Raw genomic sequence first — 72,089 nt, forward strand, 5'->3', positions numbered from 1 at the left:
ACCAGATGCCTGCATTGATGGAAGAGGCATTTGTTGTTCTTGCACAGGTGAGCTTTCCAGACATAGGCCTGGAAGCTGAGTCAACGATGCTTTTTAATCTCAAATCCCTTTTTCCTCTTGTCTGCTCTCTCTGGTTGGCATGAGGTATTTGGAGATAACAGAATACCTCCTTAAATACATACCCTAGACACCTCTCCTTCCTGACCCTAGTACCAGCCCTGTGATCAAAACATATTCCTGGGACTTCTAGTTGTGTCTCAGTGGAAATGAACCCAATTAGTATCCACAAAAATGCAGGTTCTATCCCTGGCCTCGCTCAGTGGGTTAAGGATCCAGCATTGCCGTGAGCTGTGGTGGAGGTCACAGACTCGACATTGATCTGGTGTTGCTGTGGCTGCAGTGTAAGCTGGTAGCCAGAGCTTCAATTTGACCCCTAGCCTGGGAATTTTCATATGCCATTGATATGCCCCTAAAAAGCAAAAGCAAAAAAAAAGGGAGAGAGACATATTCTCCACCCTTGGGGACTCTAAGACCTGCAGGGAAGATACACATTTATTTATTTAACACACTTGTTGATGACCTACTGTATGACAGCCCCTGAGTTCAAGGAATCAAAGATAAGCAAACCATCACAGTCCCTCTCCCATAGAGCTTGTGGCCGAAATCTCAGCTATCTCTGTACACTGATGCCAGGTAGAAACTCGGAGACAGAGTTGGATGAAACAGAAAAAGTAGCTTTAATTACCAGGCAAAGAGGGGAACACAGCAGGCTAGTGCCTCAAGGATGGTGCCCCCTTTAGAGGGGATAGTGAGTCTTACAGTGTTTGAGGAGCAGGGCGTGATCAGCTCGTGGACAATTTCCTGATGGCGGGGGTGAGGTCTTTGGGAGTCAGCGTCATCAACCTTCTGGTTCCAACTGATCTAGGGTCTACGTGCTTGTGGGCAGCACCCAGTTGAATTTTTCCACCCGGTGGGGGCTTCAGCACCTGCAAAACAGTTTCAAGGACATGGTTCAGAATGTTATCTATAGTCTTTGAAGAGCCAAAGGCCCTTGACTTTGCTAAATGGCTAAATTATTACTGCTGTTTTCTTTTTTCTCTGTATTTTTTTTCACTCTGGTTAAATTTGTTCTTTGACTCCAGCTTTTCTGTAGATAAAAAGGCAGGAGTAGGACAGGAGGGGGGAGTCCACTCTGGGAAGTTCTCCCAGGGTCCTGCTTGGTTACAAGCTCACAATCTAGAAAGGGAGGCAGAAATGAATCTAGAATTGCACAAAAATTATAAAATTTCAGGAGCTCTAAAGGAGAGGCTCACAGGGCTATGCATATATAGGATGTCAGCGTTTCCCCAGAAGAGATGAGCCTCTTTCTGTGATTTGAAGAATGAGTCAGTTTCTAGGTAAGTTTGGGGCTGAGGAAGAGTGTTCAGACCAGGCAACAGCATATGCAAAGGCCCAGGGGCTGGAGGGCCCCTGGCTACCAGGAAGAACTCCAACACCTGTGTGACTGGAGGGCAGGAAGTAGATGGGAGCCTGGAGATGGGACAGGAGCCAGATTATGGGAGGACGTCAAATGCCCCTTTCAAAAGTTGGGTCTTCATTCCATGAGCAGGGGACCAGTAGAACGTTGTAAGTGGAGGGCAGAGGGCAGGAGGCAGGTTTGATGTGATCAGATTTGTTTCCAAATTAGCCCTCAGGCTACAGGAAGGTGAGCTGGGATGAAGGGAGATCTTGGGACTGCATGATCTGAAGGCAGAGAGGGAGAGGGGTGATCTTCCCTCCTGAGGAGGAGGCAGTGGGAGCCATAAGCTGTCACATATGCAGGGCGTTCACTTTGTCATTGACATGTGTTTATTGAGCACCAACTACATGCCTGGTCCTGAGTTCAGAGGTGGGGGTACCAGGTGAATAAGAATGACAAAGTCACCGACCTCAAGCATTGTATCAGGGAAGGGAAGGGGCAGATGGGCCCCTGAGGTTCCAGGGAGAGCCCGGTCCTATCAAATGCCTGAGTAGTCATAACACTCAGCAGGATCTCTTCTCAAAAGAGAAAGAAAAGACCGGTCAGGGCCCTTTGGATGAAAGCAGAAGAAATGCAATCACCCCAAGTCAATTAAAGGGGTTTGGTGAAAGGAGAGAGGGTAGAGCCAGGCCCTACAGGACTGGCAGTCATCCAGCCCGTACCTGTCTCCTTCCCTGTGCAGCTGGGAGAGTATGCAGCTCTGAATGGGCCTAGAGTTACCACACCCAACTCTGCTGTCATCAGGGGGCTCTTCATTACTTTCATTCTTCCTTTGCATAACCACAGCCTTGGGGAGTTCCCACTGTGGCACAGCAGAAAAAAATCCGACTAGCCTCCATGAGGACACCAGTTCAATCCCTGGCCTCACTCCGGGGTGGGGATCTGGTGTTGCCGTGAGCTGTAGTGTAGGTCACAGACCCAGCTCAAATTCTGTGTTGCTATGGCTGTGGTGAAGGGTGGCCTGGGAACATCCATATGCTGCAGGTGTGGCCCTAAAAGCAAAACAAACAAACAAACAAAAAAAGAGAAAACGCACAGCCTTGGAAGAGTGTCCTCACATCACACTCTGCCCTGGCACTGCCTTCTCCTAGCCACACCCTTCATCCCAACACTCAGCTCAAGTGTCTCCTCCTCCAGGAAGCCCTCTGTTATCCCTAGGCTTAGACAGCCCCTCCCACTTTATGCTTTTGCGCATCTGGGGAGTGCCTCTGGATGGCTGTTTCTGTTGGGTGTGCCACTATCTACCCCCAAGGTCCTTGGAAATTTCCAGAGGGCAGACAGGGGTCCTCTTAATCATCTACTCTGCTGGGTACATCTCACCCACTGTTGATTCCTTGGATCCTAGAACACTGCAGGGCACAGAACATGATCAGAATTACTGTGAGGAAGAAAGAAGGGAAGAAGGAGCAGGGAAGGAAGGAAGGAAAGAAGGGAGGGAGGGAGAAGGGAAGGTGGGCTTCCCTCCTCCTCTTTCTGGGGCCACAGGCCTGCCCCTGTGAAACAGGCAATAACTGTCCCCAGCCCCTGAGGTTGTGAGGATGGAATGAAGTAATTTGCACAAAGCTAGGCACATGGCCAGCCTGACAGGGCGGCACCTGCTGTTCTCTCTGCAGGAAGCTCCTACCACCCAGCCACTCCCACCTCTAGGCAATTTTCAACTATTCTCTCAAGTCCTCCCATCCACACTACCTCCCAGAACTGTCATTTGATGTCTTATCACCCAACTTGTTGTTATCATTTATTCATTTTGTTTGGCTATTTCCCCAGCTGCACTTAAGAGTTCCCTGCGGGGTCTGTGGGTCTCATTTGCAGTTGTGTCCTGTTGCTCAGTGCAAAGCCTGGCACCCAGAGGAGCCAGATAAGTACCTGCTGGATGAAGGGTTGGAAGAGGTGTGGGATTGGGTTGTATCAGTTAGGACAGGTGAGGTGCTATAACAAATAGCCCTCAAAGTAGCTTCATTCAGGAAGAGCTGATTTCTCTCCCACATGAGGTCCACGTGAATGTGCTGGTCTGAGGATCTCCTTCAAGGAGGCGCCTCCTCTGAGCAATGACGCAGGGATCCAGGCTCCTTCCATCTGTGATGATGTCCTCCACACACATGGCCCCAGGGTCACCAGGGAATGGGGGGAAGTGAGGGGAAGGTCACCAGGCAATTAGGGGTCCACATCATGTCCACCCACATTTCATTGAATGAATGTGCAGCCTGCCCCACCTGGACGCACAGGGACCAGGAAATGTCCCAGGCTGGGCGGCCCCAGCACCAGCCCTGCACTGTGGAAGGAGAGAGTGAACCCGTGGGCAGTGGCCTCTGCCCCTTGGCGATGGCAACCGGCAATCCCCATCCCTTCCCTCCTCTTCTTGAGACCCCTGGGCCCCTGGCTGGCAGGATGCCTGGGTCAGGAGGGCAGGGAGGGAGGGACCACAACCCAGGAAAGGGCTCACAGCGCTGCTCCCCACACTAGGCTGGGCGGGGAGATGTGCTGGCTGTTTTTTTTTTTTTTTTTTGTCTTTTGTCTTTGTTGTTGTTGCTGCTGCTATTTCTTGGGCCGCTCCCACGGCATATGGAGGTTCCCAGGCTAGGGGTCGAATCGGAGCTGTAGCTGCTGGCCTACGCTAGAGCCACAGCAACGCGGGATCCGAACCGCGTCTGCAACCTACACCACAGCTCACGGCAACGCCGGATCGTTAACCCACTGAGCAAGGGCAGGGACCGAACCCGCAACCTCATGGTTCCTAGTCGGATTCGTTAACCACTGCGCCACGACGGGAACTCCGTGTGCTGGCTGTTTTGAGCTGATTGTGTTCAGAACCTTCTGTGTCTGCTGAGCTGCTAATTCCGGTGCCATCTGCCTGTGTTCCCAGCACCAAAGCCCCGGGATAAACAAGTTTTCTTCTGTAGTTTTTAAAGCAAGTTTCCTCAGGGAGTGAAGAGAGAGAGAGGGAGAGAGAGGAGGGAGGTGTCCGAATGTCCTGTCTCTGAAGAGGAGGTGCTGCCCAGCAGAGAAACGCAGGGACATCGGAGGGACTAGGATGTCATGCACACCTGCATCCGGTTGAGGGCACTATATGGGGCATGGTGGGCTGACAGGGATGAGTGGCCTGGAGAATGGCATTCCTATGAATCCCTGCCTCCCTCCACTAGACTGGGAGCTGCTTGGAGCCGAGCCATCTCATTCTCAATGCCCAGCCCAGGGCCTGGCACAGAGCAGGTATCAGTAAACACCTTGAATGAATGAATGAATGAACAGTGCTGCAGGGTAGGGATGAAGAAGAGGTCGAATGGGAAAGGATAGAAAGCCAAGTGACTGCTGTGTTAGAAGCTTTAATGAGTTACCTGGTGGAGAGGACCCTTTTAAGATGACTTCATGATGCCTGCCTCTTGGGATCAGGGTGGGCAGGACCCATGAGTTGTTTCTAACAATGGAATACAGCCAAGGTGATGGGATGTTATTTCTGAATCTGGCTACAAAAGACTGGCTTTCTTCTTGCTAGTCAACTTTTTCTATTCCTTTCTTGGCTTACATGCTTTGGTGAAGCAAGCTTGTATAGGAGATGCCCTCATGGCAAGGAACTGACAATAGCTTCAGTCCAACAGCCACTGGCAGCCTGGACCTGAGGCCCTCAGCCTTCAAGGAATAGTCCTGCCAATGGCAACATGAGCTTGGAAGCAGCTTCTTTCCCAGTTGAGCCTTTGGATAACACCTCAGTCTCAACTGACAACCTGATTGCAACCTAGTGTGAGCTGCTGAAGCAGAGGATCCAGCTAAGACATAAATGTCATCCAAAAACTCGCAAGGAACAGGAAAATCTAAAACTTGAAAGAATTACTCAAGTAGAAACCAAACCTTTCTCTCCATCACCTACAATTCACTTTAAGCTCCACCAGTTTACAATGGGGAGAAGACATGTGGATAATATCAATGCAAATCGTTTCGACAGCTACAGTCCTGTCATTTGCGTGGGGGTGTGTCTCGGGCAAGTGCAGATAAATATACTGTGACTGTCAGGTGGGAGCCGTTTAGGAAGTAGATGCTGGCAGCTTTTCCCTTTCCTGACTCCCATTTTTAAAGTGAAAGAGACATCAGAATGCTGATAAAGGCACCTCCAAAGGAAGACTTTGCACAGGCATGGGTCCTAGAACAGGTTGAAGGGGAGGTGCTTGGTGGAAGGGCCTAGAAGGCCAGGACAATAATGAAGCTTCAAGGGCACCATCACATCAATCCTCTGAGAGCGTCCTTCCCCCAGGGGACACTGGGGAAAGACAGCGTTGAGTTACTCCCGGCAGAGGGAGGGTAACGCGGGATCCCTGACGTGGGACTTGGGAACCAGAGTGCTGTGGCGGCTCACTCTGAGCCGGGGGCCACCCTCACCTCTGACCCTCAGGGTCCCCATCTGCAAATTCAAGGTGAGCTGGAGGATTTGTCACTCATGGAATCCAGGCCAGTAAGAACAAAAGCTCCCGATTCCATTGGTTTCCATCTCCCCCTTGAGGCACCATGGAGGGTGAGTGTCAGAAGTCATCCCAGGCCCCCTGGCAGCAGACATGGCCCCACCTGATGCCCTGAGCAGCTGGTGCAGCGAAAATTGCACAGGCTGTCACTGAAAGGCACCAGGTCAGGGTCAGCGCGGCTTCCTGTCAGCAGGGCCCCAGCTCACCTGAATTCATTCTGACTGCCTTCGCTGCCTGCAGGAGGTACCCATAGAGGTGCCAGGCTCTGAGCTGCCACTGTGGCTGTGCAAATGATGGGCTGAAGGGCGGGGAGGTGGGGATGGGGAATCCATGCTCCCTGGAGTCTCTCAGCCAAGACCTGGAGAGCCCTTTGTGTGTCCCAGCTGGATGGATACAGATAGAAATCCTGATAGATGGGGGCTGGCATGGGTCAAGTGCCGGCTACACTGCAGGGTCTGTGTTATCCATTTTCTGAGGACCACCTTATCTCATCTCCACATTGTCAAGCATCTGTGACAAGAAATGAAGCATCTTGCCTGGGATGGCACAGCAAGGAAGTGGCTAAGCCAGAATTTGAATAAAGAGCCTGGCCCTTTAGCGGCTCCATCTATGTCGTATCCCTTCCATGAGGGTCACCTCGACCAACCCAAGTTCTGCTTCTGTGCATTTCAGGGCAGGAGGCCACCTGGCCAGATCATGCGGTGAAGGCTCAGGGTTAGGTAAAGCACCCCAGATCCCAGGATCTCCCACTACCTCGAGTCCCCTGGGCTCACTGAGGCCCTTTGCCTGGTGAGCTGGCATGGGCCGGGTGACATGCCCCATGAGGAGGCCCGCTGGCCCGGCGAGACTGTCCCTTAGCCACCATTGCTTGCGCTGCCCACCCCACTCCTTCTGTAACCAGAGAGAACAACTTTGCAAAATCAGTCCACTCTGGATGAAGGAGAACCCGGAAGGCATTCCGGGACGGTCTGGGTGGCGTCCCTTTGTCCTGGGGATGGAAGGGTTGACCTTGTCCTGCATCCGCTATACCAGGAGGAGGGAGAGCAGGTGGGGGATGGAGCCCCCTCTCCTGGTGGAGACACTTCACAGATGAGGGAAGCCTGACCCGTTGTCAGGCAGCTTCACAGTATAGACAGCAGACAAAGAAGTGCTTTTAACACGTCAGCCTCTCAGGCACTCACTATTTATCTCAGAAAACGTAAGTGTTTTTCTTTCTGTCTTTTTTCCCCCTACTCTTTCTCTGCTATAAAATGCTGGGGGAGTAGCACAGTGAAAGATGAAGGGTTGACACGCTGGGAAAACTCATTTTTAGAGAATCTGATCAACTTCCATCAGTGGTGGTGCTCTGGCTGAGCAGAACCCAGTGGGCAGCAGGTTGGGACAGGTGGGCGCGGGTTGGATGGGGTGGGGGGGTGCGGGGCGGTGTGGCAGCGTCGGTGGGGGGTGGGGCAGAGCTGAAGGACATGAGGATGGGGGCTGGGCATCCTCCTGAAGAGGATGGGCTTCTTTAGGTCTGCAACAGATCTGCAAGCTTAGGGCGGGGGTTGGGAAAGTGGGTGGAACCACCCTTAAACCAGGTCAGGAGAGACCCCTGTGCTTTAGAAGTTCTCCCCTCACCTCCCCCACCCCCGCGCTCCTTCAAGCTCCACCCATGAGGTGAGGACTCTGCAGGGCCCAGGGAGGGGGATGGTGGCCCCCCTTTAACCTCACTCTGAGACCCCAAAATCCTTCGCCCAAATGGCCCTGAGCTTGGCTTGCCTCCAGGAGCCCACCTGCCCCTCTTGCCCAGGTCTGTGCTGCTGTGATGACCAAAAGGGTGCACTCCTTCCATTCATGCTTCAAGGGCATGAAGACACCCAGGCCTGAGGGCGGCTGAGGGGCAGCTTTCTCAGGGGGGGACAGGGTGGGGATGGGGGGACCATCACTGAGTCTATTAAACCCTCATCCTCCAGCAGTGTTGTGACAGCTCTGTCCCCCCAGGCAAGGACCTTGTGGCTCAGTTCGATTCTCTCTCCTCCCCAACATCTAACTTGGGCCTGGCTCCAGGTGGGGATGAGGTGAGGGCCTCTCGGGGCTCATCAGAGAGGGGCAGTGACTCCCCAGAGGACCCCCAGCAGTGGGGTGGACGAAAACCCCTGTGTCCAGGCTCCATCAGCTCAGTGCTGTCCAGGTCGAGCTCCGTACCCCATCAGAGAACCTCTGAGGATCCTCAGGGAGACCTGTGGCTGAGAACTAGCAAGAGATTGTTTCCAACGTTATCAGCACCGAGCAGTGCCCCCCACCCTTCCCAGAGCAGCTGCAACAGAAGTTCTCCAAGGAGCGGGGCTGGCACTGGGCAGCCCCCTGAATGTGGGGCTGAGGACCCGGCACTGTGCCTATCTGCGGGGTGGGCTCGCTACTGCATTTCTCAGAGGCTCCCTTCTCTCCTGGGAGCTGCAGCAGCCTCCACCTGCCAGCCTGGGGTCCGTCCTTCCCACCTGCTCCCTGCCCACGGCCACAGGGAAGCTGAGGAGGTTCAGCTTCCAGGCTAGACCCTGGGTCATCTGTGCACTCAGGGCTTCAGATGCCTGCAAGTTCTTTGTCAGGTGAAAATACAGAAGCAGGAGTTCCCATTGTGGCTCTGCAGAAGTGAATCCAACTGGTATCCGTGAGGCCTTGCTCAGTGAGTTAAGGATCTAGCATTGCCATGGGTTGTGGTATAGGTTGCAGGATCCCCAGTTGCTGTGGCTGTGGCATAGGCTGGCACCTACAGCTCTGATTCAACCCCTGGCCTGGGAACTTCCATGTGCTGCAGGTGCGGCCCTAAAAAACAAACAAACAAACAAAAGAAAAGACAGAATCAGTTACTCACTTTATTGGCCATGGCGGTGTTTTAAGTCAGCACTATTATTGAACCACTCGCCCATCTATTCCCTCCCAGCACAAGCACAGGGGTTCCACTGCAAGGGAAGGGGTGGGATGAGGAAGCTTGAAGGGTCTGGAACAGACCAGGATGGCTCAGCCCTGCTGCACCTGGCGGACCCTAGTTTCCCAGAGTCCCACTCTCCTCATCTGAAGGATGGAGCTAAGAGCCCCTGCTCACAGGTTGAGTGGAGATTTAAATGTGTTGCCATGGCCATGGGCCCCGATACTCATATGCACCTGTCTTGCCTGCTCTGTGCCCCGGAGACCGACCTGGAGGGGCAGCACTACAGGGCCCTGTGCCTCCTGGGCCCCTGGTTTCTACTGGGTCCTGGAAGCAGCCGAGGAGACAGCGGCAGGAGGAGAGAGGTCAGGTGTTCGCTCCCCAGCTCCTCAGGCTGAGCCATGGTTGGCAGTGGCTGCTTTTCTCCCTTGCGGCCCCAGATCCACGGGGCAGCCCCTCTCCGGGGGCTGCGGCTCTCTCTGGGGTCTGGGAACCTCTCCCTCCTTTGCCCCTTCAGGACCAGGATGGACAGAGCTCCCCAGGTGCCCCACCATCCCCTGCTGGTTTCCTGTATCCTGCCCACACCTTAGTGATCGCCCCTCCATTAAACTCTTCAATTACTTCTTTTGTGTCTCTTCCCTGCTGAGAAACTGACAAATAGCTCAAGAAAAGAGTTTGGGTTTTCTCTGCAGTCTGGGAAGAATGGGGTGGGGGCATGAGTGGGCGCCAGGAGCCACTCCGAGTCCTGGGTAAGAGCTGCCTGGAGCAGGGACATCAGGAAACCAATACATTCCTGCAATTCTGAGCATCCTGCCTCTCTACAGGGCACCAAATTCAGGCACTAAACCAGCAGCCATAATCCTCTCTTTCTCGCCATCTAATTGCTTCAGCACCTCCTCACCCCAATAATGTGGGGAGGGTCCCGGGGCAGCACAGTGAGGCACCCCTTCTAATGAGTCCTGGCCCGTGTGCCCCTCCCTTGAGCCCCTGGGGTCAGGAGGTGGGTGGGAGTGGGGAGCACCTCCTGGTGTGAAAGCCAGGAAATTCAGGGCTCTTTTCACAATGGACTGATTTTGTGTTTAGAAGGAATTAACTAGCCATGGGGCTCTGGGCAAGCTGCTTAACCTCCGTGAGCCTTACTTTCCTCATCTGGGAAATGGGTGAACAGCTGCATCACAGGGCTGGAGTGAGCCCTGAGGGAGGCAACCCATGTCAGGGCCAGGTGCTGTGCCTGGCCCTCAGCAGGGGCTCCATGTGTGTCACCTGCCCCCATGGCAGAGAGGGTGGCACAGATGTTGCTCCTAGAACCCAGAGCCCTGTCATTCTGCTCTCAACCTTCCCATATCTGCCTTTGACCCCATCTGGACAGTCAAGGCATTGGCTGAATGGTCACCAAGGCCCTTTTCAGCTTGCACAGTGGGAGGGGGTGTTTATTTCTTTACTGAGCAAGAGCCCATAGCCCCAGCACTCCCCGCTGCAGCCCCAGCCTCGGGAGCCTGATGGGGACGCTCAGGAGACCCTGACACCTCCCTGCTGAGCATCTACAGCTGCAGGTGGAGTAGGGACTCCCCGCTGAGTAGGGACCTGCTGTGTCCCAGCCCTGGGCTCACAGGAGGGCCCTCTTCCCACTGAGGCCATGTGTCTGTCCGCAGGAAGGAGTCAGGAACCGCAGACCCTGGACCCCCAGGCCCCCCTGGAGCAGGTCGCTCACCTGGAGATTCAGGAATAGACACCCTGGGTGTGAGCGCTGGGCGGTGGCGGCTCTGGCTCTGCAGCCTGTCAGCACTGGGAATAATTAGAATCCTAAAAAAAGCCTCATTATTTCTCCCAGGGCCGAGGCACCCTTTAAAAAGGGATGTTTCCTGCCAGATCGTGCCCTGAAGATGCGTTTGTCACAGGCTATTGTGTAAATCCGTGTTTGGCCCATTTGCAAAGATGTGATTTATCCACTTGACTGGCCTTAACCCTCCTTCTCCAAAGCCTCCAATGCGGCCGTTATTAGGAGCCCAGACAGGAGGCATGACACAAGACGGGGTGAGGCTGGTGAAGTCACCCCCTGGGTTCTGAGCCCCTCCTGCTGCCCAGGAGAACCAGAGGGGAGGGGGTCACAGGAACTGCAGACACTTCAGGACACACATTGGTGCTCAAGGAGACCCTGAGATAAAGACCCAATATCAGGTTGACTCATGGTCACCAGGCTTATTGAGGCCCTACTATGAGTCAGCTACATGGCAGTGGGGGTGCAGCACGGAACAAATGAGGTCGCTGCCCCAGAAGCCGACCTCTGGAGCAGGGAGGCAGGAAGGAACAGGTAACCAATCAGCAACAAGAGCATCCCAGGTGGGAAGAGGTGCTGGGAAGAAAGTAAACAGGGTGACATGACAGCTTCTGGCTCTGGGGCAGGGGATAGACAGTGACAACCTTAGACTGTGGCGACAAGGAAGGCATCTTTGAGAAGGGGACCTCTGAGCTGAGACCTGAGGGATAAAGAGGAACAGGCTCTGCTGCACCTGTCAGAGCAAATGACCCACCAGGCGGGGGCCCCAGCTCTGAGGGGTGACAGCCTCTATGGGAGCCCTGGTGACAGAGCGGCTAGCTCCACCTGGTGGGACCGCGGAAGACCTCAGCCAGGTGACAGCGTGCTATTCCCTGGTCTGTGCTGAGCATTTCAGCAGGTGGGGAGAGTGAGAGCTTTCCAGATGAGAGATAGAGACAGAAAGGCTTGGACCCTGGCAGGCACCACATGGCAGGACAGCCAGAGCTTAGGGGAACCGACTCTTTCCAGAGGCAAGGAGACCCACTGTTTAAGCAAAAGACAAGCTGCCGTCTTTGGAGGCCCTGCAGCTTCTGAGGCCTCTGCCGGCACTAAAATGCTTCAAGCTGCAAAGTCAGCTTGGGCTTTTGATGAGGGAAAGTTCAGACTTGTTCCATTTGGCTGCATCTGTTTGGGATTTTTTTGTTTGGTTGGGTTTGTTTTTTTTTTTTTTTTTTTTTTTTTTTGCTTTTTAGGGCCACACCCACAGCGTATGGAGGTTCCCAGGCTGGGGGGCCAATCAGAGGTACTGCTGCCGGCCTATACCACAGCCACTCGGGATCTGAGCTGCCTCTGCAATATATACCACAGCTCAGGTGGGATTCTTAACCCACTGAGCCAGGCCAGGGATTGAACCTGCATCATCATGGATTCCTAGTCAGGTTTGTTAACCACGGAGCCAGGAAGGGAACTCCTGGCTGCCTCTCTTTTTGGTTTCCCATCCTCACCCCAAGCATCCAGAGGTGAGAAGTGGGAGATGGGAGGTATCCCTGGTCCAGAATTGTCTGCACAAATGTAGATCTGTGTGATTGGACCCGCGAGTCCTGGGTCCTGGGGGTGGGGGTGGTCAGGGGAAGGTCACAGAGACCAGGGCTGGTGGGGAAGACTCAAGCACTACCAAGGCTCCCTCACGTGAGGACCTCACACAGATGGACACAGCCAAGGGCAGGGACCTCCCTCGTCCTCCAAACCCCTCCGCTTAGTTCTGACACCTACCGGGAGTGCCAGCAGCACCCGACCTCCCGCTGCTCCCACCCAGCACTCCGGGGAGCAGCCCAGAAGGCCAGTGCCAAAGAACCGCTCCCAACCAGGACAGCCTCCTTCCCTTCTATTTCAGATCAGCCCAGCCAGGCTTCTGCTGAGGAGCAATAGACTTTCATTTCTCTCCAGGGCTCCCTAAATTGGTAAGACCCCATGACAGTCCCAGCAGGCGACAGAGGGAAAAGTTTGCCGGAATTGCAGGTCCTTTGATGGAGCAAGTCTGCCTAATAAGTAAGAGAGAGGTGCCTCAGCTTCCTGAGAACTATGCTGGGTGTTGAAGGTGTCCCAGTTCCCCCAGCAAAGCAGAGCTTCTGAGGGTGCCGGCTGAGGTGAGGAAATGCCTTTACTTAAAGATGAGTCAGGAAGGCAAGAGGGCTGGGGCGAGAGAGGCTGGAGGTGTCATGGATGGGGGGTTAGTTGCAGGGAGGGGGCCTGCTTCAGGGAAGGAGGAAATTGGTGCCCTATCCCCAGAGCCCCCTCAGTGCCAAGTGCCTTCTGTTCAGGATCTCGTTTCACCCCCTAATGACCCAATGTGGTGGATCCTCTCATTGCAGCCCCATTGGACAGATGAGAAAACCGAGGTGCAGGTAAGTCTAGCACTTACCTGACATCTCCATTGGGGAGGCCTGAACTCTGGCCTGTCGGACCCAAGCACTCATGCTTTTCACCTCTCTGCTCACCGGGTGGGAATCAGGGGTGTTTAGTCTAGAAGATCCTAGAGTTTTGGTCCCAAAGCTGTGCATTGTGGAATGACAGTCCAGAAGAACTGAGTTTGATTCTAGCTCATTTCCTGCTCTGGAAAAATGGAGATAACGATTTCATCAGGTCATGGTCCTGATGAAAGGACAGATGCACAAAATAGATGCTCAGTGAATTTGTTTGGTTTTGTTTTGTTAGGGCCGCACCCACGGCGTGTGGAAGTTCCCAGGCTAGGGGTCAAATTGGAGCTGCAGCTGCTGGCCTCCACCACAGCCACAGCAACATGGGGTCCAAGCCTCCTCTGTGACCTACCCACCACTCACAGCAACAGTGGACCCTTAACCTACAGAGAGAGACCAGGGACTGAACCCAAATCCTCGTCGGATTTGTTTCTGCTGTGCCACAATGAGAACTCCCAATGCTTGGTGAATTTTGAGTGTCACCCGCAATAATGCATACACACTGCTCTAAGAAACCAAGCACAGATGGTATAATGGTTCCAGTGCAACAGAAGTTGTATGTAAACCCCAAACAGCTGTCCTTGAATGATGGGGGTCATGAGAGGGCAGGAGGCTGGGTCTGGGACAGCTCCTCAGTGGAGGTTGCCTGGCTAGCCTACACTCTCTATTGCCTTCTTGCTTTGCACACTTCTATGAAGCAGGCTGCTCTGTGGGAGAGGCTCCCAGGGGCAGGAACAGAGGGCAGGCAGTTCTCTGCCAGTTTCAGGCTGGCAAAAAATATAGAGAGATTGTGGGAGTTTCTCAAAGGCCTGAAGTAGAAGCATCACCTATCACGTCTGCTCACATCCTATTGTCTGGAAGTCAGCACACGGTCCCACCTACCTGCAGAGGAGGCTGGCAGAGGTAGCCTTTCTGAATGCCCAGGAAGAAGAAACATATTTGGTGAATAGCTGGACAATCTCTGCCACACCTGGAGAGGTGAAACTATGTTCCAGGAGACACAGCAGTGGAGCTCTCCTTAGAGCCCAGGCTCCCAAGGTTGCACCCTCGGGACTTATAGAGGCCCCAGGCTCTCCCCTCTATAAGTCACAGAGTGTGGCAGAGTCACAGGACTGGCCACAGGGACCTGAGACAAGGTCACCCTGAGCAGGTAAGGAGATGGTCAACTCCTTGCTTCTGCTCCCTGCAGGAATCATGGGTGGGGGCAGAGAGCTACAACTCCAGGGCTCTGGGCTGTGAACTTGGTCCAAATGTATAGTTGGCTTCAGGGCCCCCTTGAGGTCAGTTCCTTAATTTGTCAATAAGTCTGCAGTGAGAGGACTGGTCACATGGGGTCATTTGAGTGAGATCTTTGATGACCTCATAGTTTCCCCTCCCTTTCCTCTCTGGGTTCTGCTCCCCAGCTGGGAAGATCTGATATAGTCAAGCTACAAGTACTTTGGATGATGTTGGTTCAAAAGGTACCTCCTCCCCAAGGATGTTCCTGAGCAACAGGACGTCTGGGAGAGGAAAGACAATCATGTAGGTCACCGATTTCAAATCCCTCCCATCAGACAGAGGAGGACAGTGACACCCAGAGATGGCATGCTTCATAAGTATCTAGGACAACAACCCTGAAATCCACCTCTAGGAATTTAACCCTTAGACGTAACCAAAGCCACACACGGAAAACATTTCATATAGGAAGTTACTTATAATAACTGAAAACTAGATAGAATTTACACACAGGAGTTAGGTAAAATTATTTATGGTACATTCATTCAATGGGAAACTCAGTAATTCCACAATTCAAAAAAATTGTGCTGGAATTCCCGTCATGGCTCAGTGGTTGACAAACCTGACTAGCATCCATGAGGATGTGGGTTTGATCCCTGACCTCACTCAGTGGGTTAAGGATTTGGCATTGCCATGAGCTGTGGTATAGGTCACAGACACAGCTCCAATCCCACATTGCTGTGGCTGTGGCAAAGGCTGGCAACTGCAGCTCTGATTCAACCCCTAGCCTGGGAACTTCCATATGCCATGAGTGCAGCCCTAAAAAGACCAAAAAAAAAAAAATGTGCAGAAGATGTAAAATGGCACAAGAAGGATTTTATGACACAGTAAATGTAAACAGAAAATTATAGAACAGAATGCACAGCATACTTTTCTTTTGGGGAGAAAAATATAAACATATATAAACACTTATGTTTATAAAACCAATATTTGACAGAGTTTATTTTTGGTGGTAGTTATTATGGGTGATTTTTCTCTTTTTCTTTTTGCCTGTCTGCATTATCTACAACGAACATGTATAATTTTTATAAGAGAAATTATTCATAATATAAGGGTTGATATTTTTTTGTTCCTAAGACTGGATGATGTCTAAAGACAAAGAGATTCTGACCTTTTGTGACTCTCAATATTAGACACCAAAAGATATGAAAATGAGCTGAGATCTCCCTGAGGGCAAGAGCAGGACCTCTTTTGCCTTTAAGATCCTATAGCATTAGTTGTTGATTTTAAAATGTTTTAGATTGCAGCTTTCTTATTGTTGTTATCCAGTTTTACCCTCCTGAAGAACAAAGACATCATCTTGATTGATTTGAGTCCCTATGAAACATTTCAAACACACTGCATCAGCTAGCTAATGCTGTGTAACAAAGAGCCACAAAATCTAAATGACATACAATAATAAGCATGTACTCCACACACATTTGCAGATCACTAAGCAGTTTGAGGTTGCAGGTTTTGAAAGCAGGTCTATTCTATTCTCAAGGCAATGGCAGAGGCACAAGAAGGCATGTGGGAACATGCAAAGCTTCTTAAGGCCTAGATGCAGAGCTTGCAACCATCACTTCTGCCCACATTCCATTGGCCAAAAGAAGTCATGATCCAAATCTAATATCAAGAGGCCCTGAGATCCACTCTGACTCCCATAGGATGACCAGAACAGTCATGTGGCCAAGTGCATGGATATAGGAAAGGGTGAAGAACAGGGACCAGTAATTTATTTTATTTTATTTTTATTTTTTTGCTTTTTTTTTTAGGGCCACACCTGCAGCACATGGAGGTTTCCAGGCTAAGGGTCAAAAAGGAGCTACAGGGAGTTCCCGTCGTGGCGCAGTGGTTAACGAATCCGACTAGGAACCATGAGGTTGCGGGTTCGGTCCCTGCCCTTGCTCAGTGGGTTAACGATCCAGCGTTGCCGTGAGCTGTGGTGTAGGTTGCAGACACGGCTCAGATCCCGCGTTGCTGTGGCTCTGGCGTAGGCCGGTGGCTACAGCTCCGATTCAACCCCTAGCCTGGGAACCTCCATATGCCGCGGGAGCGGCCCAAGAAATAGCAACAACAACGACAAAAGACAAAAAAAGACAAAAAAAACCCTCAAAAAAAAAAAAAAAGGAGCTACAGCTGCCAGCCTACACCACAGCCATAGCAATGCAGGATCTGAGCTGTGTCTGTGAACTACACCACAGCTCACGGCAATGCTGGAACCCCAACCCACTGAGCGAGGCCAGGGATCAAACCTGCAACCTCATGGTTACTAGTTGGATTCATTTCCGCTGAGCCGTGACAGGATCTCCAAGGGCACAGTAATTGATTGATTGACTGATTGATTGATTGTCTCTTAGGGCTGCACTCACGGCATATGAAAGCTCCCAGGCTAGGGGTCGAATCAGAGCTGTAGCTGCTGGCCTACACCACAGCAATAGCAACCCAGGATCTGAGCTGTGTCTATGACCTATATCACAGCTCACGGCAACAGCAGATCCTTGACCCACTGAGTGAGGCCAGGGAACAAACACATGTACTTGTGGATACTAGTCGGGTTCCTTACTGCTGAGCCACGATGGGACCGACCGGTAATTTAATCTGACATCCTCCATCCACAAATGATTGCTTTGGTCAAGTCATAGTGTGAATTGGCTGAACATACTAGGTATACTTAAAAATAACATTATTCCTCCACCAATTTTCAAAGTAATTCTTTACAAATTATAATACACCTGAAAGGGAAGTTAAAATTACCATAATTCCATTACCCACAGATGGCCTGTTAAGATTTTGTTAAATTTCCTTGCAGGATACACATCCCTTTGAGCATTCCAATAAGCATAGGTATATATTTAACAAAAGTCGCATCACATTTTATTTGGTTTTATATCCTGCCTCTTTCACCTAATCACATTTTTGAGCTTTTAATTGCATTTTTAAATATTCTTAAAAGCAGGTGTTTCATAGACGTACAATAATTTACTCTGCAGATGCAGCATAATTTATCTAGACAATCCCCTATGGTCAGATGTTCAAGATTTTTCAGGGTTTGTCCCATTGCCAAAAAACGCTGTAATGAACGTCTCAGAAAACGGTAAAAGTCTACAGACATGGTGTAGGTTCTTATGCCTGGCTCTGTACTAAGTGCTTTCCACACATGACCTCATGCAAGCCTCAAGCTTCCCACTCCAGGAGGTACTGTTACTGTCTCCATTTACAGATGAGCAAACCAGGGCTCAGCGACAATAGCGACTTGCTCAGAGTCACCCAGCAGCTGTTTGGTGGAGTCAAGACGAAAACTCAGATCTGATTGATTTCAAAGGCCATGGTCTTAATCACTCAGCTAACCTTCCTTTCTATAGCCCTTCCTGACTCTTGTTTTACGATTCATTTCCAGAGGGAAATTAATAAGTTTGCACATTTTAATGCTCTCAATACACCATCCAGAAAGGAGGTGCCAATTCAAACAATGGCCTATGCACTCACAATGTTAGCTGTGTATTGGCTCTGTCGTAGGGGCTGAAGAGACCACATGAACCCCTCCTGGGTGTAAGGTTTGCTGAGGGAGAAATAGACAAGGCCAGGTTAGTAAAGCAGGAGAGATTTATTAAGGCATCAGAGGGACATGGGCTGAGCTTGAGATGGCACCAGCTCTGACTGTGTGGAGATGCTAGGCTTATAAAGGATCTGTGGCTGGAGTTCATGGTGGGAACTTGTGGCAGGCACAATGATGAAGGAGGAGGGGAAGGTCAAGGGAGGGGTAGGCGGTTGTCCCAGGACAGAAGGCAGTTAATCCTTGGAGGTGGTTAATCTCTGCAGGCAGTTGTTTTCTGCAGACCAGTGATTCTTGCTGCCCAACTTGAGCCTCCACATTCCAGGAAAGGGTGTGGAGATCTAGCCATGACCATGTGCATATCCACGTCTGCAGCAGGTCACCAGGGTGAATGGCCACATTCAGGGGCTGGGGGTCTGTCTCCACCCTCCTGGGAATTTATCCCTGGGCTCATGGAGTTCCTACTCCCAGGGTGGGGGAAGGGGACAGGCACTAAAGAGAGAATATTATGAATTCAGGGGAATAAACAAAGCTGAAGGGTGTGGCGGTGACCTGGGCGGTCCTTAGGACACGGTAGAGAGGAGTAGGATTATCCTGGAGGACTTCTCCCAGGAGGTGACCTGGGGCTGAGCTTTGAATGACCAGAGGGGAAATTTGAGGAAGAGGTCCTAGGCAGGAGATACAGCAAATGCCGCCTTACCGCAGTGGGACCAAACTCAGCAGTTAGGGGAACAGGGAGCTTGGGGCAAGTGGTGAGTGTGGGGGGAGAGGGCTGCAAAGGGCAGAGAAGGCAGGGCGAGAGGGGAGGCCTGGCAGACTGTGCAGCAGAGGAGATTAAGTTTTATCCGAAGTTCAGGAGGAAGACCTGGATGGTAGCCAACCCAGGGTCATGGGTCTGAAAATTATACCACATGGCGCCTTCTCTTCAAGCAAACGACATAGAATTCCGAATTGCAATTAGGTATGCAATTGAATATTTATTTAGAGTGCACAAAGAAAGCACAATAAATTGTAGATTTCAAAAAGCAGGCAATTACCCAAAAAAACATCTCAACTTATTACGCGGCACCTCAGCCCTCCTTCCTGGCTTCCTCTCTCCCCTGAGTTGTGTGGGCTGCGTTCTCTCTATTCACATCCTCCTAAGAGAATGTTTTTGTAACATCACCCTCCGTGGAGGGAATAGAAAGTTAAATCAGGCTTTCCTCCCGCAGAGCCTCCTCATCACGGTTTTCTACATGGATCGGGCTGAAGTGGTTTTCACCCTCGCAATTCATCACAGATCATGTCATGCAAATACTCAGGACTGTTGTCAAATTTGGGACGCCTCCTGTCAAGGTTCTTTTATATCTGAGCAGTAAAGATTTCAGGACATAGTAAGTTTTCCTTGCAGCTGCTAATCCTAATTAATCTTACAATTGACAATGCTCATTAATCACCTTGCTTGGGGCCCAACCGGGGCCTTAGGAGGGCTCTGGAGAGTGAGGGTCCCTGGAGCGTCAGCTTCTTTAGCTTTTGGTAAAGCTGCCTTTGTCTGGAGGGTTCTCCTAGAAGAGGGAGATGGTGAAGCAGTGGGGATGCTGCTGAGCAGAGAGCAGCAGATGCTGGAGGCAGGGGGGAGGCAGGGAAGAAGCAGGGCGCTGGTGACGGGCTTAGTGGGGACTCCAGGCACATAGGCGGTGGGGGGAGATTCTGGGATTGTTTGGGATATGCAGACCTGGGGAGGGAGAAGGGGCGCCTCAAGGATGGTCGGGATCAGTTCCGTTGCCTGATTTCTCTCTTTGCCCCATGTTCTCTGGGGGCGGAGCCTAGGCAGATCTCCCTCCTCCCAGATCACTGCCCCTCACACACACCTCAAGCCTCATCCCCCACCATGGTGAGGACAGATGAAGGAGCAGACAGAGATGTCATTCTGACTCATGACACATGATGAGGTGCCCAGCAGGTGAGCGCAGGTTGGTCCCCTAATGGGCTCCGTGGGGACTCAGGGGAAGCCAGGCCACAGTGGAGACAGAGGAGACGTCGCTCTGCTCAGGAGGCAGGGAAGATGCTGCCGGCAGCACAGGGATCAAGGCCTTCGATGGTCATACCCGGCAGTCGGCCGGCCATTGCTCCCGCCAACTGCAGATGGACAGACGCAGGCCTGAGCATTTGGAAATGCATTTGATGGCCGTGGAGAAACTCCACCTCTCACTCTGGAGCTGGGAAATAAAAGCATTTTCATTAGGCCAATCTGTTGCCTTAAAAAGGACTAAGAGCTCGGTAAATTGCCTGAGTGGAGGGTGGGTGTCACTGCATTGGGCCAGAAGTTAGGGGTCATCACTGTCCGTGAGCGGCCTCTGCCAGCTTTGAAGACACTGCTCTTCCCCCTTGGACCTCTCAGCCAGGACCACCTGGTACCTGAAGCCCACCCACCCACAAAACCCAAGCAGCCTGGACTGGGCATAGGGTATGGCGATGAAGCTGGCTCAGGACCAGGGATGGGAGGGGCCCTGGGTGAGGGAGATATCCCTGAGCGACGTGGCTAATGTTCATTTTGGTCTAAATTAGGATGGAAACTCAATGAAAACAGCAAAGGCAGGAATAAAATATTGGAGGGAAAAACTCCACCATCCACAGTAGGACTAGAACCAAGGGTTGGGCTTGGAGGATGCAGGGGGTGCAGGCAGTACTACAATTTTAAATTGGGAGGAAAGGCTGTGCCTCATTGAGAAGGTGATTGTTATGGGTTAAATTGTGCCTCTATCCCCCACCAATTCATATTCATGTTGAAACCCTAACCCGCCATCCCTCAGAATGTGACCTTTTTTAAAGATAGGGTCCTTTCAGAGATAATTAAGTTAAAATGCGGTCATTTTGATGAGCCTTACATAAATCAGGATGTGAGACAGACACACAGGAGGAGCAGGACATGTGAAGATGCAGACAGGGATGAGAGTAATGCAGCCACCAGCCAAAGAACACCAAATACTGCCAGAAAACCCCTAGAAGGGAGAGGCATGGAATAGATATCCCTCATATTGTTGCCGAAACTTGGCCTCTGTCTGCTATTGCCAAATAGAAATGTGGAGGCAGAGTTTTGGGTGAAGGAGAAGAAGATAGCTTTATTGCGTTGCCAGGCAAAGGGCGCCCCAGCAGGCTAGTGCCCTAAGACCAGGTCCCTCTTGGAAGAGATTAGGAGGTGGTTTTATAATTTGGGGAGTGGAAAATAGGGCCACAGATAAGGATCTGCATAGAGGCAAGCTTGCATTGTCTTCCAAAGCTGGTGTTTAGTGGTTCTGGTGGTCCTCTTTCTTCCTGGAATGAAGAATGCTTCATCAAGTAGTTCCTCCATTTGTGGGGTTTTAGTTCTGCAGAAAGGCTCAAAGATATTGTTATGTACACTCCTTGAGGACAGACCAGGACCCTGCCCCAAGGCTGCACTATTGTCTCTTGAGGACAGCTCCTCCCTGGTCTCTGCATCCCCTCCCTTCCCTGATTAGCAACTGCCCTTTGGAACTCAGGGAAGGTCAGGGAGGCTGAAGATTATTCCCTAAAAACAAGAAATGGAGGATGCGGAAAGGCTTGTGTGTCCAGGAGCCTCACAGAGCTCTGCTCAGTAATAATATGCCTCAGGAGGAACCAACTCTGCCAACACTTTGATCTTGGACTTCTCACCTCCAGAAGTGTGAGACAGGACATGTCTATTGTTTAAGCTGCCCAATCTGTGGTACTCTCAAGCAGCCCTAGCTAACTGATACAATGACATTGGATGAAAGACTTGAAGGAGCTGAGGAAGTTGGCCAGGCAGATACTAGGAAAGAACATTCCAGGCTAAAGGAACAACCGGGGCAACAACAGAGAGAACAGGTAGACAGTGATGAAGGATAATTGCAGAGGCAAGTCAGGAGTGCAGACCAGGAGGGCTTCAGGGACCCCTGGACACATTTGGATTCTATGCTGAGTGCATTTGGGAGACACAACAGGGCCTGGACCTCGCCGTTTTACAGGCCCATTCTGCCTACTGGGTAGAGAAGAGCACAGGTGTAGGGGGCCAGGTAGGTTATGGCAATGATGCAGGTGAGAAATGATGGAGGGGCAGTGCAGGTAGTGAGGAGAGTTAGATTCTGGATCCATGGTTGGCTGGGAGAGGAGTACAAGGAGTCAGGGATGATTGCAAAGCTTTGGTCCAACCTACTTCAGGATGGAGTGGTTCACTGGGCAGGAAAGATGAAACCTAAGGTGTACCGTCCCTGAAAGGCCCTGCAGTGACATAAAGATTGGAGAGAGGGCAGGTGAGTTTATGGACCAGGCCACAAAGAGCTGAGTTCTCTAACCCAGCGTGGAAGGGTCATGACTCGAGAAGACAGCAAGCTGACAAGCCATTGACTTTCTCCACCCTGGGTCCTTTGGCTATGACAGTCCAAGGGAAAGAAACACGAAGGGGGGAATAGGAAAGATACCTGGGCCACAGCTCACAGAGACAGATGTAAGCACCTTTGCTCAGAGCACAGGGAGAGAACTCTCCCAGGGCAAAGGGGATGATGCATTGGCTGTGAAGGTGTTTGAGATGGTGAACCCAAGTGGGATTTAAGGACCACCCAGATCACTGCCCCACCCATCTCCCCAACAAATGGGTACCCCACTGAGATAAGGCATAACCAGTAACATACAGACAGGAAGAGCCTCCTGCTAACAAGAGGAAATGTGTGCTTGAGCAAAAGATGGAAGAACTTGCCTCTGAAGAGGAATTACCCAAGATCTAGGAGCAGAATGACTAAGTACAAAACAACATTAAAAGAAAAGTGTGAGACTCCAAGAAGAATTATCCATGGAAGTCCTACAATGAGAGAAGAAAAATGAGCTGGTCTCCCTCTTAGGAGAGAAATGAAAGAAATGAAAACATTACCAAGACGAATGTTGCATAAAAACCAACTACAAAGATGATCAATCATTACTGGAGATTCTATCAGGGAAATGGAGAATCTGCTTCAGGAAATCACTCAAGTCAAAGTGGAAGAGAACAAAGCCATGATAACAGATACAACGAGGATGACAGACATGGGAGAGAGAGCAAGAAAATCTGGTATATGATAATGTCGTTGAAGAACAGAACAAACATACATACAGTTTTCAAAGAAAGATATTATATTATACTATATTAAGTTATTTTTCCTGAGGTTCCCATTGTGACTTAGTGGGTTAAGAACCCAACTAGTATGCATGAGGATTCAGGTTCAATCCCTGGCCTCACTCAGTGGGCTAAGGATCCAGCATTGCTGCAAACTGCAGTGTAGGTCTCAGATGCTGCTCGGATCTGGCATTGCTGCAGCTTTGATTTGACCCCTCGCCTGGGAACTTCCAGATGCCACAGGTGCAGTCTTAAAAAAAAAAAAAAAGAAAATGAAAGTTACATTTCCTGGGCATCCTCTTTGTGTCTAGGACCTGGGTACACAGTTTAGAGTCCCAGTTACCTTTGTGCCAGCTATAGGCAAAGAAGGCAGATGATTTAACAAAAATAAGAGAAACAGGATAAATACAAAAAAAAAAAAAAGAGGTTCTTCTAGAGGGTGGACTATGTTTTATTGAATCATGTGTAAGACACTTCATTGTTGTGTGAGTGTGTGTGTGTGTGTGTGTGTGTGTGTGCGCGCCATCAGAAGGTTGGGACTGAGGTGTTCGTGATCAGCAAATGATGGAGCCAGAATTCAAGAGCTACATGTGTCTGCTTCCTAGTTCACCCTCCTTCTCCTTGAACATGCTATGTCTCCAGTCTCAGATCACATCTGTAAGGAAAACACCAGCAATGATAAATCCTGAGTGTCTTGGCATGAGGGTTCATTATGAGGGGTCTGGTCTTCCTGGGGCTGAGGAAGAGGACATGACTGGCACCCATGGGGCGAGCACAGGTGTGCAAAGACTTTATCTAGGGATGGTTTCCATACCCAGGCAGGTGGGGCTTGGAAGAATAGTAAGCACACTCATCAGGCAAAATCACAATCTGAGGTACAGGCTTTTTGCAAGGTAATAGTGGAACACCCATCAAACCATGGGCTGGGGGCCAGGATATTCTACGAAATCAGGACCATAGGACAGCGGGAGAGGCCAGCAGTAGAGAGGGGACAAGCTCCAGAGAAAAAGGGGAAAGAGGTTTCCTGAAGAAAGACCATCTGAAGACCATTCTGTGCTGCTCAGAGGAGAGATGTAGGCTTCTACCTCTGCTTTAAGGTGGCCAGAGGGGTTTGGCCACCCTGCTCATGCCATCTATTGTAGCTAGAGACACAGGGTATATGATGTAGGAATGACTGCCTTGGAGTTTTAACACCTAATAATTCTTTGAGTTCACCATTGGGTCCCTTAGTGTTTATCCTAATCTCTCATGAGCTTTTTTTGTGGCATTAAGTTACACCTCATTCCTTGCGCTGGCTTTGCCTGATGCTCAAGCCTCCTCTCGTGGAGTCTGCATCCTGGATTTCTGCTCATTACTAGGCTGAGAAGGAGGAGTTGAGGAAAGTACTTTGAAGGTCGCCTTCAGAGTAGACTCGGGGAAAGAGATAGACACTGAACGGGGAGATGGAGAGGTGAGGGCTGGATGAGTAGGGGCACAGAAGCCAGGGAAGGGGGTTAAAAGGATGCCTTGAGTTGTGCAAGACTGTGGTGATGAGAGGATTTGGTGATGAGAATGGAACTGAGAAGGCAGTGTGGGCAGCGCTGTGGGCTCAGAAGGCAATTTGTAAGAGGTTCAGAGGCAGTGGAGGATGAATAAGTACAACTTTCCCGCAGCCACAGCCCCAGCAGTCCTGCATCAGCCTTCCACCACCAACCCACCCCCACCTGCGTGTCTCAGACCACCTGCTCCAGGGGGAAATGCATGACCCCTCCCTTTGCCTTTCTAGCATACCCTTCTTTGCCCCTGTGCATTGGGCTTTCATTCTGGAACACTCAAACCCTGTATTATAATCCAGAATCTTAGTATTGGAAGAGAGCCTAGAAATCACTCAGTGGTCAACTCTTTCACCACCTTTAAAGAAACTGAGGCCAGAGAAGAACATGACATGTACAAGATAGCATGGCAAGAAAACGATGTCTGTCATCTATCTTATAATACTGCTGTATGACCAACCAACCCAAACTCTGAGGCTTAAACAACATTTATTTTGACCGATGTTTGTGGTTTGGCAGCTATGGTTTTGCCAGTCTTGGTTGGGCTGGGCTAGACTTGGCTCCAGACCTGGGGTTTGACTTATGCCCACTCCGTGAGTTTCTCATTCCTCTGCTATCAGTGGGATAGACTGGGCATCATCTTTTCATGTGGTCAGCAGAAGCACAGGAGGCCAAGCTCAGCCATACACATCGAAAACCTTTGCCTGCATCACCTCTGCCAACAGCCCATTGAACAAAACAAGACCCATGGCTCAGCCCAAGGTCAAGGGGCTGTTACACAATGTTATAAACTATGTTAAGACACAAAGAACTTCTAAAACAACCAGATGAATGTGCTCACTACCCAGAGAGCCGTCCACAAAGAAGATTAAAATAGCCAGTAAACCGATGAGACGATGTTTAATTTCTCCACCGATCAAAGAAATGCATATTCGAAGAGAGGTTTGTTTTCCACTCACCAGGTAGGTAAAGATTAAGCAAATTGACAAACTCACTTAGCTCATTGGAAAATGGGCACCCTCAGGCAACTGTGATGGCAGCACTAATTGAGTCAACCTTTTCAGGAAGGCAGTTGGGCAATAGGTGTCAAAATGCAAAATGAGCATGCCTTTTATCCTGATAATCTTCACTCCTAAGGAGTGTACTGATGGAGGCGGTCACATAAACTCACAAAAAAAGAGGTGGCCTGCCGTGGTTCATCGGAGCATGGTTTGTTTTGTAAGACCAGATAGCCGTAGAGAGCATATTGATTGGTGAAGCTAGGGTAAATCTATAAAATGGAATATAATGCATTGATACAAAATGATGTAAGTATGGCACTGCTAAAGTGAAAAGACATCCACAATACTTTGTAGAGGAAAAACAATCATGGGCACAGACACAGAAGCTCCATTTATTGGTATCAAGACATATAAAAAGGCTATTGATCAAAGTGTTAGCAATGGTTCTACTTCAGGGGTACAATTTGGAGAAATTTCTACTTCTTTGTACTTTCCCCCAATGTTTGAAATATTTATGATAAAACACATGCTGTTTTATAAAAGCAAAATTTTAAGAGAAATGAGGGCAGTTTAAACATTGTTGCTCTGAAAAAGACTAGGGGAACAATTACAGTAGTAAGTCACACTAAATTTTGAACAGAAAAAAAAAACCCTTTGCAATAATTTTCTTTTCTAACTTCTGGTAATTTAACTAGAATAATTTTAAAATGTAATTCAATTAGCCCTGCTTTGGGATTCAATGGAAGTTTTAGTTTTATCCTACATTTTGAAAGTACTTGTGTTAATGCTTTTTTTTTTTTTTTTCCCCTTTGGCTACACCCATGGCATAGGGAAGTTCCTGAGCCAGGGAACGAACCCGAGATTCAGCAGCAACCCCAGCTGCTGTAGAGACAACATTAGTTCCTTAACCAGCTGCACCACGGTGGGAATTCCCAAAGTAGTTGATTTTTTGTGTGTGTGGCCACACCCACAGCATATGGAAGTTCCTGGGCCAGGGATCGAACCTGTGTCACAGCAGCGACAACACTGGATCATTAACCCGCCGCACCATGAGGGAGCTCCTGTTAATGCTCTTTACAATGGAGGAAGGAGGGCATTGTCTGCCAATTACTTATAGGTCAGAAATTGTCACATCTATGTTCTAAGCACAGTCACAGATATACAGAAGCACAACTCCAAATGCAGGCCTACTCCAGGACAAGATAACATTCATTGGATCTTTACCAGGTTCTAAGGGCATCACATTCTTGGTTTCATTCACTCTTCACACCTACTCTGTAATGGAGGTATATTTATTTATGAGGAAACTGAGAATTGCACCATTTAAGGGACTTAACTAGGATCCTGCAGTTTGTAAGTGACTAAGCTCCAGCAGGAATCACACTTCACCCCAATGTTCCAATAAATGATGGAAGGTACCAAGAAATAAATCTAGGAAACTATGTGCAAGACCTTTAAGGAGAAAATTATAGAACTTTATTGAAGGACATAAAAGAAAAATCTGAATAAAGGGAGAGATGTAACAGGCTTGCAGATGGGAGAGGACCAATAGTCTAAAGATGTCAATTATCCCCCAAGCTAGGCTACGAATGCAATGTAATTACTATTATTAAAATCCCAACAGGCTTCAGGTGAAACAGACAGGCTGATTCAAACTCATGTGGGAAATCATTTTGAAGAACAAGGGCAACTCACCCTCCCGACACCTAGATTTATGATAAAGCTCTTGTGTTTCAGACCATGGGGTATTGGTGTCATGTAAGGCAAAGAGGCCAGTAGGGGGCCCAGAAACAGACTGGGGAGTGTGTGGCAACTCCACACACAAGAGATATTGCAAATAAGGAAAGATAAGATGACACCGATAAACAGTGCTAGGAAAGTGCCTGTATGTAGGGGGAGATGTTTATGTCTTAAGAAAAAGGCAATTATACAAAGTAAAACTTGACTATGAAAACTACAAAAAAGAAAACAAAAACAATTAGAAAAAAGTTAAGAAAGTATCTTTATGACCTCGAGGGCGAAAGAATTTCTTAAACCAAAGGTGCAAAAGCCCAAACTGTAATAGAAGACATTGATAAAATTGAATGCTGGAGTTCCCGTTGTGGCTCAGCTGTAATGAACCTGACTGGTATCCATGAGGATGCAGGTTCAATCCCTGGCTCTACTCAGTGGGTCAAGGATCTGGCGTTGCCGTGAGCTGTCCTGTAGGTCACAAATGTGGCTCAGATCCCAGCGTTGCTGTGGCTATGGCTGTGAGGTAGGCCAGAAGCTGAGGCTCCAATTTGACCCCTAGCCTGGAAACTTTCACAGGCTTCAAGTGTGGCCAAAAAAGGCAAAAAAAAGCAATAAAAAATAAAATAAAAACTTGTCTATGGTAAAAGACAACTTAGTCAAAGTTGAAAAAAAAAAAGGACACAGCCTGGAAGAAGATATTTACCATGCACATCATCAATTAAGAATCATCATCCAGAATATATAAAAATTTCCTACAAATGATAAGATGACAAACTACCCAATAGACAAATGTATACAGAGAAAACCATAATGCATGACCAATAATTAAGAGTGGTGCCCACCCTCGCTAGAAACCAGAGAGATATAAATTAATATAATAGGAATTTGTCATCTCATACTCTCATGCATGGCAGGTGGAAGGGCAAATTGCTGCCAACACTGTGAGACGAGGCAACATCCTCCAAAACCGAAGAAGACACAGACACCCCCCAAGACTCAGCAATTCCGCATCTAGGAATGTGCACAAGGAGACACAGGAGCTGTGTAAATTGCAGTGTAATCAGAAAAGGGAAAACTACAGAGCAGTTACCATTAATGAGTTGTCTGCAGATATCAACCTGCATGAATCTCCTAGACATCCTGGTGAGGAGAAGAGAGGTCTGTGGCAAGAAGACGTGCATGTGTCTGTATAGAACAGTGGCAGTGGGGGTTGGTTCAAGCCCCGGCCTGAGCACTTCTGGCCATGGGTCTTTGTCTAAGTCATCTTAACCTCTCTGTTCCTCGGGTCCTTGCTGGGGATAACAAGGCCTGGGTTGTGGTGAACGTATTACCGCATGGAAACACCAGGCAAATTCTAGCTACTTTGGAGACATAACATATACGATACCTTAGAAGCTGTGGTCACCTCTGTAAATGGAGGGTGGGGAATGGGATTGGGTTCAAGGTTCAAGTGCACTTGAAAGATTTTATTTCTTTAAAAAAAAAAAGAAGGATACTCCCTACAAATAAAAGTCCAGGACCAGATGGCTTCACAGGTGAATTTTATCAAACATATAAAGACGAACTGGTGCCCATCCTCCTTAAACTTTTTCAAAAGGTTGAAGAAGAAGGAATACTCCCAAAGACATTCTATGATGCCACCATCACCCTCATTCCAAAACCAGACAGAGATACCACCAAAAAAGAAAACTATCGCCCAATATCATTGATGAATATAGATGCAAAAATTCTCAACAAAATCTTAGCCAACCGAATCCAACAACATATCAAAAAAGTTATACACCATGACCAGGTTGGGTTCATCCCAGGCTCACAAGGATGGTTCAACATACGCAAATCAATCAGCATCATACACCACATTAACAAAAAAAAAAAAAGTCAAAAATCATATGATCATCTCAATAGACGCAGAAAAAGCATTTGACAAAGTCAAACATCCATTCATGATCAAGACCCTCGCCAAAGTGGGTATAGAGGGAACATTCCTGAATATGATCAAAGCCATTTATGATAAACCCACAGCAAATATAATCCTCAATGGGGAAAAACTGAAAGCCTTCTCACTCAAATCTGGAACAAGACAGGGATGCCCACTCTCACCACTGCTCTTCAACATAGTTTTGGAAGTCCTAGCCACAGCAATTAGACAAACAAAAGAAGTAAAAGGCATCCATATAGGAAGAGAAGAGATCAAACTGTCACTGTATGCAGATGACATGATACTATACATAGAAAACCCTAAGGACTCAACCCCAAAACTACTTGAACTGATTAATAAATTCAGCAAAGTAGCAGGATATAAGATTAACATTCAGAAGTCAGTTGCATTTCTGTATACCAGCAATGAAATATTAGAAAAGGAATACAAAGATATAATACCTTTTAAAATTGCACCTCACAAAATCAAATACCTTGGAATACACCTGACCAAGGAGGTAAAGGACCTATATGCCGAGAACTATAAAACTTTCATCAAAGAAATCAAAGAAGATGTAAAGAAATGGAAAGCTATTCCATGTTCCTGGATTGGGAAAATCAATATGGTAAAAATGGCCATACTACCCAAAGCAATCTACAGATTCAATGCAATCCCTATCAAATTACCCAGGACATTTTTCACAGAACTAGAACAAACAATCCAAACATTTATATGGAATAACAAAAGACCCAGAATCGCCAAAGCAATCCTGCGAAACAAAAACCAAGCAGGAGGCATAACTCTCCCAGACTTCAAGAAATACTACAAAGCCACAGTCATCAAAACAGTGTGGTACTGGTATCAAAACAGACAGACAGACCAATGGAACAGAATAGAGAATCCGGAAATAAACCCTGACACCTATGGTCAATTAATCTTTGACAAGGGAGGCAAGGACATCAAATGGGAAAAAGAAAGTCTATTCAGCAAGCATTGCTGGGAAACCTGGACAGCTGCATGCAAAGCAATGAAACTAGAACACGCCCTCACACAATGCACAAAAATAAACTCCAAATGGCTGAAAGACTTAAATATACGACAGGACACCATCAAACTCCTAGAAGAAAACATAGGCAAAACACTCTCTGACATCAACATCATGAATATTTTCTCAGGTCAGTCTCCCAAAGCAATCGAAATTAGAGCAAAAATAAACCCATGGGACCTCATCAAACTGAAAAGCTTTTGCACAGCAAAGGAAACCAAAAAGAAAACAAAAAGACAACTTACAGAATGGGAGAAAATAGTTTCAAATGATGCAACCGACAAGGGCTTAATCTCTAGAATATATAAACAACTTATACAACCCAGCAGCAAAAAAGTCAATCAATCAATGCAAAAATGGGCAAAAGACCTGAATAGACATTTCTCCAAAGAAGATATACAGATGGCCAACAAACACATGAAAAAATGCTCAACATCGCTGGTTATAAGAGAAATGCAAATCAAAACTACCATGAGATATCACCTCACACCAGTCAGAATGGCCATCATTAATAAATCCACAAATAACAAGTGCTGGAGGGGGTGTGGAGAAAAGGGAACCCTCCTACACTGTTGGTGGGAATGTAAACTGGTACAGCCACTATGGAGAACAGTTTGGAGATACCTTAGAAATCTATACATAGAACTTCCATATGACCCCGCAATCCCACTCTTGGGCATCTATCCGGACAAAACTCTACTTAAAAGAGACACGTGCACCCGCATGTTCATTGCAGCACTATTCACAATAGCCAAGACATGGAAACAACCCAAATGTCCATCGACAGAGGATTGGATTCGAAAGATGTGGTATATATACACAATGGAATACTACTCAGCCATAAAAAAGAATGACATAATGCCATTTGCAGCAACATGGATGGAACTAGAGAACCTCATACTGAGTGAAATGAGCCAGAAAGACAAAGACAAATACCATATGATATCACTTATAACTGGAATCTAATATCCAGCACAAATGAACATCTCCTCAGAAAAGAAAATCATGGACTTGGAGAAGAGACTTGTGGCTGCCTGATGGGAGGGGTAGGGGGAGGGAGTGGGAGGGATCGGGAGCTTGGGCTTATCAGACACAACTTAGAATAGATTTACAAGGAGATCCTGCTGAATAGCATTGAGAACTTTGTCTAGATACTCGTGTTGCAACAGAAGAAAGGGTGGGGGAAAAATGTAATTGTAATGTATACATGTAAGGATAACCTGACCCCCTTGCTGTACAGTGGGAAAAAAAATAATAATAAATAATTAAAAAAAAAAACTAATCAGAAATGGTGTACACGGTGTTCTGACATAAGAAGACATCCAAACCATTTCTAAGTGAAAAAGCTACTTATTATTTATTTTTTAAAATTTAGTGTGGTACAGAAAAAAAAAAAAAAGAAAGATAAATGGAAGATGGCGGAGGAGAAGGACTGGAGCTCACCTTCTCCCATAAAAACAACAAACTTAAAACCAACTGCTGAACAACCTTCAACCAAATACACTGCAGACTATCAAAAAAGATATCCTGCTCCAGAAGACAAAGAGGAGGCCACATGAAGATGGTAGGAGGGGCGATTAGGTGGTATAAGCAAGCCCATACCTGCCGGGTGGGCAGCCCACAGACGGGAAAGTAACTGTGTCACAGAGAGAGATAGTATGCCAGAGCATCCTTTGAGACAATGTAAGAATTTTGTAATCATCACTGTGGTGATTATATGAATCTGGACCTGTGATGAAACTGCACAGAACCTCTCGTGCCACACATGCACAACACAAATGAGTACAGATAAAAACTGGTGAAATCAGAGGAAGGTCTGTTAATAATATCGTGTCAATCCTGCTGTGTAGCACTGGGCGCTATGTCTGGTCACTTATGATGGAGCATGATAATGTGAGAAAAAAGAATGTATACTTGTATGTGTAACTGGGTTGCCATGCTATGCAGTAGAACATTGATGGAACACTGTAAACTAGCTATAATGAAAAAAATAAAAGTCATTATATAAAAAAAGAACTATGAAAAAAATAATAATATCATGTCAATATTTTGGGGTTCTGTTTTCATTTATGGTTTTGATGTTGCATTATAGTGATGTAAGCTGTTACTGTTGGGGGGAGCTAGGTAGAGGGCACCCAGGAAGTTCAGCCTGAAGAATGCATATTAGGAAGCACTCCTAGGACCACAGCTGTGGAAGCCAGGGAAGGAAGAAAGACTAGGGGGGGAGTTGGGGTCTGACACCATCGAGAGGAAACCTCAGCTGACCCCAGGGAGCTCCGGAGGGAAATGGCCCGTGAGAGCAGTCATCTCGGGCACTGAGCGCTGGCCTTCTGTGCTGCCCCCGCTAGTCCTGGGTGTGTAGCAGGGAGGGTGGGGCTTACTCTGTGAGAGTCCGATCTTGGAGGGGTGCAGGTAGGGGCACTGTGATGCACCACCCTGGTCCCCCATCCCTGGGAGAACTTGTCATCCCAGCTTCCTAATACCTGCCCTTCATGCTGCACTTCCTCCTAGTCTGTTCCCAAGGCACCTGCAGGAGGAGGGGCCCCAGCACCCCAGAGTGGAGGCCCAAGCGTTCCCTGGGAGGATGTGAAGAGGCCAGGACTCCCAGCCCACCACCCCCACCCTACCACCCCACCCTCCTCCAACCCAACCCCACACCCCACCAGTGCCCTCCTGGGCAGGAATTCTGTGGACTGGGAAAGCCCATGGTGAGAAACTGGGAATCTGCAGCCCTGGGAGACAGCAGCCCAGGTGGGGAGTCGGCCCAGGCCAGGCCCACAGCTTGTCTCTTGCTTTTAGCCCAGGTGCCTCTGTGACAAAACCAATTACATAAAGCGTTCTCACATCCCACCTGCTCTGCACTGCAGAATGTTGTCCACGGGATGAATCTAGTTTTCTCTCTCTTTTTTTTTTTTTTTGCTATTTCTTGGGCCGCTCCCGCAGCATATGGAGGTTCCCAAGCTAGGGGTCGAGTCGGAGCTGTAGCCACCGGCCTACACCAGAGCCACAGCAACGCGGGATCCGAGCCGCGTCTGCAACCTACACCACAGCTCATGGCAACACAGGATCGTTAACCCACTGAGCAAGGGCAGGGACCGAACCCACAACCTCGTGGTTCCTAGTCGGATTCGTTAACCACTGTGCCATGACGGGAACTCCTAGTTTTCTCTTTCCATGTCCCTAACTCCTTTCTCCAAAAGGGAGAACCCTGGCGCTCATCATCATGCCCCTGTTTGAAACCAGTCGTCATTTGCAGCCTGAGCCGCCTGCCTCCACACTTCCTGACAAGAGCACCCACCTCACCCTCAGCCTCCCTCTGTGGCTGCCCCCTATCCCGCTGGGGTAATTTGTTCCCAGCTTGAGGGAGCACTTAATGACTATTTATTGGATGAATGAATAAATAAATGAATGAATAAATGTTAGTTATCCTCAACCCCAGCATAGTGCCCGTGGCAGTTTATAATACTTCTGTTATTATTAAATGAACAAATAGAGTGTGAAGAACAGGAGACCCCAGGAACTCGTAATTTACCACGAATCAAGTATGAAGTTTATCTTACATGCATCTGCCAATGGTTTTTCCTGAACCATTTGAAAGTGTCAGCAAGATTAGGAATGGCATGTCTATTCTACTAATATTCAAAAATTAATAAATTCGCTGCCCCAGAGTTGACTTTAGTGATGATATAAAACTAGGAGGAAAAGACTCTTGTGGGGTCCTAGAGGTAAGAGAAGAAGGTCAAGGTCAAAAGTGGACCTCCTGGCTCTGCCACTCCGAAGGTGCTCTCATAGGGCAGGTGGCCATAGTAATAACAATGCCATGGTAACCAAGGCAAAGGAAGTGAGGGGAGGAGGTGAGGTGAGATGAGGGAGGGGAGGGGGGGGAGGGGAGGGGGGGAGGTATGAAGTGAGGTGAAGTAAAGAAAGAAGGTGAGGTGAGATAGGTAAGGGAGGTGAGGTGAGGGGAAGTGAGGGAGGTGAGGCAGCTATGAGCCTCACTGCCCATCATGGGAGGCAGATGTGAGGAGGACACAAGGATCGAGCCCCCACCACGATCCATCCTCAGAGCAGGGGCATGCCTGGGGACACTTCCCCACAGGAACCAGGGCATCGGCCCCCTTTATCACCTCAACCGGGTTCCATTTTCAAGACCTGGAGGAGGCACATACTGTAAATATTCTTAGATTTACTCTCCATCCTACAGTTTCCACTGAATATCATATACCTTTTACTCTTACATATTTTTTTCACCTAAAATGTCAAGTAGCTCTTTTCTAGAAGTGCTGAACAGAGATAAAGGGGATTAAATGTTGACTTTATCCCATTTAAAGGGAACCTGCAGCGAATGGGAGTAAAGAGACCCACTTGGCAGCCACACCCCATCCCCCTTTTCCCTCCAGGTTTCTGCCCTCTGCCCCCCAATCCGCACCTTCTCAAAGGCACCCAGGGGGCTCCAGACTCTGGGAAGATTCATGTGTCCACAGGGGTCCTTGCCAAGGCCTGCCTTCCAGAAATTCGGTTCCCACATTCGCCTGGTGTGTGGCAAATTGTCAGTTAAAAGGTTTTGCTTGTCTGGAAAAATAAAGAAAATGAAAGCCCTGAAGGCTTGATCTGCAATATTAGCTGAAGCTGCCTTGTGGCAACATCGAAGAAAGCCTCTGTGCTTCCCAGGCCAGGGGCTTTTTGGTGCCACCTGAGAGGACACCGGGCTCTGAACAGGCCAGCAGGGGTCAGTTAAAAGCAGAGAGAGTGGATGAGTTGGCTTCTGATGCAGAGCAGCCCCAACCCTTACATAATCAAAGGTAAACCTCATCCTAGAGGCGCCAGTCAGGGCTGGGGAGGGATGGGGCCTCTGGGGATCTTTGTTACTTGGGCTTAGGCTTCTGTAGGTTTTATAGGTCAAAAATAATCAAATATCAATTATTTTGTTTGTTTGTGTGTTTGTTTACAGGTCAGAAATTGTCAAATATCAATTTTTTTTTCCCCTGTCTTTTTAGGGCTACACCCAAAGCACCTGGAGGTTCCCAGGCTAGGAGTCGAATCGGAGCTGTAGCCTCCAGCCCATGCCACAGCCACAACAACAGGGGATCCAAGCGGTGTCTGAGACCTACACAGCTCAAGGCAACGCCAAATCCTTAACCCACTGAGCAAGGCCAGGGATTGAACCCGTGTCCTCTTGGATACTAGCTGGGGTAGTTAACTGCTGAGCCACGACAGAAACTCCTAAATATCAATTATTTCATCTTTTAGGCCCTAATGAATACTTTGTTTTAACTCCTAGGAACCCTGTGTGATAGCCATGATCCCTATTTTATGGAAAACAGACGTTCAGAGAAGATAAGTAATTTGCCCAAAGTCACACAGGAAGTGGCAGAATCAGAATTTGAATATGAAGATTCAGATGCTTAATCTAGGCCCTTTCTCCTGTGCCCATTTTCTCTCCTCCTGTCTTAAATCCACTCTGTACCCTGTTCCCCCATCTAGCCATGCTTATTCTTACCTGCTTCCTCTGCTCAGATGACACCTTCCTCCTGAACTCCTGTGCTCCTGCTCTCATTTATTTAATAGGTATATATTGACAAACAATGTGTCAGGTTTGTGTTAAAGCTGAAAATAATTTTGGAGTTCCCTGGTGGCTCAGTTCACCAGATCCTTGACCCGCTGAGCAAGGCCAGGGATCGAACCCATAACCTCATGGTTCCTAGCTGGATTGGTTTCTTCTGCACCATGACGGGAACTCCTCTTTTGCTGCACATTTAAAGAAAATTTCATGAAGTCCAATTTGTCCATTTTTTTCTTTTGTTGCCTGTGCCTTTGATGTAATAGCCAAGAAATCATTGCCAAATCCAATGTCATGACACTTTTGACTCATGTTTTCTTCTTAGTTATATAGTTTTAGGTTTTACACTTAGGTTTTTGATCCATTTCGAGTTAATTTTTGTATATGGCATTAGGTAAGGGCCCAACTTCATTCTTTTTTTTACATGTGGATGTCCAGTTTCCCTGATATAATTTGTTGAAAGGGCTGTTCTTTCCCCATTGAATAATCTTAGCATCCTGGTCCAAAATTACTTGACCATATACACAAGGGTTTATTTCTGGCTCTCTTTGGTTCTTTTTATCTACATGTCTGTCTTTATGCCAGTACCAAACTGTTTTGATTACTGTAACTTTGTTGTAAATTTTGAAACCAGGAAGTGGGTGTCCTCCAGCTTTGTTATTCTTTTTCAAAATTGTTTTGGCTCTTCAGAGTTCCTTGAGACTCCATATGAATTTTATAATAGGTTTTTCTATTTCTGCAAAGAAAATAGCATTGGGATTTTCATAGGAATTTTATTTGAGTCTGTAGATTGCTTTGTGTAGTATCGACATCTTAACAATATGAGAAAATGGAAAATATGAGTAGATCTGTAACTAGTAAGGGGATTGAATAAGTAATCAAAAATCTCCCAGCATCTTTAAAGGATAGAAAGAAGAAATTTAAAAATATGAACATAGAATTCTATACCCTGTGGAAATACTTGAAAATGGAAGCAATAAAGATTGTTTCAGAAAAAGAAGAGAGAATTCACCTGCCCTGCAAAGAATATTGAGTAAAGTCCTTTGGGCATAGGCAAATGATAACACATGGAAATTAGTATGTACACAAAGGAAAGACAAGTGGTAGAATGATAAACATGATTTTTTTTTTCATATTTTACTCTTTAGGGTAATTGTTTAAAGTACAAACAATAATAGTATATGTTGGGTTTGTAATACATGTAGAATTAAAATGTAAGAAAACAATACATAAAGCAGAATGGAGGAAGTGGAAATTTACTGTTATAAAGTTCTCATACTAACATAGTATTATCTACAGATAGACTGATAAAGCTGTACACTAAAAATGCTTGAGCAACCCGTAAAAATATGAAATACAACTAATAAACCAAAAACAGAGATAAAAAAACATATTAAAACATTCAGTTGGCGTTCCCATCGTGGTGCAGTGGCTAATGAATCCGACTAGGAACCATGAGGTCGCAGGTTCGATCCCTGGCCTTGCTCAGTGGGCTAAGGATCCAGTGTTGCTGTGAGCTGTGGTGTAGGTCACAGACGCAGCTCAGATCCCGCGTTGTTATGGCTCTGATGTAGGCCAGTGGCTACAGCTCTGATTCGACCCCTAGACTGGGAACCTGCATATACCACTGGAGCAGCCCTAGAAAAGGCAAAAAGACAAAAAACAAACAAACAAACAACATTTCAGTTAATTCAAGAAAAGTCAGTATAAGTAGGATAAGGACAGTTGGAACAAACAGAAACAAATATCAATATGGTGGATTTAAATCCAAATATATTTACTATTACCTTAAATGGAATGATCTAAAAATTCTAATTAAATGGCTAAGATTGTCAAAATACCATTTATCAATGCATTAAAAATAAAATGTCCCATATACCATTATAGAGTGTAATATGAAGGGATAAATTTAGCGAAATTTGTGAACATTTAAAAAAAACATTGCTGGCAGGAATTAAAGAAAGCCAAATAAATGGAGAATATCCCATGTTCATGGAACTGAAAACTCAATATTGTGAAGATGTAAATTATCCCAAAATTGACCTACAGATACAATATGATGCCAATCAAAATCTCTACTGACATCTTGTTGAGATGGACAATCTGATTATAAAAATCATATGTATCCAGAATATATAAAGAGTATTAACAATAGTCAACAATGAAATAAGTAGAAAGTCTGAACAGAAAATTCACTAAAGGAGTTCCTGTTGTTTCTCGGTGGCTTATGAACCCAACTAGTGTCCATGAGGATGCAGGTTCAATCCCTGGCCTTGCTCAGGGGGTTAAGGATCCAGCATTGCCATGAGCTGTGGTGTAGGTCGCAGATGCAGCTGCAGCTCCAATTCAACCCCTGGTCTGGGAATTTCCATATGCCGTAGTTATAGCCCTACAAAGCAAAAAAAAAAATAATAATAATAAATAAATAAATAAAAAGAAAATTCACCAAAGAAAATAAAGAAAATATATATTATGGCAAATAAATATTTGAAAAGATACTCAACATCATTGTTATTAGGGAAATGCAAATTAAAACCACAATGAGATAGCAATGCACCCACTAGAACGGCTAAAATTAAGATGCCTAAGTGTTGGCAAGAATGTTGAACCTCTGGACCTCTCATACATTGCTGGGAATGCAAAATGGTTTAACTTCAGAAATTATTTTGGCGATTTCTTAGAAGTTAAATATGCCCCTACTGCATGGCCTATTCACCCCATTTTATTACTTCCTGGTAAAAGGTATGTACCAAGAGGAAAGAATGCGAACATTCACATAAAGACTTGTGTGAGAATATTTACAGTCCCTTTATTCATCATAGCCAAAAACTAGGGAAAAAAATTTTATCAGCTCATGAATAGATAAAATGTGGAATATCCATACAATGGACTACTCCTCCAAAAAAGATATAAACGACTGACAAGAACAACATCATAGATGAATCTTAATGTCAGTGTGCCGAATTTTAAAAAGACGTGAAAGACTAAATGCTCTATGGGTTTATTTTTATGTAATTTTAGAAAAGGAAAAACCACATAGAGAAGATCAGTTGACAAAGGCTATGGATTATGGGAAAGGGTTGACTGAAAAAGGACCGGGGGGTTTGGGGGCTAATGGAAATGTAAACATCGTGGAGATAGTTAAAAAACTATATACATATGTCAAAACTTAACAAGCTGAATAGTTAAAATTGCTGAATTTTATTACATCTACATCATCTCAACAAAACTGATTTTTAAAAAGTATACTGAAATAAGTCCAGGCTTTGGAGCATGTAAAATGCAGGATGGAGAGACAGTTATATTCCAATATTCAATGCCCAGAGTGTCACTTCCCCCTGTGGAGTTGACCAGAGAGAACCTCATTGGCTTTCTTCTTTCTACTATCAACGTGCTGGGTGAATTTGGGACACGTCAGCTTTTCCTTCTTGCGTCTCAAAGACCCCATTTGGAAAGAGAGTGCAGCTGGATAGTCAGACTTGATGACCCAGACCTGCCAGGAAAACACTGTGCCACTCACTCTCCCCCTGCAAGCAGCAGACCTTCCCTCCTCTCCTTCCAGGAAATTCCCACTGCCTGGGCTCTGGGCTGTAAGGCAAAGATTAACTTTGCTTATTTTGACCATTCCCCCCGGGAAAGGCCTGATGCTCTGTAAGGCTGGTACTTGTGACCCCAGGACTCCAAGAACACTGCACACCTGTCACTTACCTGGGCAGGATGCCCCAAGACAGGAACACAGAATAAGCTTTGGCTAACTCCCTTTATGCAAATAGGTGCTAACTCACTCCAAGAGGCCAAGGGCCCTTATAACAGAGGAGTTGCACATAATTGGAAACATCTTTAACACCCTATGGATGGCTTTCCTCTTATTGCTCTGTGACAAAATGAAACAGTGAAAGATATTGACTTTTTTTGGGGGCAGGAAAGGGGAGAAGAAGGCTGGGTCTTAAAATGAAATTATGGTTATTGTTCTCCTGGTAGCATTTCTTCTGTGCTGCCATGACAGATGGCTCTCTAAGTGACAACAGATTTGTATTTCATTAGGACACTTTAGTCAAAAGATCAATGATGCTCTGGGAACCACTCTACCAGTCCATGGGGGCGGATGAGCCCGGTGAGAAGCCTGCAAAGATCCAGCTAAAATTAGGCGGCTGCTGACAGAGGTTGGATTCGCAATCATAGCACATCGATTTCCAAAGTGATGCCGAAACCAGGGAAGCTTTATTGGTCTGCTTGTTCTATCTTTATGGAGAAGGGGCTTCTCTAATAAAGCGGCTCTTCCTCTGGAGAAATGGAGCTCTTTATAGGCAAGATTAATTTGGGGCAGACTTGGAGGGAGTAGTCAGGGTGTTGTGGCTATGTGTGTTGAACAGGATGTCCATTCATCCTTAGCTTGTAGTGTAATTGCCAAGCTGCACTGTTGTTGCTGTTCTTAGTTACTCTTTGTGAAGCATTCACTTCCCCCCCAGCATCTGCGAGCCTAAGAACTGGAGATGGTTTCAGGAAGTGTCCTGGCTGAAGGATGGACAGACTCCAAAAAGCCAGAGTGGGGAGGGGGCCAGCAAATACTCCAGGCAGAGGTGTGAAGGTCCCCGGGAGATGGTGGAGCCGCAAGAAGAGGACTTGGCCTGTGCTTGAAATCCTCCCCAGTCAATGAGGTGCTCACCAATTGAAGAAAGTTTTCCCACCTTAGGCCTTGTTCTGTAACTGCTCTCATTCATTCATTCATTCATTCATTATGGGTATATCTTTAACAATTAATTTTGGGTTAAAATGGATGTAAAATTACACTTACCATATGTTATCATATCAATGAAAACACTGAAAAAACACTGCATAGTATTTATGGTAAAAGTACAAAAATGTGTATAAAAAGGTATCATACACATAATAGTGGTATATAACAGCCTTAAGAGGTGTGATTTTTCACTTCACAGAGAAGAGACTGCAGCTCAAAGAGGTTAGGCAGATGCAGCATCCGTGAGAAGTGGCAGAGCTGAGTTTCAAGCCCAAGGTCTGCCTGATACCATAGTCCCCAGGTGTCTGAGCCTATCCTTCCCCAATCAGCTCCTCCTCCTTTTGTCTCTCCTCTTCCCCCCCCCCCCCGCATCCACCTGGCTGTGCTATCTCTCCATGGCTCCTCCATCTCATCTTCCCACCTCTGTTGGGCATCTGCCAGCCCTACCCTCCCTTTGGCCTCCCAGAATCCATCCACCCATCAGGATGTGGCACCTCATCCTCCAGTTCTCTAAGCCAGGACCTGCTGGTTTTGCAGGATCATTTGCTTCAAATACAATACTTGTTGTGATAACTGCCCCATAGGCCAATTGCCTTGGGAGACCTCAACTCAGATCTGCCCTCCGAGTCTGAAATTGGGCTGTGGTTCACTGGGCAGCTCAGGATTTCCCGGCAGAAGGGGAGAGAGGAGCTGTGGTGCAATGGATAGTGCTGAGTGGTCTGTATATTAATCTTGGGACATACATCTAACCACCTCGAAGCCTCCTGTGGCAAATTAGATAATGATCACCCCCCCCAAAGATGTCTATGTCCTAATCTCTAGAAACTGTGACTATGTGACCTCACAAGGGAAAATTAAGGGTCTTGAGATGGGAAGGGTATCCTGGACTTTCCAGGTAGGTTCAATGTCAGCACAGTGGGCTTATAAGAGGGAAGCAAGAGGGTCAGAGTCAGGGAACATGAGAGAAGCGGGGAAAGGGAAGGATATACAATGGCATAAGCAGAGGACAAGGTCAGAGAAGATTTAAAGAGACTATGAGGCTGGCTTTGAAGATCAGGAAGGGGCTGTGAGCTGAGGAATGTGGGCAGCCTCTAGAAATGGAAAAAGCAAAAATGGATTCTCCTCTGCAGCCTCCAGAAAGAACCGGCTCTGCTGACTCCTTGACTCTAGCTCCGTGAGACTGACTCTGGAGTTCCTTCTTCCAGAATGGCCAGAGAATATATCTGTACTGTTTTAAACCACCAAGTGGGAGTTCCCGTCGTGGCGCAGTGGTTAACGAATTCGACTAGGAACCATGACGTTACGGGTTCGATCCCTGGCCTTGCTCAGTGGGTTAAGGATCTGGCGTTGCCGTGAGCTGTGGTGCAGGTTGCAGACGCGGCTCGGATCTCGCTTTACTGTGGCTCTGGCGTAGGCCGGTGACTACAGCTCCGATTCGACCTCTGGCCTGGGAACCTCCATATGCCATGGGAAGCAGCCCTCGAAAAGGCAAAAAGACCAAAATAAAAAAATAAAAAATAAACCACCAGGTGTGTGATCATTTGTTACAGCAGCAATAGGAACTGATACATCTCATTTTCATCTATAAAATGGGGATGATAACACACATTCCTGTAACTGTGATCTAACAGCACACGATAGTGTCAAGATGGCAGAGTGGAGTGCTGTCACCAGAACAGCTCTGGAGTATGGCTCCTAGCAGTTGTCTGAGCCCTACCTTCTAGGAGGGACTAGACCGAGGCAAGTTGTGTGACCTTCTACACTGCCATTATGAGCCCCTTCTCTGCCCTAGAGGAGGCTGAGCTGTCTCTCGCCTCTGCCCCGTGCACCTGGGGCAGCATCAGAGCCCCCTCCAGCCCCACCTCAGTTCACTATCACTCATTCTCCAGGCCTCAGCTTGAGCACTACCTCCACTGAGAAGCCATCTGGACCCTCCAAGGCACAGCCAGTTGGCTCTCTGTGTTCTGAAAACAGTCATCTGGGGCATCCTCTCATAGCTCTTACCAGCTGAAAAAATGCATCAATAAAGACTTTCCCTGCTCTGGGCTAGGCTCTCTGATGGTGTGGTGAAGCAGGACTGAACCTCAGGGAACTCTCACTCTGGTCACTGTACTCACTTCCCCTAAAGTCCACTTTCTCTCTAGCCTTTGTTCTCAGAGGTGGGGGGGGGAACGAGGCTGAAGGTCACCTGTCTCCCTGGGGTACAGCCCTGTGCCCCACCCAGGCAGGATCATGAGTGTTGAATGAGGAAAGTTGGGTCTGACCCCTCCCTAGGATTTTCACCCGAGTGGAATATTCTAAATAGGAATGATTTAGAGGGGGCCCAAGAAAAACGGAGACCCAGGGAGGGAGAGTGACTTGCATCAGATCAGGCCAGGCAGAAGGGATGCTCAGTGAGAAGACTGGTACTGGACTGGAGAGTGACTCCCAAAGGACACGTCTCCTCGGAGCCTCAGAATAAGAGTCTCCGTAGATGTAATTAAGGCAAGGATTTCAAGATGAGATCAGCCTGGATTACGGTGGGCCTGAAAGCCAGTGACAGGTATCCTTAAGAGACAGAAGAGGAAACAGGCAGAGAAGATGATGTGAAGACAGAGGCAGAAATCAGAGTGATGCATCCACAAACCAAGGAAAGGCCAGGGCTGCTGGCAGCCTCAGAAGCCGGGGAAGGAGCATGAAGCAGACTTTAAGCCTCCAGAAAGGTGGCAGATTAAGTGTATGTTGCTTTAAGTCCCATGGTTTTTGTTAATTTCTTACCTAGCCTAAGGAAATGAATCCAAGACTCTTCAGACTCCCCTTATCTTCCGCCTACAGCACCACATCTGAGCCTTAGAACCATCGCAAGTTTGTCAGATGGTAAGGACAATTCATATTCCTCTAAAAGATGATGACTGCAGAAGATACCCCAGTGTTTATAAATGAATTAGAACCATGTTATCAGCACATAAAGTGCAGAAGTGTGAGCAGGGGAAGGTTTCAGCCTGCCAGGCAGAGAATGACTGAGCCTGTGATGGCAAGAAGCTATGGATTTTAAAAAAGGAAAAAGCAGGAATTCCCACTGTGGCTCAGTGGGAACAAGCCCAACTAGTATCCATGAGGATTCTGGTTAAATCACTGGCCTTGCTCAATGGGTTAAGGATCCAGCGTTGCTGTGAGCTGTGGTGAATGCCAGCAGCTACAGCTCTGATTCGACCTCAAGCCTGGGAACTTCCATATGCCACAGGTGCAGCCATTAAAAAAAAAAGAAAGAAAGAAAAAGAAAAAGCAATACAGTTTGTTGAGATTCTACTCTGTGTCTGATACAGGAATGGGCAAATTATAAACCCGCTGTATTTCATCCACCCACAAACCACATGGAGCAGGACTTAACTGTTCCCAAAGCCAGCTATGTACCTGCTCCACAAACACCTGCTACAGAGTGACCACCCCCCATTTCACACATAAGGAAACTGAGGTTCTGCATGGTTAGGTGGTTCAAGCAAGACCCGTTGTCAAAGCACCTCTGCCTTCCAGCTCAGACAGCCAGGGCCTGATCCTGGCTCTGCGTGTAACTGCAGAGTGGCTTGGACAAGTTGGTACACTGAGCTGTGCCTCAGTCTCCTCGTCTGCATATAGGGACAATAACAACTGTCTGCACAGCTGTCTTAGGATTAATACAATGACGTATACTGAGCCCCCAACACTGTTCTGGCGCCAAGAAGGGCTCAGCGAGCGATGGGGAGATTGTTAGACGCCAGGTAGAGACTAACTTAAACCCGGGACTGTCTGAGGCAGAGTTGGGCATGTCCAGCACAGATTAGACACGTGCATCCAGCCCCAGGTGCTTGACCTCTAGGTGCCTGGTAGGCTCCTGATGGTTTGCTCTCCCCGCTTGCCTCCTACCTGCCTTAACATCAAGTATCCAGACTTGACACGCAGTCCTGCTCCATGTGGTCCTTATAGCCGTTTCCAAACTCCTCCACTTGGGCTTTAAGAGCCAGCAGATGCAGGCAATGAGGTTGTTGCAGAGAGTGGAGACTTTGACAAGTACCAATAGAAGAACCATCACATAGACTCTTTAGTCTTTGGGCACAAAAAATCTATGCCTTCTAGAAATAACTATTCCGTTTTTGATAAATAGCTTCTTTCTTGCTAGTGGGCCTTAGTAGATACCATAGATGGTCACTGACTGGATGATTTGACTTAATTTTTTTGACTTTATGATGGTGCAAAAGGGATATGCATTCAGTAGAAACCAGACACTGAATTTTGAATTTTAATCTTTTCCAGGCTAGGGTTAGTGGTACCATACTCTCTTGTGATGCCTGGCAGTGGCAGTGAGGGTAAACAATGTGATCACAAGGGCAAACAATCAACGCCTTTACAACCATGCTCTGCCCACACAAACATTCGGTTCTTGACTTTCAATACAGTGTGCAGTCAATTATGCGAGATCATCAACACTGTATTCTTTTTTTTTCTTTTCTTTTTTTTTTTTGTCTTTTAGCGGCCTATGGAGGTTCCCAGGCTAAGGGTCGAATTGCAACTGTAGCTTCCAGCCTACACCAGAACCACAGCAACGCGGGATCCGAGCTGTGTCTGCAACACAGCTCATAGCAACGCCAGATCCGTAACCCACTGAGGGAGGCAAGAGATCAAACCCACGTCCTCATGGATGCTAGTCGGGTTCGTTAACCACTGAGCCATGACGGGAACGCTCAACACTGTATTCTAAAATGGGTTTTGTGATTTTGCCTGACTGAAGGCTAATGGACGTGTTTGAGCACATTGAAGGTAGGCTAGGCTAAGCTCTGAAGTTCAGTAGGCTAGATGTATTAAATGAATTTCTACTTAATGATATCTTCAACTTACAGTGGTTTTATCAGGACATAACCCCGTCATAAGTCAAGGAAGATCTATAATGTCTAAGCATGGTATATCAGGTGACCTTGTAACCTGAACTTCTCATCATGGACTGGATGTTGCCTTGCCCCCTGGCCAGAACTTCAGGTGTGGGCAGCAGCCATTTAAAGGGAGATGGTATATAATGGACTGGACAGGTCCAGAGGTATAGGTAAGCTGCATGAGCAGGTAGATCAAGCTCCTTTGGCGTTGCCTCTTACCCTTCAGTCCCTGCCTGTGGCCTCATGGGGAGTTTTATATGAACCATTTGCTGAAGAACAAATTCAAGCCTGGTTTATGGATGAGTCTGCATGCTACCATCAAACAGTGGATGGCTGTGGATTACAGCCCTACTCAGGAAGGATCTTGAAGAAATATAGTGAAGACATCTTCCAGCTTGGCAGAGCTCTGAGTGTGAAAAGCCAGATCACAGTATGAATCTACACTAATTCGTGGGCAGTTGCCGATGGTTTGGCTGGATTGTCAGTGAATTAGAAGGAGAAGGGTGGAAGATCTGTGACAAGGAATTCTAGGAATGAGGTTCATGGACTTCTCAGAATCATCACAGACCATAAAGATACTATGTCCCATGTCATTTAAAGGACAGCCACTGCAGAGAAGGCTCTAAATAGTCATTTAGGCAAAATGACATGCTTGGTGGATGTCAGTCAGCCCCCTTCCCCAGTCATCCTAGTATTCACTCAATGGGCTGATAAACAGAGTGGCTGGGGTAGTAGGGACGAGGGTTATGCAAGGGTTTAATGCCAAGGACCTCCTCTTACCAAGGATGACCTGGCCAGCTTTACTACTGAGTGCCTGGTCCGCCAACAGCAGAGACCAACACTGAGTCCCCATGATCCCATTGCCCAAGGAAAACAGCCAAACACCTGACAGCAGTTAATTACATCAGACCACTTCGTAATGGAGGTGGCAGGATCCACCCTCACTGGAGCAGACACACTTTCTGGATATGAATTTGCCTTTCCTGTTCACGACATGGCTGCAAGCACTACCGTTCTTAGACTCACAGAATGTCTTATCCACTGTGACGGTTCTGCACGGCATTGCTTCTGGTCAAGGAACTCATTCCACAGGATGGCAAGTACAGCAATGGGCTTGTCCCCATGAAACCAACTCACCATCTAGAGCCACCTGGTGTAAGAGAAAGATCAAAGGGCTTAGTGGAGACTTAATTTTAGTGTCAGTTGAGAGAGAACATCTTGGTCCTAGAATTCAAGTATTCTAACATCCAGATGCCCTTCCCACCCTTGGCATCTTTGGGTGTGGATTCTAGCCCTGCCCCACGGATTATCCTGGCTCAGGCAGAAGAAGGGGCTGACATGGACTTGACCCTACCAGGACTTGAATTGGGCTGAGCTGTTTTCCAAGTGTGACCAGAGCTGGGGTGGGGGAACCTATTGTTCAAGATGCCACTGGGAGCTTGTAAAAAGCACTAACTGGGCCATGGGGTCCATTTGTCTTCTGGTTGCCTGGCCAGGCTTAAAGGGCAGGTGCACTTCATCTCAGAGCTGCTGAGAATATTGCACACTTGGAGAGCTCAGCCAGGCTTCAGGGATTCCCTTCCTCCAGGCACACGGTCCTGCAGTCTTTCCCTCTTTTCCCTCCTCCTCTCCTTCCATCGCTTTCTCTTGTCCCTCCCACTGTCATTCCTGGTTATCTTTCTTCCTTCTTCTTCTTTTGTATCTTCTCTGCCTCTTCCTTCTCCTTCTTCTTTGCTCCCCTTGCCCCTCTACTGTCTCCTCCCTTCTCTGTCCTCTCATCCCCTTCACCCCCTTTCCCTTCTACCCAGGACACCCTCCCCTTCTTACAAATTCCCCTCCCCCTCCCCCAGCCCCTCTCCTTCTGTTTCCGCTTCCTCTTGTTTCTCTTTTCTCCTCCCTTCCTCCCCTTCCCACTCAGCCCTTCTCTCCCGCTCATTTCCCCTTTTCCTCACCCATCTCTTTAACTCTCCTCTCCTCCCTGCCCCGTCTCTTCTTTCAGCCCTTCTTCCCCTGCCTTTCCCCTTTCTATTCCCAGCATGGATTCCTTCTGGCCACCATGGGGAGGGCTAGCCTGCCAGGCCTCTTGCACTGCACTAAAGTTTCACTGCTAAAAACCCACGACCCCTGGCTGGCTTCCAGGAAAAATAGCATTTCCCTTCTCCCGTCTAATCAGCTACTGCCTTCGACTGTTTTGACTGGAACTGCGAGACTCACTGTTTCTGAGTAGAACAACCTTACCTAACGACATCCATCAGTCAAGAAAACAGTGTTTGTCCCTGCAGCTCCGTGCGCCCTCAGCCTCCATCCCAGAAAATGCTGTAACCTGAGGGAGGAGGGAGCTAGGCACTGGATCACCCGCAGAGGCTTCTCCTGCAGGGGGTAGGTGTGTCCTAGACCCACAGGATATTTGAAGATAGCCTGCTGAGCCTCTCATTGTTGACCCAGTCCATCCTCCCCACATCATAGGAGACCAAGCTGAGGTTCACAGAGAGGGCACAGGCTTTGAGCCTGCAGATCTGGGGTCAGATCTTTCCTCTGTTCTTATTTGCTGTGCATCCTTCACTGGTCTCTCTAAGTCTCATTTTCTTGTCTATAAAGTGGGGGAAATACTACCTGACATGTGTGGCAGTGTGAAGGCAAAATGAGTTGATGTATGAATAAGACTTTGGCTAGTTCTTGCCATGTGGCAGATCTTCAACAAATTTTTTTTTTTACTCCCCTTCCTCATTGACTAAACTCTCAATGCAAATTATATTCAAACCAATGGAAGGCTCTCACCATCTTGCATTTTCTGACTGATGTATCACGCTCTTTCTCCTACACCTGGAAAACTCTTAGTCACCCTTCAAAACCCACCCTCAAATGTCACTTCTCCTATGAAGTCTTCTCTAACCATCCCACCCTCTCCAGTGGAATCAGTCTCTCCTTTCTCTATGCTACCACCATCGTCGAGACTCTTTGGTGTCAAGAGTCTGTGCCAATGAAGGACTCTTTAATAATGTTTACTGCTGCACCATTGAATCTCACAGGTACCAGGCACAGGAAGCCAAAGAAATCAAGACAGCCTCTCCCTCCTTCTTCTCTTCTCTTCCAAGGTTCATCTATGCCCTTTTCCTGCTTCTCCCAGCAGTTAATCTTTCTTTTTCTTTTTCTTTCTTTCTTTCTTTTTTTGGCTTTTTAGGGCCACACCTGTGGCATATGGAACTTTACAGGTTAGGGGTCTAATTGGAGCAGCAGATGCTGGCCTACAGCACAGCCACAGCAACACCAGATCTGAGCTGTGTCTGTGACCTATACCACAGCTCACAGCAACACCTGATCCTTAACTCAATGAGCAAGGTCAGGGATTGAACCTGTGTCCTCATGAATACTAGTCAGGTCCATTACCACTGAGCTGCATCGGGAACTCCCCAGCAGATTTTCCATTATGACTTTTCATTTTGCATGCAGGTGAAAAATCATCCTAACTACACATGGCCTTTTGGTGTGACTAAGATGAAATATAGCTGTGAAGATGACAAGGGGCCCACCTCTGGGCCATTTGGTTATGATCAAAGGAGAGTCATCCTAAGAGCAGGAAGCAATGCCACACCTTCAGCAAGGTGAGAGTTGGGGGAGTGCTCAGAGACGCAGTGAGCACACGTTCCGCCACATCCACCATGCTTTTCAGGGAGCTCTGAGCATATGCTGCTTTCATGGCCCTCAGCACAGAGCACTAGGGCCACCTTTTTGTCTGCCTTCCCTCTAGAAAGGGAGCTCCTTTTGAAAGGCACAGCTTGCAAAGCAAGCTGAGACAGAGCAGATGTCAAAGTAAATTATATGGGGAGTTCCCATTGTGGCTCAGTGGAAACAAACCCGAATAGTATCTATGAGGATGCGGGTTCAATCCCTGGCCTCGCTCTGTGGGTTAAGAATCCAGCATTGCTGTGGCTGTGGTGTAGACCAGCATCTGTAGCTCTGATTCGACCCCTAGCCTGGAAACTATCATATACTGCAGGTGTGGCCCTAAAAAGCAAAGAACAAAAAAAAAAAAAAAAAAAAAACACACCAAAACAAGTTATATGGGATGGCTGCAGGAAGAGAAATGATAAAAAAAAAAAAACCAAGGTTTATTGTTACTATCCTGCTCTCTCCTAGAATTTGCCACAAGCCCCTTATTTCTCCAATTTGCATTATTTGGAGAGAACTGTCACTCTGGGCAGTGTCAGGGACAGAGGCAGCAGCTTCATTGTCACCTCAGGTTGGATCCCTCTACATCTAGATGTACCCAGCCCATTCTTCATCCATCCCCAACCCATTTACCACTCACCCATCCCCTTTCCATTGTCCTTCTCACCCATCTTCATAACTTTTCTTTTATCCATCCCTTTTACCAGTTATTCATCCATCCATCCATCTTCTTTCCTTGGATCTTGTCCCCTGTGCCTACTCCTAACAGAATCTAAGTCCCCCACAAGGCATCTGCAGCCTCCCTGGAGAACACCTCATATGGTCCTCAACAGAAGCAGTCAGCCTGCCAGTGATCTAGCCGGTAAAATCCACCACTTCTGATCTTACCCATCACACACACACACACACACACACACACACACACACACACACACACACACACACCTCTGCAGGGATCACTGCTTTCACAGGTAGCTGCGAGTTTGTCAAGCTCCTGATGCCACCACAACTGCCTTTCTTCATACACCCACATCCCGCCAGGCCTGCTGCCTCCAGCCCTGCACTGGAGCCCAAGGAGCCAAAGCCACACAGCATTTCATGGTCCCCAAATGGTTGTTTGTGGTTGTAATTGCGGTTGTTTTGTGGAAACACCTCTGCAGGTGACAAATTTTAGTACAAAATGCAGAGAAGGGGTGAGACGAGGAGCAAGAACCTCCTGAGGGAGGGTCTGAGGGCACAGGAGACACTCAATAAACATGACATACGTGAAGGCATCACTGAGGGGGGCTCAGGTCCTATGAACCCCCAGAAACAGAGGTACGGGATGGTTCAGGCAGATTCATTCCCACTGGTATTTTCTACTTTTTATTTTATTTATTTTATTTTTTATTTTTTTGTCTTTTTGCTATTTCTTGGGCTGCTCCCACAGCATATGGAATTTCCCAGGCTGGGGGTCCAATCAGAGCTGTAGCCACCAGCCTACGCCAGAGCCACAGCAACACGGGATCCAAGCCGCGTCTGCAACCTACACCACAGCTCACGGCAACGCCGGATCGTTAACCCACTGAGCAAGGGCAGGGACTGAACCCGCAACCTCATGGTTCCTAGTTGGATTCGTTAACCACTGCGCCACAATGGGAACTCCCCCACTGGTATTTTCTGAAGGGCATTTTCTGGCAACTGTTCTGCCCCTGCTTTCCCCTCGCCGGGAAAGGGAGGTGGGCGTCTATTTTCCTTCCTTAAAGAGCTGCATGGGGATCAGGAAGGCAGCTGCAGGCTGCCAGCACCTAGCGTATCAGGTGGCCTGATCAGGGGTGGGGAACGATGAAGGCTGCCACCTTGGTCCCTGACACTACATAGGCAATGCCAGTTAGCATCACTGTGGGCAGCATCTTTAGCTATAGTCACTCAACCTCATGTATCAGAATCCACAGAGGAAATAGCACAGGGTGAGCCGACGTCTGTCCTACTGTTGGACATATGTACTGCTTTAGATATACATTACAGATATACATTTTAAATTTATACACACTCAGAAACACATGCACACACATCTATACACACATGTTCATACACAAGCACACAAATGTAAATATTTGGTCTTGGTCCGTCACCCAGGAGCAGAATTTCCCAACATCATCTCCACTGTAGAGAGGAGACAATCGTGGCTCAGGGAGGTAAAGAACCCACCCAGCGTCCCATAGCCACTTGGTGCCAGAGCCAGGTCTCAAGCCCACATGCCTCTGACCTGTAACGACCTCGCATTAAGTGTCTCTAAAATTCAGACCCACTCTCACCCCTGTCGTGACACAGATCTGTCTGCGAGATGCTTGTTCTCTTAAGCACTAGCCTCCCCCAGCACCCTGTGAGCCTCTGAGGGTAAACACCCTATTTACATTTCCATATCCACCCAGCTCAGGGCCTAAGGACACCCCACCAGTGTGACGATGAGGAAAGGGAAAGAGGAGGGGGTGAGGCCCTGAATCCTGGCTCATCACTGCTTGTTCACTGATGACTCAGGGGTTCCTGGAGATGTTGCTGCAGGAAGGGCTGCAGGAAAAATCGAGGCAGGCAAAGAGCTCCCGAGAGCCTGTTGCAGGAAGGGGGACCCCTTCCAGGGCCCAAGAATGGGCTCTTGTCTAACACGTGGAAATGAATTGTTCAAGGGGACACACATGCTGACAAAGCAAGAGACTTTATTGGGAAGGGACACCCAGGCAGAGAGCAGCAGGGTGCGGGAACCCAGGAGAACTGCTCTGCCATGTAGCTCACAGCTTCAGGTTTTATGGGGATGGGGTTCCTTTTCAGGTTGTCTCTTGCTGATCGCCTTGCTCAACCCATGCTTGGTCTGACTCAGGGTTTTTCTTGGTGGCGTGCGTACCTCTCAACCAAGATGGATTCCAGCGCCAAGGATCCTGGGAGGCTGGCCATCTCCTCCCTCCTACTGTCCCCTCCCAGATCCTCCTGGTTAGTCTTCAGGCCAGCACCATGTCCCTTATCAGGGCCTCCTGTTGTGAGACAACTCATGCAAGCCATTATTATCCTGCCCAGCCAAGGTGGGCAGTTTTAATCCATGGTCCCCGAACGAACCCAGCATCCACGACTCTAGTGGACCCAGCAAGTGCTCTCTTCCTATGAGCTGGGCTGTGCAGGACTGGCTATGCCCACAAGACTGCCCAGAGGTCTGCACTCTCCCACGCAGGGCACAGCAGCGACCGCGTTCCTGCATCTAAATGCCTCTAAAGACCCAGCCAAGGGCAAGGCTGACACATTAGCTGCGCTGTCAAATAACACAATTAGCTCTTTAATGAGGTGCCTGGGGAGCATCCTGTGGACCGTGGGCCTGTGATTCAAATCACAGTGATTATGAATCACTAATCCCCTTCAAAGGCTCTGCTTTCTCCCAGAACAGACTACAGCCTCCCCCAGATTCTTTCCAAATCAATGGATTCATATCCTTTGGGAGGAAAACAAATCAGGGCAAGCTGGGGCTGCAAGGAGGGCCCAGGGCACGGAAACTCACCCATCAGGAGCATGGATGAGGCCGTCCATCCCTTCTGGGCAATAAACACCCCAAGTTGGGCAGTATTTCACCTGCCCTCTGATCACCAAACTCAGAGAGAGGGTTAGAAATATTCTTCGCCAGCTGTGACGAGGCTCACTGGGGAGCACCTACCCCCTGGAGTTGGCACTTCTGGGCAGCCCGGGGGCCCAGCCAGACCCAGGGACTGACATTGACAAGCCTGGACTTGACTCTGGCTCTGCCATCTCCTGACAGGGTGGCCGTCACGAGCCTCATCACATCTCTGAGCCTCCGTTTCCACACATGGGTGTGTGGGTGGGGCTGGAGGCAGCGGGGCAGGAACTGACCTTGTAGGACCTTGAAAGCCAAGTTCAGGGTTGCACTCTTTGCTTTAGGAGCAGCGGGGCCTCTGCTGTCCTTTCCCAGCTGGGGGACAGGAGGTGTGTCTTTCAAAGGACCACAAGGACCTTTATCTCAGCCTCCCAGTGGGAGGAGGACAAGATGGTAAAATGCTGCGGAAAAGCTTCAGCCAGTGATGGCTCTGCAGCATCCCAGGAAATGGCAGCAAATGTCCCAGGGCAGAGGTGGTTGCAGGGAGGCTGACCACTGGCTCTGGACAGAGGCCCTGCAGATGCAGGCGCTGCACCTGCACCTCACACACGTCTCCTCACTGCGTTCTCACAGCCCCAGCGCGGTGAGCATTGTTACTTCCCCATTTCGCAGAAGGAGAAACCAAGGCTTGTGAAGGAATCACTCCTAGAATGGGAGGGACTTTAGAGAACTGCCAGCCAGGCCCATGCCCATTTCACAGAGGGGGCAACTGAGGCCCAGATAAGGACCGTGGCTTGCCCACAGTGAGCTCTCCATTACACTTAATGAAAGCAAGCCAGCCTCAGGGGCTAGAGACACAGAAACGAATCAAACATGGGCCTTGCCCTGAAGAAGCTCCAGTTATGGGGGAGGGTTTGTAACAAAAATTCCATTTGCACGAAGTGAGCATGAAGGGAAGCCAGTAGAAGGTGCAGACACAATGCAGAGAAGGAAGGGGTGAACTCTGTGCAGGCTGGGGTGATCAGGGCAGGCTTCTGGGAGGAGGTGGCAAAGGCAGGAAAGAAGGGATCCTCTCTCTGCCCACCAAGAGCTCTTTCTGCTTCTCTCCAACACCTCATAAAGGGTGGGGGCAGGGGGAGCAGTGTATGAGAACATTTTCTGTGACAAGTTACCAAAATCCAGTTCAAAAGAACGTCAGGCTCCAAGATTGGCCACTGCAGCCCTGTTTATAGTTGTGAAAATCGGAAACAACATAAATATGCATAGACTGGAGATGGTTAAAGAAATTATGGGTCATCCGTACAAAGCAATCTGGGCATCTGTTAAAAGTTACGGTGGGAGGGCATGATAAACTCAGTGGTCCTTTGTCCTGCGTGAAGGGGTCAGGTTTGCCTGGCTGAACTGAAAGAGGGGAGCAAATCCTGTCCTTGTCACAATCCTCTGCTGTGTCCCCCTCATCCCACCCCACCAGTCACTCCTCCTCCGGGTCTTTGCACTTTGCCACATGGATGTTAGAGGGACACATCTCTCAACCTCTCCCTGCGCCACCAGAGGCAACAGTCTCACTCATTCACTCATTCAGTGGTTCACTCTCATCCATTCATTTATTGAGCGCCTGTGATGTGCCAGACCTCATGCTAGATGCAGGACAGGGCAGCCAGGAAATGCACGCCGCTGGCCTCATGTTGCCTGCAGCTGAATGGGGGGGGTTCCAGCTTGAAAAAAGTTATGTGAATAAATGTGAAATTAAGAGCACCTCGGGGCAGCAAGGGAGCACGTGCAAAGGTCCTGAGGAAGCCGCAGCAGAGCAAAGCCAGAGCTGGAAAACAGCCAGAGGGACGACAGCAAGGGAGAGGCTGGGTGAGACAGGGGGCAGAAGGCGAGGAGCAGTAGGCATTCTGTAGGATTGCGCCCCTTATCTTGAGAGTGGTCAGCTGCCAAGGAGAGTTCTAATTGGGCCCTAATGTGGTCAGATCTGCACCTCAAACAGATCACATGAGAACTGGTTCCCCAGATCCCAACGATCTGCTCCTAGGTCGAATCTTGTCCAAAAACACCTGGGGACATAGCAGGGCTACTTAACCAAGTCCTGGCTGCGAGGATGCACACGTTCTGTGGGCTTGTGGGGATGGCAGATGATGAATGACACAGTCATTTACTACGACCTCTATCTGGTGAAAAGCGTCGTGAAGGACAGCGACATCGAGTTGGGGGACAGGGTGGTCAGAAAAGGCCTCCCCGGCAGGGCTGTGTCTCAGCAGAAGCCTGGACGACATGAGTGAGCCGTGTGGATGGATGAGAGAACATTGCGGGTAGAGGAAATAGCAGGTGCAAAGGCCCAAGGTGGGAATGGGCCTGGCTGAGAACCATCCATCCAGGCCCCCGAGGCTGGTGTAACAGGAGGGGGGAGCGTGGACTGAGGGAAGTGGATCATAGAGCCTGGGGGGGCATTGTCAGGGCTTTGGCTTTCAAGCCAAAGAGTTTCAAAATGCTAAATTTTAAAACATAAAAAGAGTTTAAAACCTCTAATTTTTAGGAGCTCCTGTTGTGGCTCAGCAGGTTAAGAACCTGACTAGTATCCATGAGCAGGCAGGTTTGATTCTTGGCCTCTCTAAATGGGTTAAGGATCCGGTGTTGCAGTGAGCTGAGGTGTAGGTCGCTGACGTGGCTCATATCCCGTGTGGCTGTGGCTGTGGTGTAGGCGGGTGGCTACAGCTCCAATTCCACCCATAGCCTGGGAACCTCCATATGCCATGGGTGTGGCCCTAAAAAGCAAAAACAAAAAACATCTAATTTTTAGAGTAAAAACTAAGAGCAGTGAGGAGCCCTTGGGGGGCTTTAAGAAGAGGAAGGGCACGTCCTGACTTCAGTTTTAAAGGGTTTCTCAGGCTGCTGAGTGGAGAAGCGTGTGCAGTGGTCAGGGAAGCAGGAAGCCAGAGGTAGCTGTCCCCACAGTCCAGGCGAGAGCCAAGGTCATCCTTGGTTCATCGGACCCTCCCTGTTTTGTAACCTGCTTTCCCCTGAGATCTTGCATCAGGGTCCTTTTCTAAGTCAACACACAGAACCTCTCCCCATCCTTTTTAGCAGCTGCCCACATTGCATTGTACGAATGTGCTGTGACAGTGAAGGGAACAGGGTGACGAGGGGCCTGCGAGCTAGGGACACGTTGGAGGAATGATGAGAAGAGGGGTGCTTAAGGAGGACTGTAAGGAGCTGCCATGGTGGACCATGGGGACCATCTGGGATGCAGGGAGGGGTTCCTAGCATCGAGATTTCTTGGCGCTTGGAAGGCATCTCTCTGCCCCACTCTGCTCAGCAGGCCCACATCCCCACGGCCCTGGGTAGGGCAGGTCCTCTCTTCCCCAAGAATTCAGAGGCCACTTGAATCTCTTATCTAAAGTAGAGGAGGAGTTCCCGTGTGGCACAGCAGAAACAAATCCGACTGGGAACCATGAGGTTGCGGGTTTGATCCCTGGCCTCACTCAGTGGGTTAAGGATCCGGCGTGGCCATGAGCTGTGGTGTAGGTCAAAGACATGGCTCAGATCTGGCATTGCTCTGTCTGCGGTGTAGACTGGCGACTACAGCTCCAATTAGACCCCTGGCCTGGGAACCTCCACATGCCACAGGTGTGGCCCTAAAAAGACCAAAAAAAAAAAAAAAGTAAAGAAGAGGGATCCTGAAGTTTTCACAGAGCCCCTCTCTCTCCCTCTCCCTCTCCCTCTGTCTCCCTCTCCCTCTCTCCCCCTACTCTCTCTCGCTCTCTCCCCTGCCCCCTCCCCTCCGTCTTGGCACCTCATCTCTGCCTCTCACTGCCTCCCGTCCCTCCTTTCCCTCCCTCATGTTTTTTCCATGCCGAGTGTTTATTTTCAGAACCTCAGAATCCTTCCCGAGCCTCTGACATTTACTCTTTGGAATTAGAAATTTTTCCATTTCCCTTTCCCAGAGTGAGGCTGGCGTGTGAGATTTCCCCAGGAATCTTGCCTGCCCTTCTAGAGGCAGAGCTGGCTTATGTCAGCCCAGGACCCATTGTGTCAACCAACAATTATTTGGCACCCACTGTGAGCCAAGCCCTTCTCATGAACTATCCCATTCAATCCACTTAAGGAGCCCGTGGGCTTGGCATTATCATCTGCATACACAGGGTGAGTGAACCCTGGCTTGCTTGGAGCAGTTAAATACCAAATCTAAGGTCACATGGCAAGTGGGGGGTGGTGGTGAGGATGAAACCACACACACGCACACACACACACCGGCTCCAGAGTCCACTTCCTAAGGACATACAGCATTTGGGTGGACCAAGAATTTAGGAGACATTGCATCCAGGCAGAGAGAGGCAACAGCAAGAACAAAGCATCTGAGTGGTCCCAAGGGTGGAGCAGGCACAAAGGTGAGGGAAGGCCTGATCCTGGAAAGAAAATGTGCTGTTCAGACAAATCCCACCCCACCCCCACACACACACCCTGCAAAAAAAAAAAAAAAAAAAAAAAACTAAAGAATGTGCACATTACTGAGAACTCGCCGTGTACCAGGCACTGTGCTCAATATTCGACACACATTCAATTACTCATCTCCACAACTCTATCAGGTAGACACTATTTTTTTTTGTCTTTTCTATGGCCGCACCCGTGGCATATGGAGGTTCCCAGGCCTGGGGTCTAACCAGATCTGTAGCCACCGGTCTACACCACAGCTCACAGCAACAGCAGATCCTCAATCCACTGCGGGAGGCCAGGGATCAAACCTGAAACCTCTTGGTTCCTGGTCGGATTTGCTGACCACTGAGCCACGACCGGAACTTGGTAGACACTGTTATAATCCACCTTTTATAGAAGAGGAAACTGAGGTTCAGAGAGGTTAGGTAACTCACGCAGCAGGTGGCAGAGCCAAGATTTGGATGCCCACAGCCTGGCTCCTGAGTTGACTGCACCATTCCCCACTCCTCTACCACCTTCATAGATGGATCAGGGGCAACCTCACCTGCTAAGCGTCACAGCTTCCTTCAGTAGGAAATGAGAAGCTCTGGAATGTTGCTGAGCAGGGAAATGGCATGATCAGAGCCGTGCCTGAGAAAAGCAACTGTTGGCAGAGTGAGTGCGGGCTGAGGGGGACAGAGAACTTTGCCGTGTCTGGGGAGGAGCCAGTGAGGGCCAGGGTGGTGTGTCAGAGGCGGATTAATCTCCCCTTGGCCACTTGGTTTTGCACTGGTTGAATACATGGTGGGTGCAAGGAAGGGGCTTTTTTTTTTTTTTTTACTGTTTTGTAGATTTTATTCATTTAAGCCATTTACTTGATGCTCTGACTTGTACCTTTTTTTGCTTTTTTTTTTGGCTCTATTATTTACTCTCTGATTTAAAAACAAAAAACTGATAACTTATTTTTTTATCTGTTCCCTTTTAAAATAATTTTTTATTTTTTATGATTTTTGTTTTTTCCATTATAGTTGATTTACAGTGTCTGTCAATTTCTACTGCACAACAAAGCGACCCAGTCACACATATATAGATAGATACATTCTTTTTCTCACATTATCCTCCATCATGCTCAATCACAAGTGACTCGATATTGTTCCTTGTGCTATAGGGCAAAGAAGTTCTTTGTGTCCTTTTTTATCTAAAAAAAGGACACATATATTATTACTAATATATGTAATATTACTACTAATATATGTAATATTACTAATGTATCTAAATAAAAAGGACACATATATTATTACTATATGTAAGTAATAGTATATGATGTTGGTGTCTCTCTGTCTGACTGACTTCATTTAGCATGATAATTTCTAGGTCCATCTATGTTGCTGCAAAGACCGCTATTTCTTTCCTTTTAATGGCTGAGAAATATTCTATTGTGTATATGTACCACATCTTTATCCACTCCTCTGTCGATGGACATTTAGGTTGTTTCCATGTCTTGGCTATTGCATATGTTGCTGCAATGAACATTCAAGTACATGTATGTTTTCGAATCATGGTTTTCTCTGGATAGATGCCCAGGAGTGGGATTGCTGGATCAAATGGTAGGAAAGGGCTTGTTGATAACCATGACCTGCTCTAGAGGTGCACCTAGGCTGGCATTTTTTTTTCCCCAGTGAACTCTGCCCTCCTGTAATGAAGCAGGATCCTATGGTGCCTTCCCAGGACAGACAGCCCCCACCCCAGGTCCCCCACCTGCCTCTTGTCTATAGAAAAGCTTTAGCCAAAGAATAAATTTAATGAGAGAAGTGAGAAAATTCAGAAGCAAAAGAAAACAGTCAAACAAGACCAAACAATAATAGTTTGGTCGTTAAACAAGGTCAAGGACATTTAGTTCATTCTTAAGGGCTATAGACAGTATTCTGAGTTATATCCCTTGAGCAGTTTCATAGATATTAAAACCCCCCAGAAGAACTTAACTACCTGGTGACTAGACCATAGCCATGACTTAAGCTGCCACAATTTCAAGAACCAGCCTCAAAAAAAATGGGAAAAAACCAACCCTGGAAATGAATATTAACTGTACTTAAAACAATCAAGATGATGCCAATCAGACTACTACATGACCAATTTCAAGATTACTATCAGAGCTGACTGTGCTGTTCTACACATAGCCCCCTCCCTCCACCCACACACCCCTGAAACTCCTCTTTAAAAGTTCTTGTCCCCTGATGTACAGAGGGGAGCTGGCTTTTGGACATGAGTCCACCTTCTCCCCAGGTTTCTGGACTCCTGAATAAAGCACATTTTCCTTTTCTACCAACACTTGTCTCTCAAGTAATGGCTTTCAAACAGTGGGCAGCCAAACCTGAATTTGGTAACATTTTTTTCAGCATGACAACACTGCCACTCCTGAAGATCATAGCCCTGTTTAAGTTCTGAAGTTAATGCAAAAGGCATGTAAGGTTAGTGCTTGCAGTTTAGTTGGAGATTTGAGTAAATTATTTGAGTGATGTGACTAGTAGAGAAGGTGAGTGCTCAGCCTTAAGGCAGAATTTACTGTGTATTGGGCACTAGTCTAAGTAGTTTATATGCACTAACTCCTTCACCCCACATTCTCCATCTGTCCCATTGATCTGTTGGTCTATCTTGATACCACAACACCACATTGTCTTGGTTATTGGAGTTTGATACTAAGCTTTAAATTCAGACAGTATTAGTCTTCCAACTTTGATTTTTCTTAATGCTATTTTGGCTACTCTTTACATTTTTAAATTAATTTTAAAATCAGATGTCAATTTTTTCAAAACCCTTCTGGTATTATTGGAATTATATTAAATTTATAGGTAAATTAAGGAAAATCAACATTTTAATAATAACAGGTCTTGCAAACCATGTAAACAGTATTTCTCTCCATCTACCTAGTTTGTATTAAATTTCTCTCAGAAATGTTTTATACTTTTTCTGTGTACAGGTCTTGCACATCTTTTGTCAGAGTTATTCATAGTGATTTTATATTTATATATAATATAGATATTAAATATTTTATATATATATATATATTTTTTTGCTTTTGTAGGGCCACACCTGCAGCATATAGAAGTTCCCAGGCTAGGGGCAAATTGGAGTTACACCTGCCAACCTATGCCACAGCCACAGCAACATGGAATCTGAACCACATCTGTGACCTACACCACATCTCACAGCAGCACCAGATCCCAGACCCACTGAGCAAGGCCAGGGATTGAACTCACATCCTCATGGATACTAGTCAGATTCATTTCCACTGTACCACAATAGGAAACCCCTGATTTTATATTTTTATTCTATTGCAAATGGTATTGATTTTTAAATTTTAATTTCCAATTTTTCATTGCCAATGAATAGAAATGTAATTTTTAAATTTGTCATTAAATGTCATTTTCCACCTTCATGTTCCTATTTATTTCCCTTACCACTGCCTCTTGGTAAATGTGGGAGGACAGTCCCTACAAGTAGAAAATGCCAGTGTAGGTGGGCAATGGCTGCTTTACAGTTACACAGAACCACTTCTTCAAATAAAATAAGTATTATGTTTATGTATAATTAAAGGTAATATCTAAAATTAAAAGAAGAAATGTAATTTTGTATATTAATTTTATATCCTGCAACCTGGCAAAATTTGCTTTTCAATTAGATATTTTATAGATTTCATAGACTGTTTTACATAGATGATCATGTCATCTGTGAATAATGACTGTTTTACTTCCTCCCTTATGTTGTGGATGCCTTTAATTTCTTTTTATGCTTAGTTGTATTAGCTAGAACCTCCACTACACTATTGAATATGAGTAGTGACAGTGGGTCCCTATCTTGTTCTTGATCTCAAAGGAAAAAAACTTCTTTCATCATTAAGTGTGGTGATAGTGGTATATGTATTTATATATATCTTCTTTGTCAAGATAGAGAGTTCAATTCCATTTGTAGTTTACTGAAATACTTTGTCAGAAATTAATCTTGGATTTTGTGAATGGTTTTATTATCTATTGCAATGACCATGTTGTTCTTCAATATCATGAATAAAACTGATGGATTTCTGAATGTTAAACCAACCTTGAATTCTTAAAAAAAAAAAAAAACCCACTACACTTGACCATGATGTATTTTTCATCTGATATATATTTGGACTCTATTTTCTAAAATTTTGTCTAAAATCCCTACACCCTCATACATGAGGAGTATTGGTCTAAGTTTTGTTTATTTGTATATTTGTTTTTTCTCTTAATGTCTTTGCATAGTTTTGACATCAGAGTGATGTTAGGCTCATAGAATGAGTTAGGAAGTAGTTGCTTCTCTTCAGTTGTTTAGAGTAGGTATTATTTCATCCTTAAATGTTTAATATAATTCTACAGATAAGCCAGCCAGGTCTTGAATTATCTTGATGGGGAGGTTTTTTTAAAAAAATTATAGATTTTTTTATTACTCAGTGAATTGTATTACATTTATAGCTGTATAACGATCATCACAACCCCAAAAATTTTATTATAGTTGATTTACAATGTTCTGTCAATTTCTTCTTATAGCAAGGTAACCCAGTTATACACATATATACATTCTCTTTCTCATATTATCCTCCATCATGTTCCTTGATGAGGAGGTTTATAACTGCAATTTCAATCATTTAGTTTCTTCAATAGACATAAAACTATCTTGGGCATCAGTTTCTTATTATGTGATCTTTAGTAGTCTGCTCCTTTAAATAAATAAATCTATTTAAGTTTTCAAGTTTATTTACATAAAGTTGTTTATACTATTCCCTTATATATTATTCTTTAAACATTTGTAGAATTGGTAGTGATGTTCCTTCTCTCATTCCTGATATTGGTGATTCATATATTCCCTTTTTCTTTGGAGTAAGTCCAAATATATATTTATTATATTTGATCTCAAATTATCAGATTTTATTTTTATTTCTCGATTGTATTTATGTTTTCTATTCCATTAATTTCTGATCTTGTTTTTATCAGCTCCCTTCTTCAATTCATTTTGGGTTTAATTTGCTCTTCCTGTTTCTTGAGGTGGAAGCTGGGGTCATTTATTTTGGACCCTTTTCCTTTTATAATATAGGTGTATAGTGCTATAAATTTCTCCCTAACTACTGATTTAATGGCATGTCATAAATTTTGATATATTTTCTTTTTTTTTTTTTTTTTGTCTTTTTGCCACTTCTTGGGCCGCTCCTGCGGCATATGGAGGCTCCCAGGCTAGGGGTCTAATCGGAGCTGTAGCCGCCAGCCTACGCCAGAGCCACAGCAGCGCAGGATCCGAGCGGCATCTGCAACCTACACCACAGCTCACGGCAACGCGCGGATCGTTAACCCACTGAGCAAGGGCAGGGATCGAACCCGCAACCTCATGGTTCCTAGTCGGATTCATTAACCACTGCACCACCACGGGAACTCCTATATTTTCATTTTTATTCAGTTCAAAAAATTTCCTATTTCACTTTCAGCTCATTCTTTAACACATGATATGTTTGGAGGTGTATTACTTAGTTTCCAAATATTTGGATTTTCCAGATATCTTCCTGTTTTGAGTTCTAATTATTTTTTATTATGAAAAGACAATATAGTTTTATGATCAGAATATTTTTAAATTATTGAGACTTTGTTTATGTAATCTGTCTTGGTAAATGTTCTATGTGTAGTTGAAAATAATGCGTATCCTGCCATTGTTGAGTAGAGAGTTCTACACATGTCAATTAGATCAAGTTGTTTGATAGTGTTGTAAAAGTGTTTATATGCTTCTTTACTTTCTATCTACTTATTCTATAAATTACTCTGAGAGTGATTTTGAAATCTTTCACTATAATTATGGATTTGTATATTTCACTTTGCAGTTCTATCCATTTTTGTCTTCATTATTTTGAAACTCTGCTTTAGAACTCTTATTTTCTCTTGATGAATTGACCCCTTTATCATTATGAAATGACACTTTTTATACATAGTAGTATTCTTTGTTCAATTTACTCTGCTGTTACAGTCACTTCAGCTTTTTATTGATTATCCTTAACATGGCATATCGTTGTCCATTCTCTTAACCTACTCGTGTCTTAATATTTAAAGTGGGTTTTTTGTGAGTAGTATGTATTTGTCTTGCTTTAAAAAAAATCAAATCTGACAATTTCCACATTTAATCTGTGTGTTTATATCATTTATGTTTAACATGGTTATTGATATCATTGTTTTTTCACATAACCTTGCTTTTTGTTTTCTACTTGTAACATCTGCCCTTTGTTCACTTTTTTCCTCCTTTTTCTGCCTTCTTTTTGAATAACTGAGTGTTTCTTATTCCATTTAATACTTTTTGTTTGCTTATTACCTATAACTTGTTCTTTTTGGTAAATAGTCATTTTGTTTAGGGATTTATACTATATATCCTTATCTTATCACCATGTACTTTCGAGTGATAGTGTAACACTTCACATACAAAATGAAAACTCTGTAATAAACTTCCTTCTCTCCCCTCTAGGCCCTTATGCTATTGTGGTCATAAATTTTACTTCTACACATATTAGGAACTTGATACTACATTGATGTTATTAGCCTTCAAATGATCAATAATTTTTAAAGAGAGTTAAGGTAACAGACTGTGTTGTACTACCCTGTATAATTACTACCTCCAATGTTCTTTATTCCTTTGCGAGATCCATATCTCCATCCAGTATTATTTCTCCTCTGACTTAACATTTTACACTTCTTGGGGTGTGAGTCCATTGGTGGTGAATTTTTCAGGACAAAAAAAAAATTTGAAAAAAAACGGACAAGAGTTTTCCAAATTTGATGAAAGTATAAAACCACAAGTCTACAAATCCCAAGCACACACACAAAATTAAAAAAAAAAAATTACCTACACCAAGTTACATCAGAATCAAAGTGCTCAAAGCTAGTGATAAAGAGAAAGACTTCAAAGCAGCCAGAGGGAAAATAAAGATACATTATGCGCAAAGGAATAAAAATAAAGATGACAGCAGATTTCTTCTCAGAAACAATTCATGTTACAATTCATGTAACAGCCATGTGACTAATTTCTACATGGGAGTACTCACATGTGCAGCCTTTTTTGAAAAATATTTTTATTAAAACAGTGGAGAAATATTTTTAAATGTTGGAGGAAAAAAACCCCTCTTAGCCTAAAATTCTAAACCCCCAAGAATATCTTTCAAAATAAAAGAGAGTTAAAGACTTTTTCACCCTGAACTATTATGGGACTTACTTTTTCATTTCCCGTCTTCCAAGAATCATTGTGTCTGCTTGATGCTTAATGTTTGAAAGATTTTTATTTCATATATTTACCCAGTTTTTTCATTGTTTCAAGCAGGAAGATAAATCTAGGCCCTATCACCCACCTTTGCCATAGGTGGGAATCATGGCTGCAATTGGACATATATTTGCATGATTTACTCCTGCTGTAGTCTACATTCCAAGAGGGAAGGAATCACATCTGTTTTTACCCTCTGCAGTATCCCCAACACCTGGCATCATGTCTGGCATAGAGTGTGTTCCAGTAACTAAATTCTCTACACTTTTTTGTGGTCTCACTTTCATGAATCACAGTGAGTCATAGATGACTTAGAAGATACTTTAGAAGATCCAAATTAGGATAAGGAAAGAAACACATACCAAAGTCAAGGCTGAGAAAGGTCAGAAGAGGAAAACAAGACTCCAGGAAGGCAGGAGAGTTAGAAACGATAATACAGACCTATCTCTTTCCCTTCTCTGCTGTCAGTCTCAGTTTTCAAAAACATCCCTCTTACACACATCCTTGATGTGGCCAGCCAGCTTTCCCTGCTCACCCCACCCTCATGTATCTCTGCGTCTTCCTGTAATTATAGAACCTCAAATTTTAGCTGCATGCAATTTTAAAAGTTTCTCAGCTTCCCTGCAGCAAGGCACAGCCATGTGACTAATTTCTACATGGGAGTACTCACATGTGCAGCCTTTTTTGAAAAATATTTTTATTAAAAATTTTACTGTAGGAGTTCCCACTGTGATTCCGTGGTTCCGTGGAAACAAATCTAGCACCCATGAGGACGCGTGTTCGATCCCCGGCCTCACTCAGTGGGTTAAAAATCTGGCATTGCTGTGAGTTGTGGTGTAGTTTGCAGATTCGGCTCAGATCCCCATATAGCTGTGGCTGTGGTGTAGACCAGTGGCAACAGCTCTGATCCAACCCCTAGCCTGGGAACCTCCATATGCTGCAGGTATGACCCTAAAAAGACAAAAGTTGTTTTTTTCCTACTTTATTCCAGTTTACAGAATATGATTGAGAGTTTCCTCAGAACTTGCTTTTGTTTTTCAGAAAAAATTTAGATTGTAATCTAAACCCAAGATTATTAACCTTACCCATGTACACTGATAATTAGAAATTTACTGGCATGATGACCTTGTAGAGCATTTATCTGGAACTAAATATCCCCTCATGAATCACCACATTGTGGATATCAAACTTTATTAAAGATAAAGAACTTAACACATTTGTTTCTTCCAGGCATCTTTAAAGTGGAGCAGTTTGCCCTGAATGTGGCATTTCTTCCCCTCTAGGTTGCATCCTTAAAGGAAAAGACAATTCTTTTTATATCCTCTTGTTTTCCTTTTCAACTAGAAGGAATGTGGACATGGAATTCTGCTACATTTCAAAACATTAATAGGGCCAACGAATTAAGACTGACAAGCAAAAGATGGAAACAGTTTAGGTCCCAAGACTGTGGAGCCACCTAATGAGGTCTCAACAGCCGATGCTAGAACTATTACGTAAGAGTAATATAATTCTGTCTTGCATAAGCCACAATTATATTGGGTCTTATTAGGTGATTCTCAGCAGTACCCAGAACCAAGCACTTGTCCGTTTTTCAGGGAAGCTGAAATGGCTTAAGGGAGCCTATGCCTGGAAGAAAAACCATTTAATTTTGATCTGCAACTTGGACTCTAGATTGCCAAAGCATCTGTGGACATCCTGGGATCTGCGGCTTTGCTGATTGCTGCTGGTTCCTGCTGGGCTCCGACTGCAATAGAACAAGCAGTGAAGAAGAGATTAAAGTTGGACATAAAAATAGCCCTGCTGGCCAGATGCCCTTCTCCCTCCCCACCTCCTGTCTAGGCAGGAAAATCCTTCCCAAAGTCCTCTATCATTCCCAGCCTCAGCTTACTTCCAGCCTTGAGTTGGACACATCTGTCCACAAAGCAGGGGAAGGAGAATAAAGGGAAACTATGGTGCCCCTTATGGGGATGACAGTTATGAAGAGCTGGCTGTCTGCCACACACTCATCACAGCCACAAGAGAACCCTCTGGGTCGGCAGGCTCAGGGATTGAGTCCTTACTGCAGTGCATGCTCCAGCCCTCACCAAATAAATCCAATATTAAATAAGGAAGTGGAGGGAGAATTTGACAAACACTTTCCTGAAATTCAGTAGCAATAAATGAGAAAAACGGATCAGCTCACTTCAGATAATCACCACCAGAGAAGAAATTACACTGCTCCTGTCCTAAGCCAGGATGCTGAGGGCAGAGGCACCTGCCCAGGTAATTCATCAGCCTCAGATTTATTGCATCCTTCGGAGCCACCTGCACATCTCCTCCCCTTCAGTTTGCTTGAGACATTTTTATTTAGATTTTGTCAAGATTATTGATCTTCTCTTCCACTTCCTGAGGGGGAAAGTGAGCACCCCACCGAGTGGCATAATCATATATTGACTTGCTGGTGATGATCCAGAAAAAAAAAATTGACCCATTCAAGTGAGCCAATTGTTTCCAATGGCCCCAGAACTTAGAATTCTGGTTTCTGTGCAAATCCTTGAGTTCTTGATACCACAGTCAAGACAGAGAGCCCACTGCCTGTACAGAGAGGACTAAGGCTGCAAATTTAACAAGGATTGGAATGGGAATAAGGGAAAGGCTGCATAATAAGCATTTCCTGAGTGCATGAACAATTGGGAGTAGTGAATCATGGAGACAGGGAAGGGGCTCTCCAAATCATCTTCTAGCCCCTCTGCACCATTAACATTGAAGGCCACCAGCCCTGCAGGGCTGCAGCAGTAGAGATTAGAGAAAGTGGAAATGGTGTTCAGAGATCATCCTGCTTTCAGGCTGAGAAGAGCTTGATGTTCTGATTTTACTGATAATTAAGCCAACGTGTGAAGGTCATATAACACAAATCCTGCGAAGATCCTTAATGTTCAATGGCAACACCCACAATCACACAGCCACAAAAGCAATGTGGCCGTGGCAGCTCTACTACCTGACTACTTATCATGTGCCAGGCACCATGCCCAGGGCATTGTATTATCTCATTTAATCCTCACAACTCAAAGAGGTGGGTACTCTTATCTTCATTTCTCTTCCTTTTTGCCATGCCTTCATTTCAGATTCAAAAAGAAACATATCCTTGTTTAAAAAAGGTTTTATCAATAGAGAATCTCATTTTGGGTTAGAACCAATAAAATAAAAATTCAATATCACTGCAATCCTGTCTAAGGATTTCTGATTGCCCCTTGCTCAACAACATGGACACAGGCAGGTTATATATACATTGTGTGGGTGTGAAGGGGACCTCTAAGTATGGTCAACTACAGGGCAGGCTGGGGGATGGAGAATTCAAACACACCCAGTTACTCCTCCCCTGCCTACTCCTTGGTCTAACTAGGATGTTTTCACAAGCTGCTTCTAACCTCTTTTTAATTATAGTTTCAAAAACCATGACATGTCCCATTGCAGGGCTCCTTTTGTGCGGTTCTATAGAGTGATGGTGATAATGGGGAACCAGAGTGGCTGTTCCCCCTTTGCCCTAACCCCCCTCCTTCTGCAGCAATAGAGCCTTTTGGCTGCCCCATCACCCTGGGAGACCAGAGACACCTCTTCTGGTCTGAGCTCCCAGCTGGATTTATGGACAATGTAGCAGGTCTTGCTGGACCTCCCCTGCCTACAGCCTCTGAGAATCTTTTTCAAAGCCTTCTCCGTGAGAGTTGACAGTGTCTGTTTCCCTTTGAACACAGGTCTCTGCATCTTTTTTCTCTCACTGTGCCAAGCACAGTGCCCAGTGTATAGCTGCAACTTGAAGAATTGCCGGTTAAATTGGGTAGAACTCAAAACAGAAATTGGACACATATTTAAGGGTTGCATCAAAGCATGAAAGCAAAGTGTTTATAAATCAAAATCCTTTTTCTGTAGGTCTCTGGAGAGCAGAGCACTTCAAAGATGCCTTCAGCAAATCTTTTTGTAAATCACGGAATCCCTATCTCTTGTAAGTAGCTCTCACTTCTGAAGCTGAGACACACACGCAAACACACACTCACACATTAATTCATACGCACACATATATAAATGACACACATGCACACACATTATGAAGGTAATATCTCCTTGCTGGAAAAAAAAAAAAAAACTCAAACAGTGCAGAAGAAAAAAAAATGTAAAATGTTAAGCCTTTCCGTGATCAGCGCTCCACTTCCTTTCATCTAAGACACTCGCTATTAAAATGTGGATGTATCTTAGGAATTGCTTACATGAGGGACGTCTCCCTGCTCAGGCTCAGATATGACTTTGATCAATTTTTTTAATCACAATGAGTAGGAAATTTCTGGGCATACAGAAACAGAGACTGCCCAAAGGGTTTCTCTGTCCCCTTGTTCTGAGGGAAAGGCAAGGCCCCAGCGCTGCTGTCCTCATCTGGAAAGAGGTGGGGTGGGGGCTCTGTCGACCTCCTCATTGGTCTGGGCCCCCACACTGATCCAGAGCAGTCAGGCATCTCATGGTCACCTGTGGGGAGGCTGAGCTCCCTTTCAGTGGAGGCTCTTTCTGCAAGATGAAGACTCTCTGGAGGTGGGGGTGAGGGTTGGGGAAAAGCTGAGTTCTAATCCTTCTTCTGACAGCTTCAAGGCAGAACCTGTGGCCATTAGTAACAGCCAGTCACAACTCTCTTACTTCATTCAAGACACTGTTAAAAACTTTCATTTTCAGAGTCCTGTTGTGGCTCAGCTGGTTAAGGACCCCACTAGTATGCATGAGGATGTGAGTTCCATCCCTTGCTTTGTTCAGTGGTTTAAGGATCTGGCACTGCTGCAAGCTTTGGCATAGGTTGCATATGTGGCTTGGATATGGTGTTTCCATGGATGTGGTGTAGGCAGGCAGCTGCAGCTCTGATTCAACCCCTAACCTGGGAACTTCTTTGTGCCACAGGAGTGACCCTAAAAAGAAAAAAAATTGAAAACACGATTTCTAGAAAGAGTAAAGTCTAGAAAGGCTACCATCCACCTTCTCTTTGCTCTGGACAGGTCTGTAGACCCTCCTCGGGGGAGGAGTCTCAGGAGTTACTGTACTTTGCACAAGGGACATCCGTGTTGTCTACATCTTGGTCATTGCAGGGTGAGGAGTGAGCCTGGAGAACATCAGGAGGAGGACCCCAGGCAGAAGATCAGCAAGTGAAAGGACCCCTGGGCAAGAGCAGACCTCCATGTTCAAGGACGAGCAGGATGGCCAATGTGGCTGGAGTGGAGAGGGCAGAGGGAAAGTCATGGGAATGCAGTCAGTGAGGTAGTTGGAGGGGGTCAGTAAACATAGGGCTGGTGGTTCATTGTAAAGGCTTTGGGTTTTTCCCTGACCAGTGAGAACATCGAAACATTCAGAGCAGAGGAGAAACATGATCTGATAAACTGAACAGGATCACATGAGATCACGCCGCTGCTCTCTGAGGACACTTAGAGGAAAAGGGAGGAAGCAGAGGGTGAAGTTAGGAGGCTGCTTCAATAATCCAGGAGAGTGTGGATGGTGATGGAGAAGGGAACCAGGGAGGTAGCTGTGGAGGTGATGAGAAGCTGTCGAGGTCTGCAGATGCCTCAAAGAGGAGCTGGTACTTTTGCTGAGAGTTGTGACATGGGATGTGAGAGGATGAGAACAGTCCAGTGTGACTCCAAGTTTCTGCCTGAAACCTGGGAGAATGGGACTGCCTTAACTAAAATGAGGGAGACTGTGGGAGTCGCAGGTTGGAAAGTGAGAGGAAACTGAAGAATGGGATTTTGGTTTGGGACATGTAAATTTTGAGATACCCAGGTAGAGGTGCTGAATAGGGGCGGATGTTCAGGGAGAAACTGGGCTGAGAGTAAATTTAGGAGCCATCACTATATGAACTGCATGTAAAGGTGAGGTGAGTCTGAGGAGGCTCCCCAGAGAGTGAGAGAGAACAAGACAAAAAGAACAGAGAACAAAGCCAGGGACCGTATAAGGTTTATGGGTAGAGAAACCAAAGGAGACTGAGGAGGAGCAGCCAGGGAGGCAGGAGAAAAACCAAGAGAGGGTTTCAGAGAGAAGTGAGCAAATATGCTAAATGCCTGTGGGTCTGGTGTTATTGGAATTTGACCATTAACCCAATATTGAGGTCATTGGTGACCTTGGCAAGAGCCGGTGTGGTAGAGTATGAGGGGGTGAAATCTAGGTTGGGTAGAAAGAAAGGAAAACAGGAGAAGAGAAATTAGAGGTAGCAAGTATGGTGACTCAAAGTGTTTTACTATAAAGGGCAGAAAAGGTAGCAGAAGAAGGTTAGTTTTGCTTTTGATGTGGTTTTGAGATTGGAGAAATCATGCAGTATTGTACATTGATGGGGATGATCCCACGGAGAAGCAAATTCATGATGCAGGGCAGAGAGGAAAGGGGCATTGGGTGATGGCTTGAGCAGATGAGAGAGAAAGTAATCTTGTGCCCAATGGCCTTAGATAGTTCATGTCATCAGATCCGTAAAAGATTCCATGTGTCTCCTCATACAAACATTCATCCTCCAAGGTATTTACTTGTGCACATACAATTTTTATGCAAAGTAGCAGCATGCTGTTCATATTTTTCATCGGAGTATTTTTAATTCAAAGGTATGTGATGAATAGCTTTCAGAGCCAGTACACAGGGACCGTGCTCATTTTAAATGGCTGCTTAATATTCAATAGTAGAACTATGCCATCATCTGTGTAATCAATCCATTAATGAATATTAGAGTTTCTAAAAATTTTGCTATTACGTTTTTACAAGAGATGTGGCAATCCTTGCATACATAAATACACACACTTGACTATTTCAGAATGATCAACTCTGAGATGTTAAATTTCTGAGACAAGGGGTATGTGCATTTTGAATTTGATACACACTGCTTAAATGTACCCCACTAAGATTACCTGGAAGAATATCCCACCAGTAGGATATGAGAGAGGGAATGTACCACCAGGGGCTGGTTCGAGTTTGGATTTTCCTTAGCACACTCACTTAAAGTTCAGTATCAGAACCATAAGTGATAAACCACTGCCCTTTCACCTCTAGGCTGCAGGAATGTGCTGACCCCAGCTGGTCTGGGGAGCAGAAGAGGAAGAGAATGGGGACAGTGAGAGAGACTGAGCGGGCAATGAGGGTTGGGGGCGGGGGTGGGTGGTGTGTGGAGAGGAATGCAGATCTGTTGGGTGTCTGGGGCAGGGAGCCCCTCTCTAGTCTGGTGCTGCAAACCACTCCTGTGGGGTTCTGGGCAAATGGCTCAGTCTCTTTTACAACAAACATGCTTATGAGGATCCAAGCTGGTAACAAATATGAAAACGAGATTGTAAATGTTGGGGCAGAGACCGCAGGCTGCCCACTGAGAGTCTCCTTCCAATTCTTTCTTACTAATACAACACCTATTTGGTCCAGGACAATTTTCTCTACTTAAAAAACCTACATTTCCAGCCCTTCTGAGGGTGGTCATGTGACACAGCTTCCACCAATGAGATGGACAAACATTATAGTCCCCACCCCTCTTTGGGCAGTCATGTGACACATTTCCCACCAATGAGATAATATTACAGTGCCCCCCCCCCCCCCGGGCAACCAAGCAGTCATGTGACACGGTTCCCAGCAAGGGATTAAGAGCAGAGATTGCTGTGGGGTATTCTGGAAGGGCAGGAGTTGCCCAGCTCCCTGTGGACTTCTGCTGCCTGGCTTGAAAGGGGG

The 72,089-nt window shown here is 46.6% G+C and overlaps 1 long non-coding RNA gene across 1 annotated transcript; it reads right to left on the reverse strand.

Moving 5' to 3' along the window:
* Positions 1-18,875: 18,875 nt before the first annotated feature.
* LOC125133572 (uncharacterized) lies at positions 18,876-57,771 on the reverse strand. Its single transcript, XR_007136471.1, has 2 exons — positions 57,658-57,771; positions 18,876-20,116 (listed from the first exon to the last, which is right to left on the reverse strand). It is a non-coding gene; the product is annotated as an uncharacterized LOC125133572 (long non-coding RNA).
* Positions 57,772-72,089: the final 14,318 nt, after the last annotated feature.

This window comes from Phacochoerus africanus, chromosome 8 (genome assembly GCF_016906955.1).
Source record: "Phacochoerus africanus isolate WHEZ1 chromosome 8, ROS_Pafr_v1, whole genome shotgun sequence".
In the NCBI taxonomy this organism is placed as follows: Eukaryota; Metazoa; Chordata; class Mammalia; order Artiodactyla; family Suidae; genus Phacochoerus; species Phacochoerus africanus.